The sequence below is a fragment of the Protopterus annectens genome, chromosome 2.part0 (genome assembly GCF_019279795.1).
Source record: "Protopterus annectens isolate FY-2018-M chromosome 2.part0, PAN1.0, whole genome shotgun sequence".
In the NCBI taxonomy this organism is placed as follows: Eukaryota; Metazoa; Chordata; order Ceratodontiformes; family Protopteridae; genus Protopterus; species Protopterus annectens.
The window spans coordinates 1,550,830,087-1,550,902,175 of NC_056728.1; positions in this window are offsets into that span (position 1 = coordinate 1,550,830,087).

Genomic DNA, 72,089 nt, shown 5'->3' on the forward strand with positions numbered 1-72,089 from the left:
AAACTTGTCTGTCTCTGTTTTGACAGTTTGTCGATGTATATTTCCAAAAGGCATTAAACTATGTGAGTTATCTTCATTTCCGTCTGTATTTTCAAGTCAAAAATCTCTGGATTCAGCTTCAGTAAGTTCTGTCTTCTTGCAGTAACTCCATCAAGGTGTCTGTTTAAGCTCGCTTCATTCACTCCTTTTCATTTTCTCTTTCCCAAATAGAAATAGACCTATAGAGACCATATGACTTCCTCATTGTTCATAAGAAGTGCAGTCATAATGAAATTTGCTACATATCAGTAGTCTGAGTTCTGGTTTTGCCCTCTTATTCTGTTGAAAAGTCGTTGTCTAATCAGCAACGGGGCTCCAGCTTGCAGCTTGTGATCTTTTTTTATGCACTAACATTTGATTTCTTACTCTCTGACTACCAGTAATAGTGTTCAGTCTGGCAGCTTGAGTTCCAGTCCTTCTCCCCACTACACCAGCAGTGTTCTTAATCCTCTCAGAATTCAGTCCTAAGACATCTAAAGGCTGTCCTCAAGTTTAGTCTACTGTACTTCCTATTTCTTGTTACCTAATTCTCCTTCTCCTACCCTCCCTTGTTTTTAACCACATAACCCCTTCTGACAGAAGTTCCTTCCACTTATTCTCTTCCATACACGTCTCTTCATTCAGCCTTAAATAATGAGCTTTTATATAGTCTTATCTTAACTTTCACTCCTTTTCCTTATTATTTCTTTAGTCTCTTATTAAAAAAAAAATTACAGCTATGTCAAGTCACAAGCTTACACTGACACAGGATCAACTCTTCCGTTCTTCCTACACCCATATTATTCATTTAATTTTACCTAACCTTCCAGCAGTTATATTCTTAAAATATTATCTCATCCGAAAAGTCTTGCAGCCACAAACACTGTTCTTCTGTTCCTGAACTCAGTCCTGTCTCATCAAAAACACACTCCTATACTCTTCACAGACTAAGCTCAATTTCTTTTTCCACACACATTTTTCCAGTGTTTTACTTTTAACCTACTCCTAAAAACAGCTTCACTCACATTCCTTTCCTGTGCTATAACCAGCATATATTCCGCTATTTTTTTCTTCCAATTCTTCTCTAACAGTGTCCCTTTTTCATTTTCAACAGTGCATGCAAGCTACACTCTCTTCTACTACCCACCCTGTTGAGCACCTCCCTTTCTTTTCATTAAGCCCTCATTCTTAAACCATAGTTTTGTGCTATTCAGAACCCTTTCATCTTGGCAACATCTCATCTACACAAATAGTAGCCAATACCCCTATTTCATATTAAACTGGTGAGATTCTTTCACTTGTTAATCAATACACCAATAATAATCCATCCACCCCTCTCAAGCTGACAATCAGCTACTTCTGGTTGTACCTGCTCAGTGTCCAGATCCTCAAACAGATCTTGCTTTGGAATGAATCTGATATTCAGGGCTAGAGATGAGATCAAGTGTCACAGGGCAGCATCATACTGCAAAATGTTGTCATTTCCCTTCATGCTACTTGCATTGGCTGATGTTCAGTTGTGTGCAGCAAAAGTTGCTATTCATTTAAACCCTCATCGCCCATTGTATTACAGCGGGTATTATTCGCCACCCCCATTAAAACATTGCCATCTTTCAAGTATATACAAATTATCCTACCCAACACACAAATAATACCCTTTACCATCATACACATTGACAAACACACACACACACACACACACACACACACACACACACACACACACACACACACACACACACACGCACACACACACGCACACACACACTATTATAGCTTTATTAATAAAACTGACCTCACTGAGTTTGGGATAATACATCATACCTTTTCTACTGGAAACAAAGGTAAAACCTGGGGTTATGCTGTTTGCCTATTTGTGGTTAACCACTTCCATTCCTTTCCAGATAACATTAAAGCTGACTTAAATGGAGGATGTGATATGTTACTTGCACAACAATTTCTAAAAAGTCCCCTTAGCCAAACTCATTCACATAATAACTTGGCCACATTAACAATTAAATAATTCATACTCAGGGAGTATGAAAATGTTAAGATGTGTAGCTTACTTACACTCCCATAATTGTTGTTATCATTCATATCAATCCTTGCTGTACCATCCCTCTGGAGTTTTAAAAGAAATTTCATTATACTTGGTGACATAAATGAAATCTGGAACTTACCCCTCTCTGGCCTAAACTTGCTGAAGCTAACAGAATGCATGTTTAACATAAATTATACCACACTCAATTAATCTAATTTGCGACATTGACAACAACAAACTCATGACGTAATCTAAATGCAGTCTAGTGATATTGTCACAACTGGATTTGAACAACTAGATTCTACTCTTAAACATCACTGCTCCATTATAAATAGACTGCTTTCCTATCTGATCTATCAATGAGGTAAAGACAGCCCTGTCCTTGTTTTACAGTGCACTCATACTTTTTCAATATCACTGAGTTGTTAAACCAAGAACCCATCTGCCTGAGTTGGTGGTAGCTCATGTGGATGTAAAACATCCCACATCACTTATAAAAAAAGAGTATGGGTCCTTTATTCAATGCAACATAAACATCATTATTTACATATTTGCATATTAACATACCTTACGTATTTATGTGTGTGTGTGTGTGTGTGTGTGTGTGTGTGTGTGTGTGTGTGTGTGTGTATATATATATATATATATATATATATACATACACACACACACATTTATATATCTTACTGCTTTTCATTTTTATAATACCCTCATTGCCATTCTTCCATAACTGACCCCTGCTCTTTCTTCCACAGTCAAAATCTGATATTTTATAATATAACTGCCAAAACAAATTCCCATTAAATAAAATTTCATTCAGTCTTTCATACCAGATAATGCATATTACATAAAATATAATATCTGCTCTTCTCAAATACTTTTTTCTTATTCTCATAATATCTATACATAATCATATTCATATCTATAGTGTTTATATCTTTAATATTCACAAAAAAGTTTTCTTCACACAACATCTTCCCAAGGGTTTCATCATTCTTTATCTATTTCACGAAAAAAATAATACTCTGTTGTCTCTTCCTCCCCACAAAATAAACACAATATTCAACTTTCTTTATATATAGTAAATTGTCCTTTACAGATAACTTATTCATTTCCAGTCTCCACAGGAAACCCTGACACTACTATCTTGGTATATCACTTTTTCATACTTTAATAGCTTTAGTTACTTATTCTGGTAAAAGTTCCCATGAATTTACATAATAATATTATTTTATCATCTTATTATACCACATCCTTTTTTCTCTATATCATCAATTTTAATTTTATTGTTAGTTTTTTCTGTATAATTTTTAATTTCTTCATTCACATATTATTTTCCCTTTTTCTTTTTTCTCATTATTTTGCAGAATTTTTTTCACTTGTATTTAAACATTCTCACATTTTCATTCTCTTCCTTTGCTCATTTTAATACTCTATACATGTTTAAAGAAGCAGAATACACAACTGGATTTTGTAACCCCCTCCCCGTTTTACATATAACATCATCCACAATTGCTCTTACAACCAATATCCTTCCATTTTAAAACATATATACTTTTTCTATAATACTCACATCCTTTCTTTTATTCTCCTCTGTATTAATCCCATATTTTTATTTCATGTTTTTAATCTTTCTTCCATATAAATTTGAATAACCCACATTATAACTATTCATAAACAAAATATTCATTCAACCATTCAATTGGTGCACTTACATAATAGATTAATTGCCAGTCCATTCATTTTTGTACATAGCATACGTATACCACCCGGGCCTGATGCTGAATCAACATTTAAATGTTTTAGTACTTCATTCAATTTACTAACACTATTTTCTTTTTCAAATTCTTCTTTAATTTGTGCATATGTATTTATTTACTTTCCTTTCTTTCTTATTTTCCAGCCTGATACTCTTATATATATATTTTCTGCACACTGTACTGAAATACTTATAATTTGCTCTTCTGTTCTTTTTAGCTCTCCTTTTACATTGTTTATCTCACTCATTATACTAATATCCTCCTTTACTATTTTACCCAAATATGCAGACACCTCATTCTTTCTTCTTTGTAAATAATATATCGGCCTAAAATTAACACCTTCATTATTTTCAATTTCTTTTCTATATTTCTTTTTCTCTATCATAATACTCTCTTGTATTATTGTCTAATTTGTTCATTTCTATAAATGTTTCCCATATTTAACTTTCTCTTTCCTTTTTACATAATCCTGTCACTTGAAAAAAATTGCACATCTTTTTAAATTTAATCTACCACTCAGACCAATTTTTATAGAAGTCCTATAAGATTCTTTCATACTATAATTCTTCCCATTTTCCAATTTTACCCAATAATTTCTCATTTATCCTTTTTATTCCCTTTTCTATATTAATATGCTCCCTTTCTTCCATTACCTTCATCCATACTGCTAAGTGGTCTGATAAACCGATTACAACTTTATCATCTTCTACCTCCTAGCCTTCTGATAATGCAAATAATCAATTGTACGTCCCAGTTTCCCCTTCTATATGTCCATTGACTTTTTTCCCCACACAGTTAACATACCACATTTTATCACTTCTGTATTTCCTACTTCTTCTCTTTCTTTTTACATCTTCCTTTAAATCACAGTCACCTGTAATTATAATTTTTATGTTAATTGCAACACAGTCTAAAATTTGATCAAACAGATTATCTCATTCCTTCATGTTGTATATGCATACAATGCTATAAATCTATAAACATGTTCTCTCCACCCAACATCCATTAAGAGTTAATCTTCCCAATCTGTTCAGCATTGCATTTAATATTTTTAGCGTTTCCTTACACAACACAGATACTTCAGAGCAACTTACACTTTCTAAGTTCCATATTATGTTTCCAATCAAAATTTTTGTCTGCAGCCCTTCTTCACTTACCAGAAATATTACATCCTTGAATATAACATCCATATCACATTTAACAGACCATTCCAGTATCCTTGTCCTACTAACAGGGTTAATAATAATGCTATTCACATTTACTGAAAGTACTTTAAAGTGCTGATTTTACAACTTTTTCTTACATTTAGTGTATTCTTAAAGTTTTATTTTCTTGTTTTTACCCTTTCTCATATTGAATATCTATTCTTGAGTTTGTGTACAGATAATCATGGATCTTAGGAATCAGATTTCTCACTGGCCAGAACGCCAAAACAATGGTGACAATTCCTCCAATTCTTGTTTTTCTTGTACAATTTCTTCTTCAACTATTTCATTCACTCAATTTGCCTCTTATTGTCCTTCTTTATGAAGGTTTTCCCCCTTTCCCTTTTTTGTTATTTTTTACTATTTCATTGTGACAGTCCATCCAAAGTATTCCTTTTTTTACATTGTCTACTTTCAGGGACACACCTTCTTGCTGTATGTCCTTTCTCCACACCCTGGTTGTACTGTATTGTGTCATAGTCTTCAATGAAATGAGGAAAAAGCTCCACAAAAAAAACCTGACATGGACTGATCAGCATATCTTAATGCCCCTCTATGACCACCAATAAAAAAAAATAACACTTGGCAAGTGTTTTACCATATTTTTTCACATTTCAAGACAACTTCCAACCTCCACACTCTATTTCATATATAACTTTCTTCTCTAACTTTTACAATGTTACCAACAGTTTCACACAAACCACGCATGCCTTTTTAACATCTTCTTCTTCCAGTTTATTAGTTCTAAATTTCAATGTAACATTTTTAACATTAAAGTTACTACAAAAAAAAATCCTTGAACTTTAAATCCAAGAACAGTTAACAAATTGTCCCATACATATTATCCTTCTATTATGTTCTCATTTTAACTATTTTCATAGTTGGCCTTCCATTTTCTAAACAGTTTTATTAACAGTTTGTTTATACCCTATTTATTACCTACTGTCACTGCTGCATACATTTTAATGGCTGCATTCTTTGCTGTGACATCACTTTATTCTATCTCCACGTTACCAACCTTAGCACTTCTGAAAAAGGTATCTGACATTTAACATACAAAGTAGCCAAACTGTTACCAGGATCAGCCTGCATGAATATTTTCAGCAGAACATCATCCACATGTCTTTCTTATGCCAGTTCTATTATCTGACCTCTCCAATGAACTCACATACTCATTGTCCATTGAAACAGATAAATGTTATAGATTTGTATCCTCCACCGGACAGGGGATCTTTTTCTACATTCTGATTCTCTGTATCAAAGATTCTTCTCCAAACACTCATTTTTCCACCTCCAAACTATCCACACTTATTATTTCCTCTTCCATGTTGCTGCTGCTGTTAAACCTCTTCCTTGCTGTTGTATCAGCCCTCTAGTGTCATCTAGCAACTCCAAGGGAAACAGAGAAAAGACTAGGGGAAGTTCCCTGGTACCCTGGCCAAACTTACCCTAGTCAGTATGAATACCATCTCAGGCTTCCCATAAAAAGAGACCATTAGCCTAGTGGGACTAACCTGTTAGTGAAGTGTTAAATAAATAAATAAACAAATAACATCACTTTTACCCCCCAAATCATATAAGAGCACATAACATTTTTTGCTCACCCAAGAAATTAAGCTAGATTTGCACAATCAAAAAAAAAAAAGACAGATCCTGGCAGTTTTGGAAGACCACTAGCCTCTCAATGTACTATTAACCTTTCATCATCTTAGAAAAGTTACTAGAATTAAAATTAAAGAAGCTAAATCAAACTAATATAAAATAATAAAATAGTTACTGTTTGGGAGCTCTGTTTATTAATAGCTAGATATTAAAGTATTGTTAGGTTATACAAAAAAACATGAACTCCTCAATTAGGTACAAAATAAGATATTTGCAAATGGAACAAAGTTTAAACCTATTCAAGGAACACTTCACATGATTCCATTCTTTGTGTCTCCCCCTTTTCCTGCTTTTGCTAATATTATATCTAACCCTATTAATCTTTAACCTCCACTTCCAAATTTTTAGTAAAAGTCCATTTATTTTATTGCATCATATATACTCTTTAGCAAGTTAAATAAGACTACCCTAGTATACGTAAGTCACCTGAAATTGCTAAAAACTGCTTCATCTTATATTAATAAATCCTCACATGTACCTCCAATCTTTCTCTTTGCACAGAAAGTCTAAGCAATGATAAAAAAATTTCAGTTATTTTAATCCTCCCTAAAATGAGCAGTTTGTTTCAAAGTGCATGGCAGTACATGAAGTTATTATAGGATGTATTTCTCAGATAAATAATTCATTCTTTTGAAAATACATGCACATGCATAGATTCCTCTGTAGAAAGTCAAGTTTAAGCAATTTTATTTCATGAGTTCTAAGAAGTATTGTCACTTGATCATTGATAGGTCTTGATAATATCATAGTAGACTTATTTTAAGGCATCCCTTTCCTCATTATATTTATCTAGTTTCATATCTATTTCCCTGTTGTTATTTCCTCAGCACTTCTGTGTATTGTACACCATCTATTAATCTAGAACACCAATAATTTGAAAAAATATTAAAAGAATGACAAAGTATAAATGTATATAATTTGAGAATTATACTGATAGCCATACAGTAAATTTTATGAACTACAATGCACAATTCTGCTTATGATTCTATTGAGTACTTATTTCATAAATATGATTACATAAATGTCCAATAGAAGAAGAAATTGTACAGTATTCTTATTTATTTGCTTGTTTGCTTTGATAGACTCACACATATATTTTATTCTGAATGTTCTAGATTTCAAACTCCTCTTCTTAAATGTTACTAAATGTGCAAACACAGATCCCATACTTTAAAGGTTATTTAGGTGACAACTAACAATTTGAATGCACTAAATGCAAATGAGTTGCCTAATTTTCTACCGCAGTGATTTAGAATGCATCAAGAATCACTTTTAAGTGCTTTTATTTGTGTATGACAATCAGCTTGGAATCTTGTGAAACAGATTTTCTTACATTCAAAATTAATTCTAATTTCAATGGAATTAATTGTGTATAATTAATCCTTGATAAAATGATACAGGACATTTAATTATACAGATTTTGCTCTGAACATAATTGGCTTGCTTTAAGTAATAAATAAATAGGTTCATAGGTTCATAGGTTCATACTAGGCTATCTGCCCAAGGGCATTTATAAGCCTAGCCCATAGTTATGTGGCTTTCGCCACCCCTTTAGTTTGAATAAAAACTATGCCTATCATTTTTCTGTGCCTCTGTCAAGCAGTGACACTGAAGTAATCCCTGGGGTATATCTGCAATCTCCCATCCATTGGTCAAGATTCCTCTTGAACAAGGCCAGCGAGGTGCTCTGCCTCACATAAGATAGAACCTGCATACTTAAGGTGGCAGGCATCTCCTTGAAAAGCATGAGGATAACTCGTGGTACTGGGACCCCTCCTTTTCAGCATCTACTTCTTCAATCTGCAAACTGAGAATCAGGACATTTGGCTGACTAAGTTTACAAATGACTACAACCGTGGTATGTGATGGCAGTTGAGTGACAAGGTCATTTATGCCATATCAAAACCCCTCCTTATGCCCTACTCAACCTGGTCTATTCAACCTCCTTTTCTACTTGCTGTCACTGCCGAAGTAAATTTATAAATATCTATCTAATCATCCAGTTTGAAAGATGCTAAGGTGTCATTTTGTTTAACTTGTAGGGGATGTCTTTTCCAGAGGTAGGTAGATGTTGGATAATACATTTGTATTCCCAGAGTGTTTTATTTATATGCTGGTAGACAGTCACTAGTTTTCACTCAGTTTCTGGTAGCTTCAGGGACTTTAGGCCAATTTGTTTGTGTCTTTCGGCTTTTCCCGGTTAGGGGTCACCACAGCAGAACTCCGGTCCGCTAATGATTGGCAGTAGATTTTTACGTACTGGCTTGCCGGGCCTAACGCACAACCTTCAACGAAAGAATGCCCATTCATGCATGTCGCTACACAGAAGACGCTCTAACTGAGAATCGAATGGGCAACGTCTAACTGTGAGGTGACAATGCTACCCCAGCACTAAATTAGAAACTTCTGAGACATTTCCATTTGCCTACTTTTTCTAGAAAGACACATACCAAAAAGAGAGTTGTACACAATAATTGGCCTAACTATGGTTGCATACAGAGAAATGATAACTTCTTTTGAACTGGATAATAACTTTTTAGGCATTCCTGTACTAAGAATAAGGATTTTCTGATTACCATTGCTATATGGTCACGAAAAGAGAAGGAATCATCAATACAGGTTCCAAGATCCCTAACAACATTATCATGTTGGTGTGAGGTATTGCCTATATTGTACATTGAAGGAGAGTGCTTTATGAAGTGTGACATTATATATATTTTCACATTTAATTTTAAATCTCTTTCTATACACTGCTATTTTATGAGGAATAGTTCCTTCCGAAAAAATGTGCATCAGTGAGAAATTTGATAGTAGTACCACGGTTGTAGTCATTTGTAAACTTAGTCAGCCAAATGTCCTGATTCTCAGTTTGCAGATTGAAGAAGTAGATGCTGAAAAGGAGGGGTCCCAGTACCACGAGTTATCCTCATGCTTTTCAAGGAGATGCCTGCCACCTTAAGTATGCAGGTTCTATCTTTTAGCCAGTTGGATGCAAATCTCACCATCAATAGCTTAGTTTATTAATGATGCCAGCATGGAGTACAGTACTGCATGCCTTGGCTTTCTCTAAATGCAGTAAGAATGACCACTTTCTACAGTGTATGTGACCTTCTTCAAGTAATTAGCTGAACTTGAGCAGGCATGGTCTCTCTCTGTGATGCAGCTAAACTAATGTGGGTCTAGCCTGATAAGATTTTTGATATCATAATTTTTGAGGTCAGATATGAGGCGTTTCATGGCTTTGCAAATCAGACTACACAGTATAATTGGTCTTTAGTTTCTGGGGTCTTCGGTAGAGATACTCTTATGTAAGGCATCACCAGTGCAGTTCAACATATGTAAAGAACAAATCCTGTAGCCATACTCAGGTTAAACAATTTAAGGAGGGGGTTTCACAAGGGCATGTTTTGAACTACTTATTAGGCATCCAGGTAAATTATCAGGCTCCATGGTATAATATTTTCTTCATAATGAGCACTTTTAGTATTTGATCCTTTGTGACAATAGGAAGCATAAGGATTCCGAAATTCTTTAAGTGGTATGTATGAAAGAACATGTTACCAGCAAAGGCATTCTTAGACTGGGTAATATAATCTATTTAAATGTGTGCAGTTATATTTGTTTAATAGGCAATACTTTCATATTGGACTACAGACAGAGCACTAATATTTTCTGTTTAAAACGTCACTGCCAGAACTATGTATTGGTTATGCCATGGTAGGTCTGCAAAACTAAACAAATTTATTTTTTGTTTAAAGTTACAAAATTCTGTTTATCACTTATTTTGATTGCAAAGTTACTTTTACCAACTCACCTCAGACATACATTATGGCAAATGAGCTCATTAAGATATGAGAAAAAATAGATCCATTAAAGCTGATTGAAGGAATTATTATATCATTATTTGCATTCTGGAAATCTTATTGGCTGGAGGTGTACTCACCTCTACTGAGATATCAGGGTAATCCTTGCTTAACTTTAAAAAAAAGATTTATCTCCCCTTAACTGAGATCATGCAAGTCTGGTTTGTCTTTCTCCTCTAACATTTTTTCTTTACTTAAATTAACTTGATTAACATATGTACTAGCCCAATATATGTGTCTAATAATTTCTTAAAACAAGATAACTTGTATCATATTTTCAATTAGAAAGTACCTACACAGGTAACAGATATTTTGGAGAAGCCTTCAAATACCTCACTACTAAAAAAGCCAAGTTTACAAATGTACATAGAGTATTATGATCTTATTTAACAACATGTTACTGTATTAAGATGTCGCCTCACAACAAGAGGTTCTCCCGTTCAATTCTCGGCTGGAGCGCCTTCTGTGGGGAGTCTGCATGTCCTCCCCACGGTTGAGTGACATTTAAAGACATGCAGGTAGGTGTGTGTGTGTGAATGGGTGTGCCTTCTTTGAAGGTTGGGCATTGGGCTGGCAACTTGGCACCGTAAAAATCCACTGCCAATCATTAGTGGACCAGAGTTCCGCTGTGGTGACCCCTAACCGGGAAAAGCTGAAAGATATTACTTTTATGGCCACAGTGGTGCAGCAGTTATCATTGTTGCCTCACAGCAAGAGGTTCTCCCATTCGATTCTCGACTGGAGTGCCTCCTGTGTGCAGTCTGCATGTCCTCGCCACAGTCAAGTGACGTTTAAAGACATGCAAGTAGATGCGTGCATGAATGGGTGTGCCTTCTTTGAAGGTTGGGTGTCGAGCTGGCAACTCACCATCGTAGACATCCACTGCCAATCATTATCGGGCCGGAGTTCCACTGTGACAACCCCTAACCGGGAAAAGCCAAAAGACATTAGTAATCATGAACAGGATTAAACTTAGATATACAAAGGAAAAAGAACTTTTATGTATATATTTCCAGTAAACAATTTGGAACAAAAATAATATTTTAAAGAACTTACTGATTTTTTTAAGTAGAAATGAGAATTCCAGCTGTTAAACATGGAAATGCTTATAACAGAAGTGCATTACATTAATTGCAAAAAAAAAGTAGGCTACATATACTGCAACTGCTAGATATGAAAAAAACTGAGTGCAAATACTATTCCTAAAAGCATTTTCTTTAGCAGTGTTCATGGGTTCCTATGTCAACTTTTTTTTTTTTTTTTTTTATCCAGAGGACCAAAAGTGGTCTAGCTAATAAACCGAAATCACAGGCACCTTTTGACATGACTAATTTATACCTAGCTTCAACACTTTTCAGTTAAGGCTTGAGGCACCATACCTAGGGTGTATTTATGATTGCCCATCCATTCATCCAGGTTATTCTTAAAGAGGATCAGGAAGTTACTTTCCTTTACATCCAAGGAAAATCAATTCCATAAAGGAAGGATTCCCTCGGATATTTATCCATCTCACCAGTTGATGCTTTGTGTGTTTCTATGGAATTCTAGATCTCTTGAGCAGGATTTGAGTGTTGTTAGTTTTGTGGGTGTGATGGAGGTTACATAGGACTCATTCTTTTAGAGCTCTGTAGTATTTACTACAAAGAGTTAATCTCTTTCATCCAGGTTCCCATCACCTTTGAACTGAATAATTAATTTAAAGATAGCAGAGTGGGTACATTTTCCTGTATGGGGTGTGAGGGACTGACACACCACTGAGAACGATTTTCTAAGTATGTTTAGATGTGGTTTTGATACTTTCTTACAGTCAGCACTAGTTAAATAAAACAATCTGAGCTGCTGTCTTGATCCTGAAAAGATGCTTACAGAAATAAGGTCAAAATGAACTGCATGGACAGGTGTATAGCTCTTAATACCGGGCATATGCATCAAAAAGCAAACACAGTAAACATAGTAATGAAACAGAGATTTCACAAACTCCAGTTAAAATTGAGACTTGGCCAAAATTAGTATGCAGTTATACAAGTGCATTTTTAAGGTAAAAATTGAATAACTGATGCAAAAATGTTGCTTAACTAGGATTACTGAGCCTCACAAAAATGAAATTGTTTGACAGTAACTATATTTTATCTAAAAACTGGTATGGAGAAAAAATATGTCAGTGAATAGTTCCTGGCAATGTAGAAAATGACTGTGCACTAAGTTTCTCAACTTCATTCTAGTAAAAGAGAATGAAAAGTGTTACATTATGTCACCCTTAGAAATCCTTTATTATTTGAATAATTAATGAGATGAAGGCTAACAAATGCAGTGTATTCTGCAAATGTAATAGTGTCCCTCTTTAGATAACATGAAAATATATTATCAGAAAGTTAACAGCAGTTTATACATTCCAGGGTCAGCTTTGCTACCAGTGAGAAGAAACACAGGGCTCTAAATATACTGCATTAAAAGTTTATTAACTAACATAAGGACTCATAGCTAGCAGTTATATTAATTCATTATGTTATGAATTTCTAGTACCTGCTTACCCTTTTCAGGGTCATAGTGAAGACATAGTTAATTCCAACACAAAACAAATGAAAGGAAGACAAATAGTCATGGGAAGCATGTTAGGCAACTGCAGGAAGACCACACAAACCCCCCCCCCCCCCCACACACACACACACACACATGCATGGAAATCACACACACACACACACACACACACACACATGCATGGAAATCACACACACACACACACACACACACATGGAAATCACACACACACACACACACACACACACACACACACACACACACACACACACACATGCATGGAAATCACACACACACACACACACACACACACACATGCATGGAAATCACACACACACACACACACACACACATGCATGGAAATCACACACACACACACACACACACACACACACACACACACACACACACACACACACACACACACACACACACACACACACACACACACACACACACACACACACACACACACACACACACACACACACACATGCATGGAAATCACACACACACACACACACACACACACACACACACACACACACACACACACACACACACACACACATGCATGGAAATCACACACACACACACACACACACACACACACATTCATGGAAATCACACACACACACACACACACACACACACACACACACACACACACACACACACACACACACACACACACACACACACACACACACACACACACACACACATGTATGGAAATCACACACACACACACACACACACACACACACACACACACACACACACAAATGCATGGAAATCACACACACACACACACACACACACACACACACACACACACACACACACACACACACACACACACACACACATACACACACACACACTCATTCACACACTCACACATTGCTCACAGACCTAAAATTTGCCAATTCAATCTTTTAATCTTCCTGCATAGGGCAGGAACCTGTCCCACACATTAAAAAAAAAATAGAATACAAGAGGGCATTTAGCTCCATGCATAAGATACCCCAGCTGGAAACCAAGAGGACATTTAGCTCCACACATAAAGTACCCCAGCTGGAAACCAAGAGGACATTTAGCTCCACACATAAGATACCCCAGCTGGAAACCAAGAGGACATTTAGCTCCACACATAAAGTACCCCAGCTGGAAACCAAGAGGACATCTAGCTCCACACATAAGGTACCCCTGCTGGAAAACAAGAGGACACATCTCCACACATAAGGTACCCCAGCTGGAAACCAAGAGGACACATCTCCACACATAAGGTACCCCAGCTGGAAACCAAGCCAGGAAAGGAAGAAGTGTGAAGCGGTAATGCTAATTACTTCACCACTCTACTTAAAGTATCGCAGTAGACAGTAAAGCAAACTTCAGTGGCCAGAATCCAAATTAAGATATCAAACTGCAACAGCAAACATTTCAAAACTGAAACTAAGATGATCTTGAAGGAAAAAAAAATCTCTTAAGTAAAAATAAAAGTTAATTAGAGAAAACTGTAAGTTGAAAGAATCAGCATGTTAAGCCAAGCTGGGATAATAAAATAAAATATGTTTTGTATGCAGAAAACAATGAAATGTATAATATATAGTTATAGTTTGTGTGGGTGTTATGTATATGTAGAGATGGATGAATAGATAGAAGGACAGACTGATGGAGAGATAGATAGATATACAGACAGAAAGATTAAGAGGGAGAGAGAGTAGCAAACACTTTCGCCCATTTTTTTGCATATATTAAGGGAGGTTAGTCAGTCTGCATGACACAGACACACATACACACACACACACACACACACACACACACACACACACACACACACACACACACACACACACACACACACACACACACGCACATTCTGAAGTGCTGGAATAAACTCTTTCAATGATTTATTATATGTTTGAATGTTAAATACCATATAAACAGAGCCACCAGACTTCTACAGATGTGAAACAGCTGTCATGAACCTAAAACAATTCATGGTCATATGCTTTAAAATATTTCCTGTTAGAAGAAAAATTATAAGCCAATATGCATTCCAGAAATATACTAGATAGCATGCAATACTTATTTATAATATCCACATGGCTGAGAGCAGAATATATTTTAAAATATTCAGTAATATGTTTGAAATTCCAAAAAGAAATGCAAAAAGATATGTAGCTAACAAGTATAATAAAGACAATTAATCACCACCAAAACATTTAAAACTACAAAATGCTACAATCCAAAGGAAGTGACACGTAAATTGCCCTAAGCATTCTTTTTATGCATCCCTGCTCTCCATATATACCAATATGAAGATAACACAAACGTAGAGGAAAAGCTGGGAAAGAAATATATATATATATATATATATATATATATATATATATATATATATATATATATATATATATATCACCTCATCCCTCTTCTCTGAGTCCCACACAACCAAAGCTAAAAACACATATTCTGTGACACAGCCAGTGCCAACATGTTGCAACACAGACTACAGATGACTATTTTTCTGTGTTCGACTAAAATAGAACATGACAAACTGTAGATTTTTCATCGCATGGATAATAATAAGATAATTAATTCTATGATAGAATGGTTAAAATGTCTAGAAAAAAGAATAAGAGCATTGTCCACATTTCTCTATCATAGATTTCTTCAGTTGTTGTTAGTTAATAGTCAGTGTTGGTTCTTCATGTATCTGCTTTAATGAAAAAAGTACAATTGACTTCCTTACTATGGAGAAACTGAAATATGGGAAAAGAGGATGAGTAGCTAATGTGTTCGCATTGGAGAGATTTAAGTGTCTTTATAATAGGATGATTTTAAAGTGAAACATCATCAATGTGGCACTCTAAGTATATTTTTGTATTCATCATAATAATTGTAGAGAAATAAAATTTACAAAATAAATGCTGTTTGAAAAGGAGAGTATGTACTCTGGTATCAGCCAAGTTTTAGTGATTTTATTTTCATGGTTGCTCTTACATACATATATGCATATATATATATATATATATATATATATATATATATATATATATATATATATATATATATATATATATATATATATATATATATATATATATATATATATATATATATATATATATATAGATATGGGTCTGGGACTATTCACTGAAACACATTTGACTCTCGGGGAGGTGTGGGGCGTAGCCCCCCACCTATTTTAAATATTTTGAATTATATACATGGATAGTTGCAATTCCAATAAATTACTTTTTTCTGAACTTAATATATATCCAAACTACCCTCCTACTATATATACTAACTCCAGGGTTGCACAACAGTGGGGAAAAGGCCATATATAACTTTCAGTGAAATGTGTTTTCAGTGAATTGAGCTTTCAGTGATTTGTGCACAGTCATTTGATTTTCAGTGAAATGTGCTTTCAGTGAATAGTCCTAGAACCATATATATATATATATATATATATATATATATATATATATATATATATATATATATATACATACATACATACATACAAATATTTCAAACATAATCATTAATGTCCTTTTAACCTGTCAATATACCAAAACAGTCGTTCTTAAAAATATCTAAACTAGTGCTTGGTTTAATGTAGCTTGGTAGTCTGTTCCATGTATCAGCTGGTTTCTCAGACAACCAATTAGTACACTTCTCATGCCTATAGAATCTTCTGCATAAGTTGTTTGATGATTCGCTACAACTTTTTGATAACCCCAAACATTCCCATTGTCACTAAATGTTCTATATACCTGAAAAAGATCTCAAACTAAATATCTATAGGAGACATTGTATAAGTTCAAATATATTAGTCTTCGATAATATCCATGGATGCCCCTTGGTGTATTTCTCCTGTACTCTTTCCAGTTTACTTCCATTTTGTTATTCCATACTCATGCATGGATCTAGTGTAATTAACAAACAATGACTTCAACATTTCTCATTACCTAGATTTTATGTATCTTTTTATACAACGTATAGTTCTATAACTACCATTAACCAAATGACTGATATGTTTAGAAAAACTCAAAGCATGATCTATCCATATATGTAGGTACTTAAAAAATCTACAGTTTCAATCACTGTGTGCTGTATTAAATGTTCACCGTTCAATTTATGCTCATAGGTTCATAGGTGGTTATTGGGCTATTAACCCAAAGGTCATTATAAGCCTACCTGTGTGTACCCAATATAATACTACAGAAACCCAATATAAAGATCTTGCCTAAACTTGAGATTTTACTTAGCAATGACTGCCCATATCTAAGAGGGTCATAGGTGAAATCCCTGGCAGGAATTTACAGTTTCCCATCCAGTCATCCAGGCTATACTTAAACATGGTCATAGAGGGGCTTTGTTTGATGTGAATTGGTAGTCTATCTAGAGGATGGGCAGCCATGGTGGTGCAGCGGTTAGCATTGCTGCCTCACAGCAAGAGGTTCTCCGGTTCAATCCCTGGCTGGGGTATCTTCTGTGCATAGTGCGTGGGTTTCCTCTGGGTGCTCCGGTTTCCTCCCACATCCCAAAGACATGCTGTAGGTGGATTGGATACTCTAAATTGGCCCTAGCCATGAGTACATGCATGTATGTGCCTTCCGTGGAATCTCAACACCATAAAGCTCCACTGACAACCATGAGCAGACAGGTGATCTGCTGTGGTGACCCCTAACTGGGAAAAGCCAAAAGAAGAAGAAGAAGGTAGCCTATCTAGAGGCGTAGCAACCTCTGAGATATATATCTGTCTCTCCAGCAGGTTTTATTTATGTCTCAGGCCAGGTTAAGGTCCCTGAAGTGGATAACCCTTGTTCTATTTAGTTTGCAGATGTGCAGCATTTTCATTAAGTTTGAATACGAGATTGCTCTATAGGCCAGGCACAAGTCTCCTTTAAGTAGTCTGTATGCTACTGAGCACAGTGATGGTAATTTCAGTCAGTCAATGTATGACATGTGCTAGAGACCCTGAATTTTCTTGGTTAGAAATCTCTGAGATCTCTCAAGTTGCTGCAAGTGCCTAGTAAGGTGCATACCAAAGGGAGCACTGTACTCAATTATTGGCCTGATGAAGGTCGAGTACAGGGGTGTTATGACCTCTTTTGCTCTTGAGGTAATGCCTATGCTAATGAGGTGTGTAACGTAGAATGCCTTCATTACCACAGTAGACACATGGTGGTCAAAACTTAGGCTGCAGTCAAATTGCGTTCCCAAGTCTCTCAACACTGAGTTGTTACTTAGGGTATTATTATTTATATGATAGTCTGCAGGGATATCATTTTTATCAAAATGGGATGACAATGCATTTTTTAGCACTGAGTTTGAGTTCATGGATGGGGCAGCAGTCACTGGCTTGTGTAAGTCCCACTTGAAGTATATTCACATTATCTGGGGATTCAATGATTGCACCAAATTTGCAGTTGTCAACAAACTTAGTTTGCTACAACCCCTCTGTTTTGGTCTGAACTTCTGAAAAGTATATTTCAAACAATAGGGGCCCCAGCACTAATCCCTGTGAACCCCCACTGGTGACAGGTCTGCTGGTTGAGGTAATGTCCCTAACATTGACTGAGTGTGATCTGTCAGTGAGCCAGTTAGCAACCCACAAGATGACATACACTGGAAGAGTTTATCAATGTTGTAAGAATGTGGGACTGTGTCGAAGGCCTTAGCTAAGTCAAGGTAGGCTTTGTGCACAGATTTGCCTACATCTATGGCTCTGGTGACATTTTCTAAGAAGTCCAAGTCTGCCAGATCCCATATGTTTAGTTTTTGATGTATATATTATTATCCTGTGCACAAATGGTAAATTTAGTCAAGTTCTTTTGCAGACATGCCTTATCTGTAACACATATAAACAGTTTACCCAATTCCAAGTCATCTGCATACAGACTGTAGAATACCTCAGATGAAAAAGATAGATCTGGAAGGTACAATCTAAACAAGTATGGGCCTAGCACAGATCCCTGTGGGACTACTTGACTGTAACCATGAATTTCACTTTTCCAACTGTTGTATGATACTTGCCATGTACTGTTTATAAGCCATGCAGCTAGCCATCTTATCAAGAGTACATCAAAGCCCAGTTGTTCTAATTTACTGATCGGTGCTTTGAGTATGACCCTGTCAAATGCTGAAGTTAAATCTATATAAATGATATCACAGCACAATTTTTCATTCATAGCTGTTTATTATATTCTTATAGAACATCAAGTTACAGGTGGTAATAGATATGTTTTCAACATATGCATGCTGATATATGGTTTCAAGTCCCAACCTATCCAGTTCTGACAATGACTTATCCAATATTAGCTTCTCCATTATTTTCCACAACATGAAAGTAGACTTAAGGGTCTATATGACTCTAGGCTTGTCCTACTCCCCTTTCCCTTAAAGACAGGTTTAATAAACATATGTCTCCAATTCTGAGGAATCTCCCCATATTTATATGACCCAATTGATAATAAATATAATGGTACTGTAAGTTCTTGCTGAACTGTTCTCATTTCACTATTACTAATTCTGTCTCCTCTCTATTCTTTGTTCGGATCCAATTTGCACAGTTCTTTTTCAATATGAACTAATCTGATTTCAGTATCAAAGGTCTAAGACTGTCTATGAATAAATTTTAGAATCAACACACAGTTTATCAATTTATATGTCTTTACGGCTTCCACATCTTATGTATCTATAAAATGTTTTCCTATTGTGCTCAACATCTTTATATAAAATTTCTTCAAATTTTACTTGATTTTGTTGCACACTGTACTTAATTTGTTTGTCCAGCTTGTTTATTTCAGTTTTTAAAGTTGTAGTCTCTCCTCTTTTGCATTTCTTAATTTTTTTGTCTCTTAACTTCATCAGGTATCTTGTTCTTGTGAAACTATATCCTCCTGATGTTGTATTCCTAGATCCTGATGTTAAACATTTTTTTGATTTTTGTGCACTCAAACAATTTCTCTTTCAAGAATTTCCACATTCCTTCTGCAGTATTTCCATTGAACACTCCATTTAGTTTTACATAGTGATGGTTTTGCTTCCATATACTCTGTAATTAATGTTCTGTGCATTGGCTTAGATTTCAGTTTGGCAGAATTATCTAGCAACAGTTTCACCTTTATATCCCAATGATCACTGCACATCAACAGTGATAAAACTTGACATGTAGTAACAGTAATTTCTTTAGGAACACAAACAATGTCTAGTATCTTCAGCTGCCTGCTATTTTTTTGTTTATGATCTGAAGCAATTGTTGTTCCTCAACATATGTTGGGAATAATTTTCTTTCTAATATTGTCAGATCAATATTATTCCAGTCTGTTTCTGGTAAATTTAAGTTTCCAACCACTATTATTGTTCCCTTTTGTGTTTCATGCAAAAATGTACAAATTTCTCTAGGTCATCAACACTTGACTTTGGCAGTCTATACACTCTAACAACTGTTATATGTTCCAGGGTTGTCTTTATTGTCACAATTACACAGCCTATAGTATTGGTGTTATCACCGAACATGTAAAATCGCAGGTCTCGTAACTATCTTTAATCTGTATTATAACACCTCAGCCTAATTTTTTTGTTAGCACATCTGTTATAGTAAAAACTTAATACTCTGACAGAACTGGTTTCTAGTCATTGTTCTTTAACTATGTTTCACAAACAATAACAACATCGACCTTGTCGGAATGTAGCAAATTTTCCAATAAAGTCTTTATTATTAATGCTCCTAGCATTAACATCCATCAAAGGTGCATCAGATGTTGTTGTCTGTGAACAGTAAAATTTTTGACCTGTTAAAAATCCTGTCTTGTGTTTGTCATATATTCTTAAATATCAACTGTAAAACTTTGCTTCCCTTATCTTGACAAATGCACACCATCCTGTCTGAACATGTGTGCCCAAAATTAGGCCTGGGTGGTGTGCACATTTCCATTTCTAAAAAGGGACATCTTTTTTTTCACTGAGGCATTTACTCCTCAAACTTTTTTCATTCACTGTGACCTGGCTCTCCTTTCTATGTGGCATTTCCTAAAAATACATCTTAACACCTGTACAAGCTCTGCTATTTAAGAGGGCTGTAAGTTCCCTACTAACAGTCAGAGAGTCCTTGCAGATGAGATCATTTGTACAGACGTGAATAACAACAGATCTGTACTTCCTTACACTAAGATGTTCTAAGGCTTGTCTCACATCCTCTATTTTTGCTTGTGGCAAGCATAACATTATTCAATTTTCTTTATCTTCTCTGCAAATGTTAAGTATCGATTCCTCTAATAACTGAATCATTAATTACAAGAATATTTTTTCTGACCAAATCTGAAAAATCTTAAACTTGTAATTCAGTCATATCTGCTCTATCATTTGTTACAAAGGAATGATCTTCATCACCATTAGTTTTATTAATCCCTCTGTTTTCATTGCTTATTACATTAGCAAGCATACAGTTCTCATTCTGGTGGCTTTGTACATCCACAGCTTCAGCCATCTTGTCAATGTCCATCTTTCTCATCTTTTTTCTTGCAGTAATGTTGTTCAGTCCTTCCATGTTCAGTTTTGATTTCTTCCTTTTCACCCACCCCTTAACTCTTGTTTCAACCTTTTCTTTTTGAAAAATAATGCCTTGTTCTGTAGACTAAAGGTTGGCTAATAGAAAAATGTTATCATTCCCTGTAATCTCAACAGCAAAAACCAAGCGTCCACCAGAGCTGATAAAATAAAATGTTTTTAATACAAAGGATAAGCGCTTTCACACATAGTGCTTCTTCATATCCATAAAAAATCATCACAGGTGTACTCATTATTTGCTAAAAAAACAATCAACCAACCATGTATCTGTTCCTTTAAAACCACTTCCAAATAAGAAGAGCATACATCAGTAATTGTTGCTGTTCCATGGTTGGGTGATTGTTTTTTTTTAGCATAAAATGAATACACCTGTGATGATTTTTTAAGGATCTGAAGAAGCACTATGTGTGAAAGCGCTTATCCTTTGCATTAAAAACTTTTTATCTTATCAGCTCTGGTGGACGCTTGTTTTTTGCTGTTGAATATACTTTTTTAAGTTGAGTGACCTTTGGCTACTGTATTATTTTTTCTTCCATTCTCTGTAATCTGTAAGTTACATAACAAAGCAGTATCCTTTTTAGTATGCATTCTCTTTACTTTACAGAAATTTAACACTTTATTTTTCTTCCTTGTTATTTGTTGCAAATTTCTTCTATTTCTTTTTATTTCCTTCTAAATGCTCTGAAGCCTCAAAAGGCTGAATTCCAGAATTCCAAGGTTGTCAGGGGCATTGTCTTATTACATAGGAGTTGAGTGAGTATTACAGACAATAGACACATCCTATCCTAAATGTGTTCTATTTGCTCTTTGCATAGCATTATTTATCTCATCAGTTCAGTCATTAATATCTGTAACAACAGCTCTCCAACCTGTGCCAGATGTACAAGTGCAATCGTCATCAGAAAGCCTAGATTTACTACTAATAACGGCAAGCAAATCATACGACTTTTGACATGAGGAGTACAGATCACCAGTTTTAACAGGCTTTACCTTTAAATATACACATTTTTTGCACAGTACAAGATATTAGTGCTTTAAGAAATCATTAATGGCATACTCGTTTAAGTAATCCATATTCCGCTGCAAATGACTGAAGAATTTAAAAAGAAAAGAATAATAAAAATCAGTTACCACAGAATTCAAAGATAATTTAAACCAACTGCTATGAGAAAATATACACAGACAATATACAACTAAATGCTAAACTAAGTACAGTAACGTTGTTGTTCTGACCATACAAGTTCTGAAAGTCAGACAAAAGCTGGAATTCCTTTATACCATACCTGTCACCCATAGTAGCATCTGTTTTTAACAGTAAATATCAATAAATCCCAGACCAAGACAGTATTGTTTAGACAGGCTCTTAGTAGCTGTAAGCTTATGCATTTGATGGTGAGTGGTTGTTTTTTGCCTTCTGTTAAGGAAACTGTAATTGATGATCTTACTGAGCTGGTGCTGCAGCCTATTAGTTTTTTGGAGGGATGGTCACACTGCTTGTAGGAATACTGTGAATTAACATAGAATGACAATTTGCAAGGGAGAAATGCTGTGACTGTTAGTGTGGTGCTTTCTGGGTAACCATGAGTATGGTAAAAAAGACTTTCCTTTTCCTTTATAAATTTCATTTTGAGGATACCTTTTTGGTGAGTGATTCACCGCCTTAAATATAGTTGTGAGTACTAATGCAGTTTATTTGATGTTTATGGAAATAAAGGAAAATTAGGTAGTTATTTCTTTATAGCTCATAAGACTATATGGTATTACTTTTATGACTGGCATTGAGCTGATCATGAGATGATACAGATAATTTTGAAAGGTGATGCTTAATAAGACATGATATGTTAAGGCTGTTGGGAGGTGTGAATGTGATGTCTGAGGTTTTCAGCATTAAACTGTCATAATGCAGCAGGCCGGATATATGTTACTGAGTGCCAGATAAGGGTTATAGAGTGAATGATGAATGGATAGATTTGTGACACTGGAGTGATAGAATCTGGGCAATGGCAAGTCTATGTCCCTAGGATAGTATCATGACACAAGTATATGCTCAATTAAATATTAACGTAGTAGAGGGAATGAGTGGTGGGGTCTGTGTGGATAGTTACAGACTGATACTTCCCTAGCTGAGTCTACTCCATCTTAAAATGCTCCCGGTGGCTTAGTGATGTATACACTGAAAGAAGTAAACAGGAACAAGCATAATGGGATATTAACAATATACCACAAGGATCAATATCAACTCTGAAATACAAGAAGGTTTCACTGCTGCTCAAGGTAGTTGTAAGCCATAAAGTTCATTGGTCTAATAACATGATGGTAATTTGAGGTTTAGCAATTTATATGAAATGCTTTTTTGATTATTTTAATTCCCTAGTAACTATCACTAGATTAAGAAGATGTAATTATTGTAAAATGCTTGTGTTTCTCTCAGAAGTTATTTTCACTTATTAAATATGTTTAAAATTTTTTTCATTATAAACAATATGCTGTATTAATTCATTTAAAAACATTACAGATTTGTAAAACTTTATATGAATTGCTTGCATCAAAACAGCAGTACAGTCAAACAAATGTCTCAAATAATAATGGAGCTGTCCATCAAGCACTATGCGTGTGTTTTCATTAAGGCAAACAATTCCTTGGAAAAAATGACATTGAACTAGCCCTATGATTAAGAAATAGTTTGTACATCATGGTAGCTGAGTATGTGAGAACAGCTGCCACACACACTGACTGAGGTGATTCAAGGACACTGAGTATGATTACTGAAACCTAAGAAATACCACGACCTCTGTAATATGCAAATAGTAATATAATAACAAATGAGCAACATTACTAAACTGGGGATGCAAATGAGGATAACCAATATGGCAGAGGGATTTAGAAAATATTATATATATATATATATATATATATATATATATATATATATATATATATATACACACACACACACACACACACACACACACACACACACACACACACACACACACACACACACACACACACACACATATATACATATGTATATATAATACACATGATTTGGGTGTCACCATCACTAGAGTTGAACGGTTCCACATCGCTAGGCAAAGAATACCCTGTGGTAACAAAACACCTGTGAAAATACCAAAATATTTTCCCAGTCTAAGGTAGAATCCTTCATCAAGCTCTGCAGCCCAATGAAACTACTTCTATATAACAAGGTATTACAGAGATCTATGTTTAGCATTCCTTCAGCAGAAGGTTTCTTGACTGGCAGTCCCAATGTTTCCATCAAACACAAAATTCATACTTCTAAGTTATATCACCCTGCATTGCAAAAGTATTGCATATATTAACTTATGTTCAGAGATGCCCATCTGGGGCAGTATCAAAGGGTATCTATTGTGCCATGTACAACTCAGAACCAGTGTCTACCACCATAAATGTCAGAATTGTCACAAACAGTGAATTCTTCCATGCCTGCCATATCTGGTTCTGTCGCAGGACCCCCTGCCGTGGCTCTTTGCTGCTCTCTAAGCTGCTTTACTCTATGTTCAGTGATGATGTCTGTGTGCTTTACCCAATGTTCAGTGATGATGTCTGTGTGCTTTACTCTATGTTCAGTGATGATGTCTGTGTGCTTTACTCTATGTTCAGTGAGGATGTCTGTGTGCTTTACCCAATGTTCAGTGATGATGTCTGTGTGCTTTACTCTATGTTCAGTGATGATGTCTGTGTGCTTTACTCTATGTTCAGTGATGATGTCTGTGTGCTTTACTCTATGTTCAGTGAGGATGTCTGTGTGCTTTACCCAATGTTCAGTGATGATGTCTGTGTGCTTTACTCTATGTTCAGTGATGATGTCTGTGTGCTTTACTCTATGTTCAGTGATGATGTCTGTGTGCTTTACCCAATGTTCAGTGATGATGTCTGTGTGCTTTACTCTATGCTCAGTGATGATGTCTGTGTGCTTTACCCAATGTTCAGTGATGATGTCTGTGTGCTTTACTCTATGTTCAGTGAGGATGTCTGTGTGCTTTACCCAATGTTCAGTGATGATGTCTGTGTGCTTTACTCTATGTTCAGTGATGATGTCTGTGTGCTTTACTCTATGTTCAGTGATGATGTCTGTGTGCTTTACCCAATGTTCAGTGATGATGTCTGTGTGCTTTACTCTATGTTCAGTGGTGATGTCTATGTGCTTTACTCTATGTTCAGTGATGATGTCTGTGTGCTTTACTCTATGTTCAGTGATGATGTCTGTGTGCTTTGCTCTATGTTCAGTGATGATGTCTGTGTGCTTTACTCTATGTTCAGTGATGATGTCTGTGTGCTTTACTCTATGTTCAGTAATGATGTCTGTGTGCTTTGCTCTATGTTCAGTGATGATGTCTGTGTGCTTTACTTTATGTTCAGTGATGATGTCTGTGTGCTTTACCCAATGTTCAGTGGTGATGTCTGTGTGCTTTGCTCTATGTTCAGTGATGATGTAAGTGTCCCTTCTTCAGACTTGATTGCAGCTCTGATTTTGACCACTGTCACTGTTATTCTTATCTATATGTCTCTCCAAGCACAAGCATGGAAGGCTTGCTCAGATCTCTCACAATGGAAGCTCTTTTGACTGTGCTCATGACAGGCATATAGCAGGATGTCATTCTCTTCTCAGGATAATTTACTTTCATGGTATTTCCTAACTTCAGTCATGACAACCTGAAATATACACATAAGATATACCCCTATGCCGCTACACCTACAACTGACTGGCCAGTGTTCTGTTGCAACAAGAATGGAGGGTTACTCACATGTATGGTTGACATCTGTGTGAAGGTGTTATGGATGATTTCTCCAGGTGTTGCACTGACACATCTGGGACAGTTTATGCTACTGGTATGCGCATAGACTGCATATGTGAACATAATGCTTGTATGTAAGCTTTGGAGGATTGCATGTTTTGTTACAACCTCTGACTGTGGGGGGTGGCATAGGCCCAGCACAGTAGGTGATAGCCTGTTTTCAGTCAGTGATGTGCACCTGTCCTAGGAAGTAGTACAAACAGACATATGCTGTTATGGTAGGCATGTAGGCAGTGAATGACTAAAATTGCTATAGAGCTAATGGATAACACATTGCCTATAATTTTTCCCAACTGACTCAAGTCTGGTGTGGCTGCTAAAGACTAAGAACCAATTAGATACAAGCCTAGAAGCAAAAATGACTAACTGATAATGGAAGATCCTCGATTCCAACCTCATATTAAGACTAGTGCAGATGCTTCCTCCACATCTGCAGCATATGGAGGTTACTGGTAATGATGCAAGGATGAAAATGAAACAGTGCTACACTGGAGAAATGTATAATATAAAGCCACTATTTGTATACCTCTGGAATATGTTAGATACCCCAAGCATCACTAACAAACACAAGCCACAGATCTACACTGTTACTGTGTTAGAAATCCTAGCATCAAGACATGTAGTACTTATATGTACTTATAAGACTCACACATTATAACACACACTGGACAGAGTTAACCCTAGCATCAGTGTGACAGTTGTGTGTTTAATTATCAGCAAGAAAAATACCTCCCTACCCTTGTATACCGACTTTGGATAGGACACACAGTCCTTGACCTATAGGCTTGACTATGTTGTCCGCAGGGTATAAAAGGACACAAACCTCAGAAGTGTGTTTAACTGAATCTGCTGCATCACTTCCCCTCCACTTTCCCAACCATGACAGTAATCCCTAACCTTGCATACAGACCCCTACACAGTTGCATCTTTGTTAACGTATATACCCTGTAACTTAACCCACTTCAGGTTAACAATGCCATGGATGTATTCAAAATCACACATGCTAAGCAGATCTAGTGGAGCAGATATGAAATAATCTCCCAGTATCTTAACTCTTTTTATGAATGCTTTGCTTGTAGTAATCATCGTGTATCTTGTAAATAACAGATTGACACTTTGCCATCAGTAGGCATGGTTGCTTTTATTGCACATTTCTGAGGCTCTTAACACAGTCCTTATGCTAATGAGCCAAATTCAAAAGAATGTTCCTGAACTGCATATTAAACTCATTGTCCAATTCAACAAGGTGATGCTAAAAAGCTTGGCCTGTTTCATGAACCTGCACAGATACCAGAGAAGTGCATTGAGCATATATGGTCAGAACAATGACCCAAGAAGGGACATTAGGAAATATACTATGGTTGTACTGTGACCTTTAGAGACAGTGAAGAACAAAACTATCCACAAATGAAGGCACTGCGATGCTTGTACACTCGTTCCATGCCAGTGCTCATATCCTAGTTTCACAATGCTATGCCATGCATTTTTTACAATATGTCATAGTAGCACCAAACATGGTCATACAAATGAATTGGCTAAACTTGCCCAAAAATATGTGACATGTGCTGACAATAGCAACATGCTTGACAACAAAAGGGCTACCGTATCTCACTGGATTGTGACCTAATGAAAGGCCATGGCTTCCAAGGGCATTACTTGTGACAGGGATCTCAGGTTGTACAATAAAGAGAGTAAGAGCTTTCTTCCTTTACTGTACAGGGATTACCAGGTTCACCTGACTGGACACTGTTTTGAGGCTCCCAGTATAAAGTGAATGTCTGGCACAGTCTTGCCAGGGCAATGACTATGGTTACTGGTATAAGCCACTCAGCTGGCAAAGAAAGGTTGGTGTGAGAGAGAGAGAGAGAGAGACAAAGATGGGGGGGGGGGGCTGAAGTGTTTTGTAAATATGCAGAGCTGCTTACCAGCTTGTTATTTCCTTTAGACTTAAATGAGAGCTAGCTAAATATGTAATTGATTTGCAGTATAATTGTTGTTCATGTTTTACAGATCTGGAGGAAATATAAGAGAATGTCCTTCCCTTACAAAAGAGAATGGACCAGCCCTCCAGGTGAACGGCTGTATGAATTACTGTTCTGTTACTGATTATTTAGCTATTTTAGAGCAGCTTAATAATAAGCATGGCTCTAGTTTGTATAGTTTGCAGGAAACAGCTATGCAACAGTATTTCATATAGCAGGACAAACCTGGTAGATATATAATGCTTTACATGCCCAAAAGTAAAATGTAGATGTCCACAGTACTCGTATAAACTCAAGTTATTTGCAGTGATGTGACCAGCAATTTCTACCTGGACAACATTCCCATTGCCTCACAGTACCTGACGTGCAAGATGGCTACCACATCTCTGCAATATGTGCACTGGCCCTGGTTGATCACACATGGATTATGGAAAAGGTGGCAGTGGGGAGGAGCTAATGTTTGGGCCATGGGTGATTACATAGTAGCATATTGCCCATGTATTGCACAAGCATATGCCCATTTCAGTGAATTCCCCTGGCATTTGTGCTATACTCATGTTATGGGTCCTGGTTTGGAGGAAAGTATCTTATAGTGTCTACTAAGAACATGCTGTTAGCTGTGTATGCTGACAATGATTGTAACTCTGCCTATGGTACTACACAGTGCTATAAGTGGAATTTTAGTTTGCATAAATGGTACCACTGTCCACCTCCATGTGCCATGTCTTTAACTATATCCTTACATGACAATGAGGTGATAGCCTTACACACCTCCCTGAGGCCTGCTACCAACTTTCCCATCCTACCCAGTCTGACCATGGGTGCAGTGGCACTGCACATCTGCCTGCATATCACATTATAGAGATATTTGTTCTTATATATAGGTACACTTGTCAGACCTGGTGTAGTGGTGTACCTAGCAGCTAAGTAGTATTCCAGCTGGTACCAGTATAAATGTACCTGAAAAACATCCAATGTCTTTTTTGTCAAACCATCTCTTTGTCACTGTTTCTCTTTACATTTTACTTAATGTATGTTGTTTTATTTATTATCCATTTATATTAATAATTACTGTAGTATTTGCCATGGATATGCCAGAAGAGCAGCATAGGTCCCCATCCCACCAGTGGCCTAGGTCTTCTCCCACCAGTGCAGTCCAGCTTCTACCACCAGTCTTGCCTCCCCAATGGGTACAGTGAGGTTTGATGCAAAATGTGAACTCTGTTGTGGTCTCTTGTGGTTCCTCACTGGCCTGTAGAGCTGTTGTCTTCTACCAAGGCGTCATATTTTGACACCTGGTGGAAGCTGGTGGAAGTGTTGGCTGAGATAGTACAGTGGCTTGATGAAGACAACATTGGCTGTCTTGAGAGGCTTTTCATGTGGCTTACAGAGATGAACCACTGCCTAGGACAGCCTTCACAATTATCTGAGTGAGGGTCCGGGATGAAGCACATTCACCAGTGGCAGATAATAACACGATGGCCACCTGGGACAAACAACTCTATGTGAGCTCATGGCCAGCCAAGAAAATAATGTTATCTTTAAAGTTTAATTATGGTCAGCAAGCTAACATTTTAGTAAGCTTACGTGCTGAACATATGAAACAATTGATTGTTTATGGGAGAAATCTTTTTTTTCTTTTAATGCTAAATGACACACACCTTGATGATTTACCTTTATGCACTTACTGTGCCTATCGTTTGAACACACACACATGGGCTGGGCTGGTAAATATATTCATCTCAGGCATTTTATTTATTCTATTAAGTAAACAAATGTTTCTTTAATAAAATGAGTAAATAGGTAAACATCCACAGCCTCAGTGACCCTGTCTAAAGCACTGCAACTTTCTGTTGGTTGCCTTTCCCATGATTTGGATTTCAATGTATCAAAAGCCTACATATATTAAAATTTGAATGTTGAAAGTTTCAGGCTTTAGTGAATTGTCAGTTTAAAGCACAGTAGCTGATTGTGGTAATCAGAGGTAAGGAAGTTTATTTTTTAAACATGCTGGCAGGCAGCTAGATTTTTTGGGGGGGTGCAGCGATGCTGTACATGAAAGCGACTTTCCCTAATAATTTGTTCAGGTATAATATACTTTTTTTAATATGCTGGTAGGCAAAAGGGGAGGGGGGAGCTGTGCGTTGGGTGAAAGTAACTTGCCCTTTTTATTTGCTAAATTTATAGTCTTGCATTAAGGGCTAGTGTGCATTTGTGTCAAAAAAATCAGAACATGTATCTTCTCTTTTGGGGGCTGGTTGTTCTGTGGACGCAAGGATCTTGTCTTCTTCATTGCACAGTTTAGAGTCTGACATTAAGTGTTAGTGTTCATTTACTTGAAATTTGAATATTTACTCTCTCTGTCTGTCTCTGTCTCATTCTCTCTCTTTCTCTCTCTTTAATAGGCGAGCAGGCTGGCATACAGCTAGATAAGGAAAGTGAGCTATCTTCCCATTCACTTTCCCATTTAGCTCTTACTTATATCTGTAGCTATCTCGCCAACAGACAACAGACCATAAAATTAAATGGGGACCTATTTCCCACATCCACCCTGCTTCTGTTGGTGTACAATAAGGGTCAATTCTAAGCCTGGTACTTTTCAATATTTTCATAAAGAACCTGAGAAAAACCAGCAATCCTGCCACCTTAGTACAACATGTTGACAATGTCACCATCATCTGCTCAGCCTCAGCCCTTCCACTACTTCAGCAAATGACTCAAGAGTCCTTCATGTCCATAGAATCATGACTAAAGCCTTACCAGCTAATCCTAAATGCCAAAAAAAAAAAAAAATGAATGCTTTCACACCTAAATCTTTTTTAAAAACCTGAGCATCCTTTGATATTACTTCAGCAAACACCACCATAGAAAGTGTAACAAATTCCGAACTACTAGGAGTTATACTAGACAATAACCTAAAATTTGACCTGCATATCCCCTAGACATTCGAGAAAACTCACTGAAAACTGGGCTTCCTCTACCAAAACATAGCCTACCTCACAGACTCATCAAGAAAATCCTTAGCATCATCCTACTTTCTTCCTTCCTTATCTGTGCATCACCCATATTAACCAACATTCATGCCACTCTACTAAACAAATCAGAGGCAGCTTTAACAAAATAGTCAAGTTTACAGCTAATAAATCTTACCATGCATATTACTGCTTAACACTACATCAGTGCAACTGGCTAGAACTACCCAATCTCCTTAAATTCACTCAACTTCAAATTGTCCACAAAGTAATACACAGACCACACACATACCCTTCTTTACAAAATATTCTCAAGCACTACACCCCACCTCAATGCCTTTGCTCATGAAATCAGAGCCTACTAATAACTTCCAAATCCCATAATACAGCTAGAGACTCACTGCACACATCCTGTATGACCTGACAGTGGAACTCCCTGCCTATCCCACTAAAACAGGATAGCTGTGCATCTAGCTTTAAGTACAGCCTAAAACAGCACCTAAACTCTTCCTGGTTCTGTTCTTGTTCACACCCTGACTAACTCTCTGTCTCTCTATCTCTCTCAGATGTCTAGACTATCACCAAGCCCTAAGTCACCTGCTATCCTACCTTATCCTGTAATTGTAAATAAATCCTACCTATATTAATAACTTTACACTGCTTTCCATCACTCCTTTGGAAATGAAATTTGTATTTTGCTGTATATTTGAATGCAAGCTGTTAATTATTAAACTCTGTCTTTATTGTATTGCCCTCTGAATTACTCTAAAATCCAGCTTCCACTGTTAAGCAACTGATTCTTTTTTTTCTTTAAATTATTTGTTATTTGTGCGTCACTAACAGAGCTTTTCTCCCTGAGCCTCTACCAAAATGGACCTGAGTAGTCAGTCAGACTATCCCAGTAAACAAAAGTCAATAAATAAATAAATACATAGATTAGTACTAGGCTAGCTGCCCTTGTGGGACATTTTAAGCCTAAACAATGTCCCTCTTTGTGCCCAAAATAATCTATCCTGTTTGGTTAGAGACTGGTCTTACCCATCTCATGGTCTATAACTATATATTACCCTAATGAGAATAACTGACATGTTATCATAAATAACTGGAGGAAACCCATGCATGGAATAACGCACTTAGGAGTTGCATCTGCCTATTTGTAGTACAGGGGGCAGTCATGGACTAAATTTTCTGTTTCCCATCCACAAAATCTAAGTTACCCTTGAAAATGGGCTGGGATGAACCTTCTTTTATGTGGATGGGATGTCTGTTCTACAACACTGGTATCCTTTGCAAATTTTACCTAGCCCTCCAAACTGTTATGTTGATGTTGCAGAAGAGGTTTACAACCCTCAACTGAGTATTTCTGATGACATTTGACTTTCTGAAAAGCAGTAAATCCATCAGTAAGGGGTCAAAGGATGCCTTGTGTGTCAGACACAGGTCACCTCTTAGCAGTCTGCACGATGCCGAGTATAGTGAGAGGGCTTTAAGTCAGCCCATGTAGGACATGTTGTTTAGGACTTGTATCCCTTTAGTAAGGTATCTCTGTGGGCATTCCAGTTGTTGCATGTGTCTGGACAGATACGTGCCAAAGGGGGGCATTATATTCAATGATGGTCTAATGTGAGCAGAGTAAAGGGAACAAAGTCATCCCTAGATCTAGACACAATCCCTTTGTTTATAAGCTGTGAAGTATGGAAGGATTTTCTTACAACGATATACTTAAATTCCCAAATCCCAAGCAACTAGGTCAACTCTTAGGGCAGTGTTATCAATGTGGTAGTTCTCTCAGGTAGATAACTTCTGAAAGGATACAATAATGCTTTTTTGGCATTTACTTTAAACCCATAATTTTGTCACCAGTTTTTTTTTTTTTTTTTTTTTTTTTTTTGAGACAAACCTTCATGTAGGATGGCTAAGTCAATTGGAGATTCAATGACTGCTCGTACCTGGCAGTCATCTGCAAACTTAGTCAGCCATTGCCTTTTGGTGTTGGATTTTACTTCAGAAAAGTAGATGCCAAACAGGAGAGGTCCCAACACAGAATCTTGGGAGTCTCCGCTGGTCATTTTGTGGAAGTAACTTTCCTTGTTTATCTTTATCTACATTGCATCTGTTAGCCAGTTGGCAAGCCAATGGGTGACAATGGGTTTATTCCCAGTTTATTTAGCATTTCTACTAAGCCTGAGTGTGAAATTGTGTCAAAAGCTTTGGCTCAATTGAGGTATGCGATGTGTACCATTTTGCTTTCATCCATTGCTTTGGTGACCTTTTCAAAAAATCCACCAGACTGAGTAAGCATGACTGGCCCTTGATGAATCCAAACTTAGATGGATCCAGTGTTTGGAGGTTCCCTATGTCATGACTGATCAATTCCATGATAACTCTTTCTATGGCTTTGCATGTGAGGCTGGTCAGACTTATGGGTATGTGGAAGGTCTTCCCTTGTGCAGGGGCATTACTGTAGTTATTCTCCATTCACTTGGTACAAAACCTGTCCTGAGGTTGAGATTGGGGGTGTGGCTAAATCATGCTCCTTTTTTTTTTAAGATATATCCTGGATGTTGTCAGGATCCATTGATGCAGTATTTTTAGCTTTGATAGCACTTTTAAGGCTTGTTCTTGTGTGATAGTTGAAGATGAGTCAGTTTCAGGTATATCCTAATGGACAGACAGTGGGGAGAGAACAAGGGTGAATGGAGCGGGATGGACCTATCTGCAACTTTGTCTAAGAAAAAAAAAAACTATCACCTGAGATTTAGAAGCAGTCAAGTAAGGTGAAAGTCAGGATCTTTTTGGCAGGAAGAGTTTTAATATGGGTTGTCCAGTTAATTGGGGCACTTCCCTGTCATAGCCAGGAGAAAACAATTTGTTAGGAGGTGTAACTGTACAAGACTACTAGGCAGAATAGATGTTAGTAGTACAAAAATATGGGTAGAATAAGACTTCAAAAGCAGTAAATGAAAGTATTTGTTTTTGGTTAAGTGGAAGGGAGGATGACAGCAGTACTAGGCAAACAAGGGTCAACCAAGATGGATGTAAGCCCTTTTCTATTGAGAGGGTAAAAGAAGTGAAAAAACAGCTCTGTTTGGAAATATCAACTCTTGAAATGCCGAGTGGCAACAAGCCAAAAAGAAAGTCTGAAAACATGAAGAAAACCAACTCTCGAAGATCACTCTCCTCTTTTAATCTTTTTTTTTTTTTTTTTGCAGGGGTATTCCCCCCTGTATCTGCCTAATGTGGGGGCTACCCCCCCACAAAATCTTCCAAACTTAATATATACAAACTCCAATATCGCCATACCTCAGGGAAAAGGAAATACTCTGGAAAAAGCCCATCTCAGACTTAACATATATAAGCCCATTTTTTTTTTTTTTGGCCATTCAGTCTTTGTGTTTTGGGACTAACTCTAGAGGGTCCCATGAAATGTGTAGGTAATATGTTGGCAGGCTGCATGGATTTAGCTGCTAACTAATAAGGTGGTTATAGAAGGAAAAATGTAATAGATTGCTTGTAAAGCTACTAAAGGTTGGGAACAAGGGAAAATAATCAGTTAATTGGTGGCAAGGGGCATTTTTGACTATGTCCCTAGGCCAGTGTGAAAACCTTACAGGACTCTATACCAGGAAGAAAAATTAAGCATCCCTTAAAGTTACTAAAGTATATCAAAAATTCTAGATACTACAAATTCAGATGTTTAGGAGCAAAACTAGGTAGAGACATACAGGACTTATGTTTAACTGAGAGTCTTTCTTGTCCACTGAGCTGGTATCTGTTGCCTCTTGAGTTAAATGCTTGGTCTCACAGCTGGTAAGCAATGCCGACAGAATGGAGGGACGTTTTACTCTTGTTGGATTGCCAGAGGAGATTATTTGTCTCTGTCTAGTGGAACAGAGAAATGACAAGGCAGAAAGAGATTAGTACAATGTAAATATCAGGATGGTAATACAATAGTTAGATAAAAGCAGGGTACGTAAAATACTCCAATAATCAAGTCTATTCTACAGACCCTCTGAAGCAGTTCTGCATCAGTTATTAGTGCCGACAGGTAACTAGATCATCACAGGGTACTAGTATGGACAGGCTAAAAGTGTATGTATCATGCAGACTCTAGCAATCTTATGGTATGTTAAAAATTAAATGAATAGAGAGTACACTTACGGTAAATAAAATTCATTTTGTAAAAAGTATATGTTCTGCTTCTAAGTTGCTACAAAGTTACCCTGTAAAAATAAAACACAAACAAGAAAAAACATTAAATTTAAGGCAAGGGGAGACTTAACAGCTTGGCATTAGATAGACTAAAACGGGGGAAAAACTTTGAGTGCTTGCTAAACTTAATAAGTTTTAGCAGTAAAATAATTTGTTTGTGTAGAGACAAGCAAAATTGCTCTAAATTTGCCATTAAGTTAATGACCACAGATTGACAAATATATAGTTGCTTCTTTAAAATAGTCCCCTTGCAGTTCAAACAGTTTATCCTGACTAACAGTATACTCTAAAACTCATGAACTGATGCTCAAAATCCCCCTCCTCAAAATAGAAAGCTATTTCTTTAAAAATAGTACTCCTCAGGCAGTTAAAAAAAATATATATATTGTAATAATCTAGTACCTGACAGAATGCCTTGGCTGCACATTCAAGAAAACAAAAAACTGCTTACCTAGTACTAAATTTAGCCTAGCATTATGACAGGTATTCTTGCTTTTATTAAAGCTCACAGTATGTTCTAATATGTTCTCATAGGGTGTTTAGGCAGTGACTCAGTTTGGAATACAAATGCTGGTAGTAAATTGAAGTCACATCCTATAAGTCTCAGCAGTTTAGTAGTTAGAGTTTACTAAGTTAAAAACTGTGTTATTCATATTGACATATTATTTGAATAACAATGAATATCTCTTTACTTGCACCAGACACAGACCAAGTATTAGTGCAGTTGTCTTTTCTATCATGTAACTTATAATGAAATATTTCAATAATGTGCATGCAGCATGGCTTTGGAATTATTAATATAAATATGAATAGGCAATATTAGACAGCTACAGGCATCAGTAGGATGTAACGAGAGAAACTCCTGGACGCAGCAGTATGATTTAATGAGTTAAGGTGTAAATGCTATTTGATATCTTTGGATTGACTGTGCCATACTGATCTTCATTTCTGGTCCAGTTTCATGACACCTGATAGGTTCTGACAGTCAGATAGTAATTTTGTTTTACTTTCTGCCCCGGCTGCCTGTTGACGATCTGTTCCTCCCAATCAGTCTGCACATTCATTCTCCTTTACCTGGAAGAGCATTGAACAGTTTATGTAGAGACATGGATAGTGCATATTTGGCACTGATGAGAATACAGTCTGGTATGTTATCTGGTTACATACAAACATTAATTTTAGCCTTTCACAAGGATTTTAAGACTTGCTTCAAGGTGATTACAGAGAAACTTAATATTCAGGGATACTAGGCACAAAAGTGTGGGTTGATGAGATAAAATTAGCACTAAATTTATCTGCAAATATATTGTCCATATCCTTGGGATCATAATGTGTGATATTATTGTGGATGAGCTCAGTTCAATGTTAAACATTATTGTGTAATTTCCTGACTTAACTGAAGAACAGTTTGCGATTTCCGGTGATATATCTGGTGAAGTTAACTTCATACTCTCATTTATATTTTCTAACAGTGCCCTTATGTCCCATATTGACATGTTTCATGTGATCTTGTGGTAGGGGATGTCTATGAACATGCATGAAGAAGTGTAAGGAGAAATATTGGGTACCAGTGGTTGGAAGGGATGCGGGGATTAGGGCGAAGAAGGGAAGTACAGAACAGCAGTGAAAATTGAGCTGAAGCAGGTCTTAGAAGGAGGAAGTGGTAGGTGGGAAGAATATTTCATAGTGTGATCACATCATCAAGCAATTTGCACAAATTTGTCCCACCTGTAAAGAAAGCATTTCTGTTTTGTTGAAAATTGGCTAGTCGTGTATCATCTGCTGGGGGTTCCTTTTGAGTGGTATGTAATTGCCTTAATGCTAAGATGGCCACAGCTGAACAACTCTTGCAAACCACAATTGCTGCCTCTAAAGGTATGGTGTCAATTATCAGAGCTATGGAAGTTCAAAATAAATTTTTATTATTAAAAAATAATGACTGGGGAGGAACATCTCATACATTACATTGCAGCATTCAAGTAGTAGGCCTATCAGGAGATCTGGGACTTGAATGACAGAACTATAATGTTCTTGGTTCAGCTTACTGGTAAACTTTTAAAATAAAAGGACTTCTTGTATAAGGAAAATACTGATTATGAAGACTTTGAAAAAGAAGGAAAGCATTGTCAGCCTGAACTGATGTTACCTTTGAGTCACAAGTTCAAAACTTTCATAGCAGACTATTTTCTCTTTTACCAAGTGGTAAAATCTTATTTATGAGACCTCAGCTATGAACTAAAACTGCGGCTAGAACCTAATGGTCAACATTTGAAAAACAAAATACTTCACAACTTAGCTATTGATGCATTTGAATTGGCTTTGCCTGCTTCTTTACACAATCGTGTTTAGTGTGAACCTAAGAATGCTGAAAATATTTGTTGTACTTTTGGGGAGAAGCTATGAAATGAGATTGTGGTTAAAACTAAAGAGTTTAGACCTGTGTTTAGGTATCTGTTACATTCTTGCACCTAACATGAATGATTAACTGGAGTAAGCAGCACTCTACTTAAAATGTGGGAAAACAGTCCAGATAACTAGATTGTATATGAGTAATGATAGGACTATTATAACTGCAAAAATATAACCATTTAAAAGCATACTACTACTGATGTTATGCTTGTGAAAACTGATAACAATTGCTCGCATCAATAAGAGTTAGTTCTTTGATATTGCTTTACATCAAATTTCATTAAGTGCAGTGTGTTCACTGATGTCAGGGAGCTGAATGTTCTACTAGATTCATGCTTTGCAGCATGCTTATAAAGGCACGTTACAAGTGTAAACAGAAGACCCTTACTAAAAAGCAGATAAAGTAGTCTGCATTGATAGAAATAGGAAACAGTATTCCATTACTCAAGCAGAAATACAAACTATTTTTGAGAGAACAGTTTATCCTTTTCTGTAGTACCAAATTTAATGTATGAAAATGAAAACAGGAGAAGGTTTCCTCACTTTAAATATGTATGGAAGAAATGGAAGAAGACATTCCTTTCATGGATTTTCTCCACATGGGGAGGTGAACAATAGTTGAATAATTGTATAGATACTCCTCTATCTAACCTAGAAATGGGAAAATAACATTCACCAGATAGACTCATATGAGTATATGAATTAAGCAAAGATTAAGGTTTAATGTTACCTCCAAAAGTAAAAAAAAGGTGGTTAAGGTAACTGAGAGAAGAAAAAGCTGCACAATTTAAAGGGATATGCCAGCACATACCTACACTAGATTGGCATGCAGGAACAGATCCAGTAGAAAGAAAGGAGTTACATAGTAAAATATGACAGCATGAAGGTGCTGCTAGGCAGAGAATAAAAATGACTAGAAAGACTGAAATCACTCATTGAAAGAGTGCATTCAAAAGAAATTAAGTTATTAAGTATGGACCATGAGCAGAATTCTGAACAAAGCCCCTAAAATAAAGAATTCTAAGGAGCATGTAAAAGTTGAGGAGAAACTTAACAAGAAAGATTTTACTACTTCATCATAAGAGTTCCAAATGCATATTTTTTCAATGTAGGACAGAAATATCAGGTAAGGGAACATTCTAGGCAGCAGGTGTCTCAAAGTAAGGGGGGATAAATTGTGTTCAGAGACACACATTACAAGGGAAGACTGAGAATATCAGAGAGAGTGGAGCTCACTCAGTGAGACAAAGGGTGTACACCTTAAAGGGGGAGGGGCAAAGGAGAGGATGGTGTGTGCTCAGAGACATGACACATTTCAACAAAGCCCTAATGATATTCTGACCAAAATATAGGAAGTTGTCCCATAGGCTTGTACTGACAAACCTAGAGCAGGGATCCACCTTGAGTATAGATCCTAGTAAAGATTTACGGGCAAGAAACAATGAAAAGAACAAAAACACAGCCCAAACCAATAGTGGTAACTGATCAAAATGTAAAATAAAACCACTAAGCACTTGACAGAGCAAGAAAAGAGGAGAAACACAAAACACTTTAGTGTAGCAATATTGTAATCTCTACTTTTGTCCCAATGGACTTCATCAGAATAACAAGTAAAAACACTACTTTTAATTTATACGCACTCAGAAGCCAATAGACATTGACACCTAATTATAGTAATTAGCACATACACAATCACTCATTAAATAATTAAACAATATAAGACCAATCCAAAACTTCTATGACATATTGTAAGTCATTAAAAACTTGTTTAGTATGTTCACTAAAAAACATATCTATAAAAATATTTCATAATACTTTTAATCTTAGATTTTTTAAGAAATATTTAATGTTATTAGTACCATTAATACCTGGTAGACAATCAACCCCAAGTTTCAATTTGCAGAGGACTCCCCTTTGCTCTACTTTGTTTTTAAAATCACCCCATCTTCTATATATAACAACATTTTCTTAAACTTTTTGCAATTAAATATATTTGCATAAGGCATTTTGATCATTTTTAGTTTTTATTGCATATAAGTGCTCTTTGATTCTGACCTCTAAACTAAGAGAAGTCATACCTACACAATGCACCTTGCAGCCTATACACATACTAATGTATATTATCCCCTTTGATTTAAAGTTAAACACCCCAGGGATCTCTATAATATAGTTAATATGGTCTAAACTTAAATATGATCCCTCTAAAATAAACCTACATATAGAACATTCACCACATTTATATGTACCTTTAACTTTAACTGATAGTTGTCCCATTGCCTTAATTTGGGCACTACTGGCTTCTGAGTGCGTATAAATTAAAAGTGGTGTTTTCATTTGTTATTCTGATGAAGTCCATTGGGATGAAAGCAGAGATTAAAATATTGCTATGCTAAAGTGTTTTGTGTCACTCCTCTCTTCTTGCTCTGTCAAGTGCTTAGTGTTTTTTTATTTTGAATAATGAAAAGAGTTAAGAACTTCTCTGTTGAATGACCAGAGTAGCAGAAACAACCCCCCCAAATAAGATTTAAAAAAAAAATCAGAAGACACCAGTCACAGACTTCATTGATATAGTCCAAATTTTTGAATTCCATGAGAGGTTTTTATTTATTTATTTATTTATTTTGGTTTAATTTTGCACTATTGTCAAGGGATTAAAACATTCTTTGTTCCCTGTACTGATCATTAATGTGCAATATGTATTGCTATGGACATTACTAGTGCATTGGTAGAATCCAGAAATATGTTGAATTGCATTTTGGTTATTTTGGACAAATGATAATAGGATCATAGGATCATAGGAGGTTACTAGGCTATTGGCCCTGAGACCCTTATAAGCCTAGCAAAGAGTTTAGCCCATGTTTAGGCAAATCAGCACCTGATGCCCCTGTCCAGCAGGGACATGGGCGGAATCCCAGGGGTGTATTTTCTGTTTCCCATCCAGTTATCCAAGCTGCACTTAAAAAGGGGTAAAGAGGTACTCTGCTTGATGTGGAGAGGAAGTCTATTTCCACTGCAGTGGAACACATGGAATGAGTACAGGCCACACAATATGAACCAGGGAATTCAATGCTGGAGACAGTACAATTGCATAAGCCGCACTTACCCATAACAGTAGATGTTTGAATTTCTTCAGTGCTACAAAAGCTTATAAGTAATATCCCTCCAAAGGCGCAGCACACAGCCAGCTTGCTAAATGTCTAACCCCGCCTTCCTCTCACTCACACTGGCTGCTGATAGGCTACACCCTTTATGGAGAGAAGTATATCACCAACCAGAGTGAGTCAAATTTTCAGGATATTATTACTCTGAGAAAGGAACATCGATTCATCCTGAGCCAATAACCAGCAAACAATAATCACCATTAAAATCATCCAAATGTCAAAAACAACAGCAGTAACAATGGAGATTGTGCTGATCTGGTGGCATAGAGGGATAAAGTCCTGACTATAATCCAGGCAACTTGATTTTGATTAGCATCTAGTGTAACTGAATAAGGACTGATGGAACAGCAGGGAGAGATCGGCATACATTCTGGGGGGATGGCGGTGCGTGGGTATCTCTAGATGATAATCCCTGGTGGAGTCCAGTGATGTCACCAGAAGAGGTGTGTTTAGAGGGGGCAGTGGGGGCTGTCTGAGCTGCTGTGGAGGCAGGGCAATACACCATGGGTCTCCACATTGCACGGTCCCTTCAGGGCTGTACCACATTGCCACAAGGGGAGAGTGATACAGTGTATGCCAATAAGATCCCCAAGGATGGAAGCACAGATGTGCTAAGCCCCATTACCTATGATCAATAACCATCCTCAGCAGATTAATGGAATAAGTCCAGGGGGCATGGAGGAGCTGGTAGACACAATACAGAGAGGGCAGGAGGGCTGGAACAGTAACACTGAAGGATGAGTGGGGAGTAAGAAATAGAAAAAAATGGAGGTTGCCTCCCACCTCAACTATCTAAAAAGGGGATGGTGGATGGGTGCAGCTACTGCAACAGTGAATAAATTTGAACATCCACTGTTATGGTTAAGTAGGGCTGAAGACATCTGTATTATGTTCTTCAATCTCACTGTTGCGGTAGCCTATGGGTAGATTCCCAAGACGTACCCTACCTGGGAGGAGGAGGAAGCATAACGGTCCAGGTTCCCATGGAAAATGGTCCTAGTAAACCCTGTCCTGGTCTTAAAAAAAGAAATCCAATTTGTAGTGTTTTGTGACTGCATAAACAGAAGAACAAGTTGCTGCCTCTAGAATACTTCTAGAATCCATCTCTTTCCAGTATGCCATCAAAGAGGATAATACCCTGGTAGAATGTGCTTTAATTTTGCCTAGAATAGTTAAACAATGGGGTAATAGCAAAGAAAAAAAATGCAGAAGACAACCATCAGGATATAGTATGTTATGTTGTTACTTTATGTTATGTTATGTTATGATATAGTAAGTATAAACATGGGTTGGCCTTTCTTAATCCTAGTATAGGAATCATACAGCTGTTCAACCTTCCTAAAGAACTTGGTTCTGTCAAGGTACAACCAGAGCTGCCTGTGCAGATCAATGTATATAGCATCTGTTCTTCTTTGTTTTTTAAGCTATGGGGAGAAAACAGGTTGACTGATGGCTTGATTCAAGATAAAATCTGAAATAACTTTAACCACAAATAAAAGATTTGTAAATAATACAACCCTGTCCTTGAGGGAAAATAGACAGAATTCACCCACAATGAGAGCTTGTAATGCACATACTCACCTTGTAGATCTCAAAGCAACAAGTAAAGCAAGGGCATGACATCTAGGTCCAGAGTCATCATACCACTGTACTCAGCCCTCATCAGATCCATCATGGAGTGTAATCTCCCTTCGACATGTACCTGTCCAGACATATGCAGCAACTGGAATGTCCACAAAGGTTCCTTACAAAAAAAATACAGGGAGTAAACACAATGTCCTCTACTGATTGTTTCAAAGTCCTGTCTCTTTTCTCAGCATCATACAGACTTTGTACACATCTGCAAAACAAACAGCATCAGAGCTACTAGATAAAAAGACCTACATTTTGCTTGCAATATAAAAAGGACATGTTGGAGAGACCAATACATTTCTGAGAGAATTCCCATTCTCTGGAACAGGCTCCCCATCAGTGTGAAGCAGAGTTCTTCCCTATCCCTATTTATACACAACTCAAACCAGTGGAAGGATAATCAGGAATTCACCCCTGGTCTGGCTCCTTTGTCTCTTATGGAAAGAGGCAGTCAGTAAATTACCCCCTACAAATCAAATATAAATAATTTGTGGGTCACATTTGGGTTGAATGGCTTGGCTTTTAAGGACTGTAGTGGTCATTACCCTAGTATACACCTATGGACCTATGACCCTATGTTAAGGTCAGCTTTTCCTGGAAAAAAAAATTGAGATCCCCAGAAGGAGAAATTTGCTTGCGAGGGGTTTTCATGTGTAACACTCATTTCATTAACTGTGTGATCACAAACATAGAAGAAAGCTGGGGATCAGAAGGCAGACAAGCTGCGATGGTTACACGATGCATCTTGATGGAAGAATATGACAAGCCATCTTTAAGTAGCTCACAAAAATATTTTAGAATAGGAGGTGCCACATGCCTTTTGGTACCTTCATTATTGGTAAAGCATCAACTAGAAGATCTCTTGCATTTGCTAGTAAAAGACTTTTTAGCAGCAGGTGTTCTTGCGTCCTTTAATACCTACTGCATATCCTCATGAAAATGTTGCATAAAAGGTATTACAATTGAATCATCTAGGTCAGTTGTAGTTGATTCATGTTGGGTTGTATCAAAATCTCCTTGTGCTGTGTGAGTAGATCCGCTCTGTGAGGAAGCTCGTGGCAATTGCCATTGACCAGTTCCATAAGAAGGGAGAACCAATTTTGCCTGGGACAAAAGTGAGTCACCACAGTGATTTTTGGCAATTCTTTTTAAAAATTTTGAAGTACCTTGGAAAATCATTGGAAAGAGTGGAAAAGCATATAGAAACAAGCCAAGGGAATGACAGAGCATTTGTTCTCCATGCATGAATTTTTCTTGTTTACTGTTTTGTAAGAAGGTGAACAAATCTTCTTGAGGTGTTCCTGACATCTGGAATAAGCCCTGGAACATTTATTTGTTGAGTTTCTACATGGGAGGGTCTTCCAGGATTTGCTGAGCCTGTTTATCACAGTGTTTTGCTCTGACACTTTAGGAGACCTGAAGAGTCAGAAAATGCTGAAGAACCAATGCCCACGCAATCATTGCTAATTGGCAAAGAGGGTATGACTTCATACCCCTTTGTCTGCTGATATACCATATCATTGTGGTCTTCTCTATAACCACCTGTAAAAGGTTTAGAACCCAAATATGGTGCAGTGTTTTCAAAGCATGACTCACTGCTAGCAATTCTTTGTTGTTTATGTGCTTCAGTTTATCTGAAGAGTCCCACAGACCTTGCACTTTTACTCCAAAAACTTTAAACTGCAACCCAAGCATAATCCGAATAGTCTGTCTGGATAGACTGAACTGAGGTTGGAAAAGAGAAATGGGATCTTGGACTGAGAGCTATTGAATCCCTTTATCACTGCAATTCTCACCTTGCAAATTGCAGCATGGGAATCTGAAAGTCCAAGGGGTGTAGGTGCTGGTCCAATAATTTTAGGTACCATTGGATTTTTCTCATATGTAATATAGCAAGTGGTATCACATGAATGTCATGATATCTAAAATCCAAAAAAATTCTCTTGCAGGAGCCTGAAGCTGTTGAGAAAATTCAGACAGACATGCTGATAAACTATTACATTTTCTTTTGGAAGGAAGGCGTTTTGCTTGAGTGCATCTATCAAACACTCCAAAAGACAATTTTGTGAGAAGTTATGAGGCAAGGCTTTTGTAGGCTCAAGGGTAATTACTTTTTTTATATTGACTTTAAACATCTGGAAGAAGACTGTATAAATAAGTAAATCATCTAAACAAGGATAAATGTGGATGCCCTGCACTCTGCAGTGTGCCTCCACTGCAGGTAGGCACTTTGAGAAAACTCAAGGTGCAGAGGAAAGCCTCAAGGATAATTCAGGGAACTGATAATGTGACACAGATATAGCAAAATTTGGACATTTCCTGAAACTGTGAGCAATTGGTATGTGATGGTAAGCATTTTTAGATTAAGTGTTACCCTAAGACAGTGGTCCAGAATCAGTGCAAGTACTGATTGTAGGGTCAATACCTTGATTTCTGGAACTTTCATATAAAGGTTGAGAAAAAATTGGTTTAACACATATCTTCAAGCATGCTCCTTCTTTGGTACAAAACTATCCTGGAATAGAAACTTTTGACCATTTGATTTGCAGGTACAAGTTCTATGACCCCTGATTCTGAAACATGTAGTGCTGGTGGAAACATGTCTGTCTGGTAGGGTAGATATGGGGGAAATCTCCTGAAGGGAGGAGGTGGAGGAGAGTCCCCCCACTGCCAAGTAAATATTTCCTGAATCTCCTTAAACACTCATTTGTCTTGAAGAGAAAGATGTAGAGAAACTGGGGAAGGAGGTGTGCCTAAGGTGATCAGATTCCCAGTGTAGTCATTCATTAACTAGAGCTTGACTCTTTTTGGGAAAATTACTTCTTGTAGTTATTTTATATCCTTCTACTATTTTATTTTGCAGTCCAGCTTGTTGTTAGGCTAAGATTTCTGTTTTTTATCCCCTCTTAAAAGATTTAGAAGCAGCCTTGCTAGGATAGAATCTGGGTACCTTAAAAAGTCCTATAAATGCAAATCAATCAATTTACCTTGTCATACCACTTTTTAAAGATCTGTGTAACTGCAGGCCCAAATACAAGATCCAGACAAAGTGGAGAATTAAGAATTTCAGACTTCATATCATCAGAAAAATTCTAATTATGCAACCAAACAAATCTCAACAACTCAAGAAGCAAAAGCTGTTGACACAGTGAAAGTACAATCATACACACTTCACAAAGCATGTTTAGAAACTTGAGCCAAGTTAGAAACAATCTGATTTAAATATAACGTGTCCTCTGAAAACAATGACATAGCAAATTCTTTCAAACTATAAGCACATATAGCCCTGATAATTCAAGAGCCTAAAGGCTAATGCAATAGAAGCAAACAGTCTCTTCCCTTATTTGTCTGACCACTTGCCCTCCTTATTAGAGGGTACTGGGTTAGAGGAAGCCAAAGGTTTCTTGTTAGCTCTTGCTGCTGATGTTATTATACCAGGCTCAGCTGATAGTTGAGAATAAAGTCATTTTAAAGGTGGTCTACTGAAATGTCGGGACCTGCTAGAGTGAGTCCCAAAACACAGAGACTGAATGGCTGAAAAAAAATGCACTTACATACTAAGTCCAAAATGGCCATTTCCCAGAATATTCCCATTTCTGCAAGGTATGTCAATCTTGGAGTTGGTATATGTATATATATATATATATATATATATATATATATATATATATATATATATATATATATATATATGGGTCTACTTCATTTGATCGAAAAACCAGTTGACCTAAACTCATTTGATCGAAATTTCATTTGACTGAAAACCAGTATTCAAGGCATAAAACTGGGATTTGTCCCCCTCCCCAATGTCATGCAACACTGGAGTTGGTATATATATTTAGGGGCGTGTGGGGGTTCAGCCCCCCACATTGGGGGCTGTGGGTGTCGAAGCCCTCCACCTAGTTTCCTTTAAAAGAAGAAAATAAAACAAAAAGTACAGATTTTAAATTAAAATAAGTGTGGGCTTTGCCTCCATACCCCCCAATGTTGGGGTCTGCACCACCCAACACCCCCCTAACTATATATATATATATATATATATATATATATATATATATATATATATATATATATATATATATATATATATATACCATCTTCAGGGTCACATGACATGGGGGAGGGGGACAAATCCCTGTTATTGGATTTGAATACTGGTTTTCGATCAAATGAAATTTCGATCAAATGGGTTTAGGTCAAATGGTCTTTCGATCAAATTAAGTAGACCCATATGTGTGTATATATATATATATATATATATATATATATATATATATATATATATATATATCAATTCAAGGGTTCTGTGGTGCTTACCCCAGTACAAAAACACGTTTAAAGGAGAAGAGCAATGTTCGATATTCACTCTTCTCCTTCAGTTTCAGTCTTTTTTTTTTTGAGGATTGACATTTCAATAGGGAGCCCATTTATAATCTGAAGTGACCCTATACTGCTTATCAGCTTTCTTTGCAACTACAGTGAGTGAGTCATAAGCCTTGCAGGCAGCATTAAAAGCGTCTTCTAGAGCTGGTAAAATGGGATGAATGGATGCAGATTTAGGAAACTCATCCTCTTAACAGATTGTGAAATCTGCCCATTTCTGCGGGTGGGTTTGCTCTCAAGCAGAAACATGCATGAGCCTAGCAACAATCTCAACAAAGGACAATGCTTGTCTAGGATTAATGTCAGGTTTACTACCTGAAGTGTCAGAGTTCTGGGTGATGCATTCCTGACAAGAATCATGCCTTTTTCTGTCAGAATCCTCATTGTCTGAAAACCCATACTATTCTCTGGCAATATCTGCATTAGAACTGTGAAAGAGAAAAGAGGCCGCAGAACTGACTGGCTACAAAAACACTCTTAGCCAAAGATATACCATAGGTTCATAGGTTCATAGGTTGGTACTGGGCTATCTACCCGAAGGCATATATTAGCCCAGCCACGTTGTGCGGTATTCACCGCCCCTTTAGTAGTTCCCTTGACCATCTAATTTATATACAGAAACAACCTGATCATCTGCCCTGTGATTAAATTGCTTCTTTTTTCTAGGAATATACCTACTGGGAGAGTGAAATGATGACAGCCTACTATCCCTGATAAGAAGTCCTTTTCCCCACACAAATCATGTACCTAAAGTATTTGGATTCCTCATACCTGCAACAGGTACTGGAAAATCCCCCTCAGGACATGTCCAATCCCTGGTTCATTGCGGCCATTACGGCTATACCAGAGAGTGTGAGGTAATAAGTAAGTGGTCTGTGGAACCATTTTTGGCCATGCCAGAGTCTCTAACTGTAGGCTGAGGGAGTAATTTTACTTGTGTTTTCTTTTTAGGTACAAGATAAGTGAAAGAAGCATTATTGGTGATATTATTCATGTTTTAACAAGTGATGAAACCAGACTGACAGAAGAATAAGTTCAGTAACACTAGGAGAAGGTAAGTATTCACCAGTAAGCACAACAACATACTTCCTTTCCCCAAAGACCAACAAAATATGTCACCAGACTAGTAAACACAAGCAGTACACTGAAAATCATGTCACCAGACCTCAAACATTTAGTCAGAAATATCACAGAATATTTATTACTACCACAGAAATGCAAAAACATTCTAATTCTGTAAAAAAAAACAGTAACAAGCATGCAACACACATATTCTGACTGTAAAAGCACAGCTCATTTAATATTTTCATAACTGTAAAATAAGCCAATAGTGCAGAAGCACAAAAAAAGTAGATGGAATGCTGTAAATCACTGTTTTTTTTCTTTTTCCTATTGTTAAGGTAGATCAAAACATACCACAAATATTCAATAAAAATATTTATGAGAAGAAAGGGTCCTCAAATGTCTTATCTGTAAGTAAAAAGCTTTTGTCTGACTGCTGTTCCCCTAAAGCCAGAGAGATGCTTCTCTTTGAGGCAGCAGGAACATTCTGAAGGTATACCTCACTTTCATTGCTGCTATACTTCCTTTCAAAAAGGTGCAGCCTATCTCCAGCCGAAGTGAGTGAGAGAGAGGGGAGTTAGAACTTTAACAAGTTGGCTGGGTGATGTGCCCTTGGGAGGACATAACCATAGACTACTGAAGCAATGAGAAGGAACATCAGATGTTAGTTTTGGTCCACTCTGTAGAAAATAAATGCTGTGCTAAATGGCAGGTTGCATTTGAAAGTGTACAAACATCAAATCAGGTAACCACAGGGTTAACAGGCTGCTAAGAGGAGGCCCAAACAAATATAACACATCAGCATTCTGAAAGTAAGAAAACAAGCACAAACCTTTGTATTTATTTTAGCAAAATTGACTAATAGGCGAAAGAAGAAACCTGAACTGTATGCCTTGAGTTCAGGTAAATAACACATAATTTATGCTGGATAAACAAGAAATGGAGACGTTTCAGATAAGAACAGACCTAGATTAGTACCATATTGAAACAATTTCTGGGGAAAAGGTTAGCTTAAACTTTACAGTTAACCTTAGCCAAAGAAACAGGGTGTTGAAGAGGGACTCAAAAATGCTTCAGAAGGAGGTGAGACAGAATTCAAAAGATGAATAGAACAGACTCTAAGTGTTAGTCCCAAAGCCAAATGAAACAATCAATTTTTGTAATGACCTTAGGAAGCTGAAGAATACCTAACAATTTAACAGCTGCTCAATGCCTGTGGTTGATAAACTAATGGACAATTTGTGGAGCCTAAGATTCTTCACCACACTAGATGTAACAAAGGGATACCAACAAATCCTGTTAATCACTGAAGTCAAAGAAAACACAGCTTTTCAACACCAGAAGACCCTCTCCACTATACTATCCTTCCACACATGCATGCATACATGCGTACATAAAGCCCCTGTAACCTTTCAAATGTTAATGGACAGAGTCCTAAAACTAAAACCTAAAAAATGCTGCAGCTTACTTAAATAATATAAAACACACTCATATGGTTGGGATTCCCGTCGAGCTAAGATTTAGGCGGTACTACATCTCTGAAACAAACCAGACTAGATGTCAGTGCCTTCAAGAGCAAACTAAGCATGTCATGGGTAAACTATTTATGCTATCTCAGTTGTAGGGGCACTATTAGGCCTCAGAATAAAATAAGAAATCTGAGAAAAACTGACCTATTCCTGGCATCAAGAATCAAGTGAGGGTATTCTCAGGATTAACTGGGTGCAATCAAAAAATGGTACCCAATTTTGCATGAACAGCTTGACTTCTTCAAGATTTGATCAAGGGAAAGATACTTTATAAGAAGAAGGGGACACTACAGACAAACAAACCCTTTAATCTCTTGAAGAAAATTGTGTGTTTAGAGCTCCTATTATCATCTCCAGATTTATAGTCTATACTAATGCATTAGAGACACACTTAGGATCAGTATTACAATAGACATTTGATAGAGAAGAACATTTAACGTTGTCCAAGTGAAAAATTAAGTAAAGCAGAAACTAGGTATTTCACTTTTAGAAGGAAATGCATGGGGATCATGCGTACATTATCCTCTATGATGTATTACCTGCTTGGCTTAGAGTTTAAGCTGCTTACACTCTGTGCCCTACTGTTGTGGCTGAATAGACAGCAGTATGGGAATATAAAGTTATGCTAGTGGGAACTTTCCTTGCAGTAATTTAAACTCATGACAAAACAAACATCAGGCTTGACCTATCATAACACAGGTGGCCTGTATAGAGATCAAAGACCATTTTTTGCAGTAAAAATTGCAGGTTTCAGGCTTCAGGGGGATGATTGCAGCATAATTCAGTGATTCTCGATGAGTTTTCAAAATTATATAAAATAATGAAAACATAATGTGTAAATCATTTTAATACAACTATTGCTTTAGAAATTACTTATATAGAGTGTATAAAAGTGGAACAAACAACCGTTGCTTTAAGTAGTTTAATACTTTTTCATATTAAGCAAAGAGAATTCATCCATAGTTCAGTAAAAAAAATGAAAAAAAAAATGTAATTACATGATGCATTAAAGAAAATGCCATACCAAACCAGAGAGGGTGACCTTTAATAGACGTGGAATTGATTCTTGGAATATCGGTATGAGGTACTATACTGTAGTGAAAAAAATCATTGTGGCCAGTTCTGCAAAGATCTGAACATCCTGATAAGGAACTTGGAGGACAGAGACTATACAGCAGAGCATTTGTATTTAGTGATGTTGATTCCTGTTTATTGCTAATGCAGAGATGAATTTTTGGACTACTTTAGAAATGACTGTTGGCCTGTTTTGTGGGGGCTCTGAGACTATTGGCAGATTATAATATGGACAATTTAAGCAGCTGTTTAAGGTCCACACCTCTATAAGAGTGCATGGTTTTCCATTCAATATACTGCTAACAGAGGTCATTGTCTAAAAAGTATATGATTTTCTTTAGGAAAAGCTTTGCTATGTTAATCACTGGTACTTCATTTTAGTTTGTTAACATGCCTAACATCATTGCTGAAAATGTAAGTATTTCTTTTTAGCTAAAAATAGCATTTAAATACCACTGTGGGTATTCACATTTTTATACAAATAGGCTCATAGATTCATAGGAACGTAGTAGACAATCAGTATTCGAAAGTTTCTCCAACCTCAAAGATGGCAATGTGAGATAGACCAGGGGAGATGCGAGTGTCCTCCATCCAATTGTCTAGGTTTGCTTAACTTGTAGGTGGCAAGGGTGCTACTCTGCTTGACATGTAATGGAAGTTTGTTCCACAGGTAATAGATACATAGGGATATTAATATATCAAGCTGATGTGTGTTATTTATCTGTTGATGAAGTTTTAGATCCTTTAGCCTTGTGTTTGAGGATCCATTTGTTCTATGAAGGAAAAGAGGCCCATAGAGGGTTGAATCTTTAGTGGCTTGAAAGGCTTGAATCAGATTTTTATGGATGAGTCTATATTAAACTTGATATAGACAAAGGGCAGTCAGTCTAACCTGCTAACTATGATTTCTGAGGCCACTGATCTTTTTAGCTAGATACTTCTGAGGTTTCTCAAGAGAGTGATAATTCAGACAAATATATGCCTATAGGGGCATTATATTCAATGGAGGGTCTGATTAGATACAAGTAAAGGAAACAAAGACTTTGTTGATCTGGAGGAGATGGCTTTGAAAATTAGATGTGCCATACAGAAGGCATTCTAATCAGTACTGAGCCATGATTGCCAAATGATAAGGAATTAACTATATTGTCTAGATCTCTTATAATAATGTCTGCTCGGAGGGGTACATTAGCTATATGGTATGGCAAAATGTTTTGTTTGTCAGATTAACTATACTCTATTTTTCAATTTCAATTTGTCCCTTTGGCAACTATTAGCACTATTTAACCCATTTTAAAGCAATTGTGAGTCAGTGGACATCAATTATAACCCCCTATTTTGCATTTGTCTCACATTTATCTGCAAAACTAGTTATCCCACTCCACAAAGGGGGAGCCACCACTGATCCCGGGAACTATCGACCTATTAGCCTGACAAGTCTGGTCTGCAAGGCCATGGAACGTATCATCATGGAACTCATAAACAAAGACATTGGTAACCTCCAAACTCTGGATCCCACCCAGTTCGGGTTTGTGAAAGGCAGATCATGCCTCCTGAACCTGATCAAATTCTTTGAGGCAGTCACCAAAGCTGTGGATGAGGGTAAGATGGTTCACACAGCCTATCTTGACCTCGCCAAGGCTTTCGACACCATCCCCCATTCTGCAATTATAGCTCAACTCACTAAACTAGGTATAAATCCCTACATCACAAGATGGGTTGCCAACTGGCTCACTGACAGAACCCACACTGAAAAAGTTGCAGACTCCAAATCTGACCTCAAAGCAGTGACAAGTGGAGTACCAAAGGGTTCCGTCCTGGGAACTCTCCTTTTTGGTATCTAATTCTCTGAAGTACAGGCTAACACAGAAGGCCTCTGGCTAATGAAAATCGCAGATGACTGTAAACTAGGAGCCCTAGTCAAGTCCTCGAATGATGTGGACATCCTACAGAAGGGCCTCACTGAGACAGATGCCTGATGTCAGAGCCATGACCTCAAGCTCAATGTCAAAAAGTGCAGTGTCATTCCCTTTGGTAAAAACTCTGTACCCATGAACTACAACATAGGCAGCAATCTACTTAACACCAAATACGTGATAAGAGACCTTGGGATGCAGGTGGACAGTAGTCTCTCCTTTGATAGTCACATCACCACAGTAGTCAGGAATTCTTTCTACATGGCACACCTCATCATAAAAGGGTTCTCATCCTGGAAAAAAGAGGTCATTGTTCCCCACTACTCGTCACTCATTAGACCCATTATAGAGTACAACGCCCCTTTTGGAATGTACCTCACAAGACATCTGCAGCAGCTGTAAAGGCCACAGAGGTACCTCACAAAGAGGATTACTGGCCTTAAACAAATGCCCTACACTGACCGCCTCAAAAAACTCCAACTTTACTCCGTAGCATATCGCCTACTCTGAGGTGATCTCTGCCTAACATATAAAACTATGTCAAACCCAGAGCTGTTGGACATGCTACACCTAAAGAAATCCCAATCCATCTGAGCTACACACTCTGTGGACCTAAACCTTGTCACCACAATAAACAGGACACGCTGGAGGGATAGATTCCTGTCCCAGAGACTTTCTATACTCTTGAACAAGCTACCCCATCTATGTCAAGCAAAGTTCTTCATTAGCACTCTTCAAGAAAAATCTTGATGAGTGAATGGGAAATAGGAACTGCACCCTGGGGATCACTTCTGTGTCTCTGCTCGACAGTGGCACAGGAAAATAACTTTCTTGGGTGGCGTAAGCCATAGAACATTGCTGGCTAGGCTTACGTAGGCCCTTGGGCCGATAGCCTAGTACCTACCTATGAATCTATGAACCTATGAACAATAGACCAGAAGTATTAAGCTGAAGGTCTGAGTAACAGATGCCAAATATGTGGGTGCCTACCTTTTGTACATGTGCAGTATGAGACAGTGATGCTCTGTACAGAGAATCATTTAGCTTGGGGCGCTTTTCTGACATTCGTTCATTTTTAAAAGAAGTGCAATATGACAGCAGAATTTATTTTCTTTATAACAAATAATAAATAATGAGTACAAGACACCCTTCTTCAAAGTGGACACAGCTATGGGTGCTGTACAGCTAGACATTAAGTTTGCAGGCATTCTGCTTCATGTTCAAAGATCTACCAAATTTAAGGGACAGCAGACAGAAGAAAACATGCAAACATTAAATGGTAAAGTGGACAGTCATGTTACAAGTGAACAACAGTCAGTAGCATGAAGCAAGTTTTTCTGTTTTTCAATCCTTGTAGATAACCAGGCATTTGGCAGTTGACAACTTTAAAGAGCTAATGATGGAGCATTTGGCTGTCTGTTGAGCAACTGCATGTTTGTGTAAAACAGTTGAAATACATTTTATTTTTGTTTTATTTCAGCCAGATAGCAGAGATGCATACAGACAATAAAACACCTGTAATTGCTAGGTATACAAGTGGTATGTATATGAAAACAATTTACTGTTTTCACTTTCTCATTATCTTGGCTTAGTAACACTAAGGAAAATTTGTGTGAAGCAACATGGAATGCTTTACACTGGCTACTGTTTGCATGACACAAGGTGGAAATACATTACTGTTGTCATAATTTTTATCACCACCAGTCAACTGGGAAGTGCAAAGTTGACAATATGACTATATCTACTGGGTTGGTGTCATGAGCTTTCTGTGAATGAAAGTAAATTATCCACTTTTTATTTGCTTAGTTTAAACAATTATTAATCTAGCCTTGAATGACAAGTGTGCATTTATGTTGAACTTTACTATGGCTACTGTGAGTCTTTGTGGAAGAAACTTGAACACACATTACTATGGTTATTATTATTATTATTATTATTATTATCATTATTATTAAATTATGCTTCTTTTTACAACAGTCTGACAGCTGAGGTTTACAAAGTCATCAATATGATGGGTATAGGGACTGTCTGTGTATGAAATGATTAATTCTACTGACATGATTAAGTTAAATATTCTGGCTTTGCAGGAGTAGTATGTGTTTGTGTAAAACAGGCTTGAATACTTTTCTGTGTCTGTCTAAGGGACAGGCATCTCAAGTATACACGATCAACAAACTGCTTGCAATTATTATGTGTGAATTTTGGTAGATTATAATGAGAATGGTCTGTGTGATGTTTGTCACTGAAATGTTCTGAACTGAGTATTTTTCATTATTCCTTAGCATTTTTTTTTTAATTTCTTGAAGGAAAAGTATTGAAGACTACTCACATTTAAAAAATGCTCAGAGAATTGTTTTATTAAACAATAGATATAATCTAAAACAATATGGTAGCTAAGAATACATTTAAAATAATCAAGAACCCCTGAAAGGGGTCTGGGGTTTGGTATGCATTTATGTATTTTCCTAAAAAAAAAAAAAAAAGGCAAGTGGGGTCTATGGTTTGAAAACCACTTAGTATCCAAGGTACACTTAATGTAACATTGTCTGGGACTTTTGAAAACAAAAAGTTACTCAGCATGTTTTTGTTGTTTTGTTCAGAATGTTATTTTGCTATACTTAGTTGTATAAGAAAAAGTCTGCACCAGTGTTTTATGTTGGATGTTTCGTGCATTAATAGTCCACAAAATTCAGAAATGCACACACATGCACATACACATAAACACACACACACACACACACACACACACACACACACACACACACACACACACACACACACACACACACACACACATACACACACTTGAGAGTGCACACATACAAATACGCACACACAAAGACACATGTTAGGGATGTAGTGAGGCCAGATGCTATAGGAAGGGGATCTACGCCACTGGAATGTCTTTTGTTTCCCTCTGTGTTCTTGTTTCTTGAGCTTTTATTTATTATTCTTTAACTTAATTTTATAATAGGTTTTTATGCATTTGTTGTTTTTCTCTGTGAACTGTTAAGTCTAGAATTAGCAATTATAGGGCCCAGTTTGGAACTACTACCTTATACCCACTCCCAACCTCATTCTAGCATCTGTTCTCCTGGATTTAAGATTATCTGAAATTAGTTATCATAAATAAATGCCATTACTTTATGTTAAAAATACAGTCAAATTATTTATTAGGTTTTATTTTGTCAAAAACGTGTTAAAGCAGCCAACCAATGTATTAAAACAGAACTAGACCACCATCCTATCTTGGTCAGTTAAGTACTCTGCAGATGCATCTGTTTTTGGAGGTGCAAATAACACAAAACACGACTTGCTGTTTTGAAAAAAAGTTCATTTGAAACATGAAACCTAGTGAAATCTTCAAGCACATCATGGTTTCTAATTGTCACCTCTCTTACCCACTGTCCTTGGATGTCAGGAAGTGTAAGAAAACATAGTCAGTACACAAGACCTTGATGATCGCGGGAGGCTGCTGGGCTAAAAAGAGCATGAAATGTTTTTAACGTCCATTATATATTACCATCCCATGCTACTCATTTCTGTCCTCATGTGCTTTGAATCACCTCCTGTACCTGCTCTGATTTGTTGGAATTCCTTGCCCAGTTAACTCTTATACCTTGTTACAATCAGTGTCTTTGTACAAATCCATGTAAAACCATTGAATGTCCAAAGAATGCTTTAGTAATAATAATAATAATAATAATAATAATAATAATAATAATCTCTCACCTTCTCCACAGAAATTACATTATTTACGTACCACACTGATTATAATAATTTCTAAAAGCTTATGTTTTTGTTTATTTATTTGCAAAGATATGTAAGTTTATTTGTGTAGGCACTTTATACAGAAATAATTTCCAATCATAGCTCAGGCCACCAATGAATAAAGACTACACGCAGGGAAAATTTAGAATAGCCACTAAACAGTATGTTTGGTGTCTGACAGGAAATCAGAAAGCTTTACACTTTCCTCTTCCCATATAGACTCATATCACATGCTAAACATACCTTTCCTATCTAGAGTACCTCTATCTCAAATCTTACCACCCATAAACTTAAAACTAAGCAAGCTAAATATTCACTCTCCCATATTCATCACTTACTCTCTACCCTTCCCTCTGGGGACATACACCCAAACCCTGGCCACTCCCCCTCACACAATTCAACCTCCCCATCTCACCCACCCTACCTAGTAGGCAGGTCCTTCCACTTCACAGCTCTAAATGCCCAAAACATCTGCAACAAAATCCCTAACCTCCACGCCTGGCTTCAATATAATCAACCAGATATTCTATCCATCTCTGAAACCTGGTTGAAACCTCATATAAAAGACTCATAGCTGATTCCACCTAACTAATGGATTCTTAGAAAAGATAGAACACCTAGGAAAGGGGGAGGAATCGCTCTCCTCTACTCCTCATCCCTTCTAGTGATGCCCTACTCCAAACCCATTCCTACATTTGGCAATGCTGAAATAATCCTAGCCTTCCTCCACATAAATAAACATAACCTTATCTGTATAGTCACCCTTTATATCCTCCCTGGAGACAATTTCCAAACCCTCGAAGATATTCTCTCCTGGCTTTCTACCAACATTACTAATGAAACTATTATTCTGGGTGATGTTAACATTAACTGGTCTACAATTTAATCTCCAACCAACTACCTAAATATAAATCTTTATAACTTCATTCAACTTATTACAACAACTAGATCTTCCAAAGATTTTCACCATGGGAGCACCCTGGATTGGATTCTAGTTTCACATCCTCATTACATCACTGGTAGTGACACCATTCCCGACCTACTAGGTGACCATCTTCCTACTTTCCCCCACCATCTGCCCTCCTTCCTACAACAAATCCACACCTATACACCCACCCAGTGTCTAAAAAACTTCAATCCAGATGAATTCTCAAATGCACTAAAAAGAATAAACTGGGGGTAAAGGGGGTGGAAGGTTGGCATAATGGTTAAGGTGTTTACCTTAAAGATACAAGGTATAGGGTTTGATTCTCATATGGGGGCTAGGCTTAAAATGGCCCACAAGAGCAGTTAGCATAGTACTAACCCATGGAACCCACTAAAACATTGTCTCTTGAAAAATGCTGTTTCCTACTTCAACACAATCTTCTTAGACTTACTAAACTCCATTGCCCCCTGGAAAACTAAATGCACAAAAAGCAACCCAGTTCCATGCTTAACTAAAAATACTTTACTCATTATGCAACTCCGAGATAAAGCTTGGAAATGCTACCATAAAATTAAAACTACCACCACCCTCAATGAATACAAAACACTCTACAATAAAGTAAAAAAAAAAACACATTATCTCAGACCACAAAGCCTATTTTACAACATTCCAAACCAACCATAATACTAACCCCAAAACATTCTGGGATGGAATTTCCTTTCTCCTTAACCCAGGCAAAAAAGAAAACACCTGCCCTGACCTTCATGCCTCTGACCTGACTCTAGCATCCAAATTTAAGTCATTCTTCATCAATTCCATAGCCAAACTTACATTGTCCTTCACTAACAATAATGCATCCCCACCCCACAAACACATCCACACACCCCTCCTTCCTCTAGTAACTCCAGTCCCCAACTTCCTACCTCTGCCATGAATCCTATCTCCATGTCTAATATAAAAAAAACTACACCTAAAAATGAAACCATGTTGTAATGCTCCTGATGAAATACCATCCTATTTCCTAAAAATAGCAGCAGAAGCCATTGCCTTCCCTATCTGCAGTCTAATAAATCAATCAATTTCAGAATGCCATGTTCTCCAACTGTGAAAAAAGGCCTTTACTATTCCACTTCATAAAGGAGGCAACAACAATGACATCCCAAACATTCAATCTATTGCTATGCTATCCCCTATTTCTAAACTCCTCGAAAAATGTGTCCACCTTCAACTCCTACCTTATCTCTTAAACAATAACCTCCTTACTCCACTCAGCATGGATTCTGACCAGGCCATAGTACCACCACTGCCCTTTTCTCCTTCCTAGAGACCATTAACAAGGCCCGTGACACCGGTCATATTGTATCCACCATCCAGTTAGACCTGTCAAACGCTTTTGATACGATCTCTCACAATCTTCTCATTACCAAACTTTCAAAACTAAACCTAACCCCCTCCTCCATTAACTGGTTTACCAGCTACCTATCAAATAGGCATCAATCAGTCAAGTGGAAAAAAGCTATTTCACCTTTCCTAGATACTCCCACAGCTGTCCCCCAAGGATCAATCCTAGGTTTCCTTCTATTCAATATCTTCATGAATGACATCTATCATGCCATTCCCAACACCAACCTCATCCAATATGCCAACAACTCCACTATAATCTGTTCTGCCACCTCTACTTCCTCACTAGCACAATTAACTCAGGAAGCCTTCCAATCTACAGAACAATGGATGCTAGATAACCATCTGGCACTCAGTGCAAACAAGACAAAATTAATGATATTTACCCCTTCCAAAACCACCACCTTAGATAAAAACTCATTCTCTATCACCAACCAAAATAACACAACTCTCAAAATAGTTTCTACTGCAAAACATCTTAGAATTCTCATTGACGATAAGCTAAAGTTTGATAGTCACCTACAAGTAAATATAAAAAAGACACATAAAAAATTAGCATGCTTTACCACCACAACCGGTATATCTTTCCCTTTACCAGGCTTCTTCTCAGTGCTACCTACCTCATCCCTTCCCTCCTATATGGTGCCTCTATCCTTATCAGTCTGCAATCTTCCTTCAAGTCAAAGATCTCCTCCTGCTACTATAAAATTTCAAAATGTGCAACTGGCCATAGATCCAATACCCATCATTGTATTTCCCTACATCAACTGAACTGGCTAGAACTACCCACCTATCTTACCTATATCCAACTTATCCAAGCACACAAACTTATTTTTAAACCCTCTATTTGCCCCTCTCTTGCCTCCACCTTCAAAACCCATCTTCCTGATAGATGTCTCAGATCTAACTCCCAGAATCTAATAGAACTACATAAACCGTCCTGACCACCAAGCAACCACCTCTTATGTTTCTTGATAGCATGCCATAGGAATTCTCTTCCACCTCCCATCTGTACCACAAAAAGGCTCTATGTCTTCAAAACCCTCCTTCACTCACACCTAACTTCACAATGGGAATGCTCTTGCTCCCATCCTTCATAATTTCCTTGTCCATAATTACTCTTCACTTGCCACCATATCTGTAAATGGGCTCCTAAGGTCTAATAATTTGTAATAATAATGGTAGGAATCATGATATTTGTATAGGAGCTGCAATGAAGTTAATTTAGTATAGTAACTGGGATCTCATAATGCCAATCTATTGGCAACTTGTTACTTTGTTTTTAAATTCCCTTTTAATTGTATAATATTTTATCATGTATTCTTGTGACTTCTTGCATTTATATTGTATTTGTATTTTTTTGTATTTTGTATTCTTGTATTCATGTATTTTCTGGAGCTTTTCTCCACAGGACTCCACTGAAAATGGGTTCTTCGAGGCCCAGCTGGACTATCCTGGCAAACAAACTGCAAATAAATAAAAATAAATAAATAAAATAAATTTAAGGCAATCCATATGAATATAAGCAGAATTTGTCAAAACAATACAAGTTGCTCAGCTTTCTACAATACACTTCCCCAAAAAAAAAAAAATCCTCGCTATTACAGCCCAACAATTTTTGTCTTTATTTGTCTACATGGCCTTCTCTTCATTTGTATGTGGCACTGAAACGATGATGTCCCTGAAGTACCTTTATGAGTCAAACTGTTTATGCTACTGTTTTCTTCTTTTCATCACCTAGAATAATTTTCTATCCACCTCTGCCTCTCTCGACCCCCAACCCCATTTCACGTCCCTGTGATAATTTTGCTTCTATCTGCAAATGTAGCAGTTGTCTCACTGTCATGGCACTGAACTGGAAAACTTCTATCACATGCCTTTTTTATCAGAGATTACCTCACATCATAGTACTTTTCACTTTTTTGTGGGTCCCTACCACTGTTTCTACTCCACAGTCATTTTTATAGTAAGATTTATTAGCAACCAATTATACAACCTATGTGCGCAAAAGAAGCTATAGAAAACACAGTAACACTGTCAGTCTTTAAATTCAACTTAGTCTTATTATCGTCTGTGTCAAGACTGGAGTGATATACAAAACCAAATGGTTAATCTGACATTTCGTTTGGTTGAAAACCCCGTTAAACATAAAACAGCAACAAATTGCTGCTGTGGGAGTATATGCCCGTGTAACACTGGTATCATGCAAGTGCTGTGAAAATACACTATTATTAATACTGCACTAGCCACTAATTTAAAATATGCCAGAAAATGTGCTCTGCTCCACCAGCAAGATTCACAACTTCGGAGTAAACAAGACTCCAAGCCCACAAATTCCTCACACATTGCTCTAGTGTTCCTCTGGGTAGAGCATCTTTTGCAGTGTTATATATCTCTTTTATATACAAGCTTGTGTCTATTTATAATGAATTGTCAACATTGTATATACCTATGCAAGCTATGTACATGTTCTTTTTCTAAATGATGTTTATATAAGCTAGTGTAAAGCTTTTTCTCTCATGTATGTACACTTACCAATATTTTGTATTCTTTCTGATATCATGTGACTGTACTTTATGTATTTGTCAAAACTAGTGACAAATGTGGAGATTTTCTCCCCTGGCCTCCACTGAAAAAGGGTTTTATCCCAGTAGGAGTTTCCCCAGTTAGCAAAGCTAAATAAATAATAATAAATAATGACCTTGCCATAGCTTACTACAGGGTTTCCTTTGAGAATGAGACAAATAGGTTAAACAGGGCTAAGGTTGGCCTTGGTCTCTTGGATGTATTTTTGTATGCCTTTCACATAAGTTTTAATTTCCTGGTTGTTTATTTACAAAAACAAAGCCAAACATCACATCACAACTAGACAAAGAGAAGGTATACTCATATGCACACAAACACACAGACACACACACGCATGCACATACATGCACAAACACACATGTGTGTGCACGCACACACACGCACACACACACACACACACACACACACACACACACACACACACACACACACACACACATACACACACACAGTCACAAATAAGAGATATACTACACACAGTGCAAGAACACATAAGCACTTAGTATGTTTTGTACTTTTCTGTATGTTTCTCATTATCTTGTTACTTGATTTTAGCAACAGTAAGTATTGTTTAGGAACAGACTATACATTTATGTGCATGCAGTTTTAATTTATATTTTTTCATATTCCCACACCTTAACTGTGTAGATGGTTTTTTTTTAACTATTCCTGTCATTCGGATGATCTGTTAAGTTAAGTTTGTAATCCTGATTTCACTGTGCATATATGTATGCCAGTATCAGCCACAAGAGCACATCTACTTAATGCCTGCAAAATTAAAATCAGGTACAAAACAGAAAAGAATGCAATACTCACTTCTAGACTGACAGGGAATGTTATTTCTTTAACACAGGCACAACACAGTTACAGGTAATTTCAATTTCTCTTAGCAATGATTAATTCATTAACAATAAGCCTCTAATGTTACATGAACACTCCTGCCCTTGGTTATAGACAAAGAAAGGCTGTGTCTACAGGCTGTCGAGGACTGAGATTAAGGTGCTGTGTTTTTTCTCCAGATCTGTTACAAACCTGCAACTTTACATTCCAGACACACACTCACACACACACACACACACACACACACACACACACACACACACACACACACACACACACACTGCTCCTGCATTTTATGCACTTTGGAAGTTGACTGTGCTTTATTCATAATCCACTCATAATGTCCAATTGATCTGCATTGTTTTTCTGGACTAGGGCAGGTAAAGATACTTAACTTTTAATTGTTGGACTATTAAACAACTTGCTTTCCCAACAAGAATATGGTTTGAATGTGCTTTGTTTAAATTACAAAACCTGAAATAACAGTAACAATTCAAGGTAACTACAAAAGTGAACATTGAAAAATCTGGTTATTTCAAGACAGAAGCATAATGGTTTTGAAGGCGTTCCTTGGCAAAGTGATTTGTTCCACCTTATCATCTACTCCATAATCTCTCTCTCTTTTTAATCAGGCTTGATCCACTATACTCATTTACAGGAAGACCTGTAATTACAAGTTTATATATGTTACCTCATATCCCAATCCAATTATATACAGTAAAATACATATTACTAAATTAGAGTTAATTAAATGAATTATGATAATAGTAAATGGGACCCACAGCTTGCTGCATCATACTTCAGGCTTCTTTTATTATTCCAAAAGACTATACTTGACACAAGCAGCAGTCATGCATCAAAACATTTTTTGGAAAATATTATACTATATATTTTTTAATTCCCTAATATTTTGCTTTGCTAATCATTTGTTATGATTTATAGCAGTAATAACTGTTAATTACAAAGATGTTTATTATTCAGTTTATTTATTTATTGATATTTGTTTACTGGGTTGGTCCAGCTGGGCCAGGGGCCCGTTTTCAGAGGAGACCCGAGGAAAACATCTCCAGTTACAGAACTATTAACTGTATTCCATTTCAGATATTATAAACATTTTCATAATTATATGCATTACAGATATGTCTTTATCTCTACTTACCACCAAGAGCAAGCCTCAGGGGAAAAAACAAGGCTAATTAGTGAATGTTTTAATTAACATTACTGTACTGTGCTAAGTAGTGGAAATTACATAATGACAATGATCTATGACTCTCAGGCTGAAAGGAATGATAATGCTAGCTTTCACATGGGAAAATGGTTGAGATATTTGAAGTTCCTCACAACATACAGTATTTACAGAATGATTCTCACTTTGTTTTATAAGTTTATTAAATTGATTCTGAAGCAGAATATGGTACTTTCAAAATAATTCACACTGAATTTTAAGAAAGGAAAAATCTGCAGATGAGGCATTAAACAGAATTCTGGAAAAAAGTATAAATGTCATTCTTAATGTTAGCCACGATACATTTATTTCCAGTTCTTCACATACAGTCTAGCTCTGGATCCTGCTAAGAAATGGTTGTTTGCTTCACAAGCATGTTCAGGCTTCACACCAACATTTATACTTTTCACATTTCTATTGTTTCTATTTCTGAGTCAGAATTTGTCTCCTACATTCTCTGAGAAAACACCTTTATGTTTCTCCTTCACCTGCTTGCATGAGTTAAATGTTTATTAAAATGTTAAGACACCTCTGTCTTAGTAAAAGATTTACTGCATCTCGTGAGTGATTGGTTTTAGGTATTGTTTTTGACAAAGAAGTTGATTTATTCATTCTTTACATGTTGTTTTCTGAACAGAAGTCCTAAGCATGTTAGTTGAAGAGATCTGCAATGAAGGGCTGGAAAAAGAAAAGGTAACATACATCCATACCTACATACGTAAATAAATAAATAAATTAAATAAAATACATCCCCGATGGTAAAAATGAAAGTAAAAGAATTCTGCCCAGACGAGTTAACAGAATCAACATTGATTCCATGACTGGAAGTGGGGTCTGGAAATAAGTATGGCCAGAACACTCAAGTCACCTGGCCAGGTTCAGCCTGAAATTACTACATGCAGCCATCTTGTGGCTTTACAATGTGTGCGTTGATGGGTGGTACTTTAAGCAATGCTATCTAAATTGCAGGAAAGTGTACAGTATGGAGTTATAAAGTCTGGAATTAGAAGGTCTCTAAAGCATCATTTGTATATATCCTATGCGCCTTCACTGCAGGAGGTTTATTACACAGTGAAGACTTTAACATGGTTGAGTCTTTTTGGCAGTTTTCAATTAATGCGTTGTGTGTGTAATCTTTTTCTTTTGATTTATATATAGGAACACTACATAATCTCGAAAGTTTGAAATACCAAATTTCAAACTTTCGAGACCATATAGCAGAAACCCTAAAATACTGAAAGACCAGAAGCGCATCCCCTGAGCTGAGTGTTCTGCAGGAGCTGGAAACAAACATTCATAATCTGCATATGATAATCCAACTTCCAGTCATCCTACATGTTCTTTCACACATTCAAAAAAATGAAGACTGACTCATTGACTTTAGCCATCTATGTACAGGAGCTTACTTAAAGTAAAGTTATTTGGCCATTTAGGAAAAAGGCTATATCAGACACATTCACCACAGATGCTAAATTTATTCCTAAAGTAAAATAACAACTGTGCTATAAAGCCTGATTAAACTGAGAACAGAAAGGACCAGCAAGCCATAGTCACAGACTGATTTGTCAGCAGAATACCAACAACATATAATGTGCTTTATATCATTGTTCATTCTGAGGGTGGCTAGCATTTCAAGCAGAATACACATCGGACCTAAAATAAATTAACACTGACAAGTTGAATTACCTATAGGGCTTCACAAGCTCAATCAAAATATGAAAAATGCTGTACAACATCAGACAGCTAATACAAAAAATAATGCTGTTTATAAATGTATTGATTGCTATTCATCACAAGAAGACTGATTCAAGTTTGTACAATCTACATTATGGAAGCATGTAGTGTTCTCTTGTTAGAACTGTACCACCAACCAAAATAGCCAGACAAGATAATCATTGATTTTAAAATTATCGCTGTACATGGAACATCATTTAAACATGCTGTGTAATTATAGATGGACACAAAGTATTTTGTAGGACAAGAAACATTTCTTGACACACAAAAATGCATATACATACATGCACATTCATCAACCCACACACACATACACACACACACTTACACACACATACCACCCCCACCCATCCTCACTTACACATGCACAGAACTGTTAAGGCAAATTGCCTTTTTGTGACAGTCAATGCTTGTTATGTACGTTACACATTAGAAAAGATCTGCTACTGTAGCATTCTCCATAAAGTGTTGAAGATAATTTTGCATGGTGTACCCTCTCTGTTCTTTACCATTTAACCTTCTCACAAACATCTTAAGGACTATTTTTTTATACCTTCAAGGTGAGAGGCTTTCAACTTATTCTTACTCATCAAGGTAGGAATTGGTTTCTTAGAGTGATGCCATCATTCAGGATGTATCTGGATTTTTCTTTTCTTTCTTTTTTTTTTTCTTTTTTTAAACTTTAACACCTTGGTCATACACAGTAAATATTCTTATGTGAAGGATGTGCAGTGACAGAGGGATTGATGCAATGAATGTGCCCTCAGGATTATGATTTTCTTGCCCAGAAGGCAGATACATTGTCTGGATTCCCTCATTCCTCTACCACCAATACTTGCTCCAACAATTGTCTGAGCTGTTATCTCAACTTGGATTGCCTGGATTATAGTTTGGCCTTTGTTCCACTACTCTGGCAAAGGTGGCTATGAATTACTGAAGATGATTAATTTCCAAATCTCCATTTCATGTCATTCCTCAAAAAACTTGTCTGCAATGATTCTGAATGGCCTTCCATGTTTACCTTTTGACAACATCTTAAGAAACTTTGTCCAGTGACTCAGCCAGTGCCTATTTACAACTCATAGATGTTAATGATGTTAGCCATCTGTGGACCTTCATCTCTGAGTAATACATTTTGTCTGCTTCCTACAACCCAAAAACATGTTGGCTCTAAAACATGTCTACACATGCTATGTAGATAGATGGATAGAGAGATAGACAGATAGATAGATAGATAGATAGATAGATAGATAGATAGATAGATAGATAGACAGACAGATAGATAGATAGATAGATAGATAGATAGATAGATAGATAGATAGATAGATAGATAGATAGAGTCTATATGTTTACTTATCCTTACCCTTGTGGATTTCACTATAGCTGGTAAAGGGTAAAGATGGGCAAGCTAAGTTACACTGTTATCAAATTAATGAATACATGTGTGATCATATACTATGTTAGTTTTGTACAATTACTGAAAGCATTGTGCTAGCATCCTTACATCTGTCATTCAAAAACATGGCATCCTACCACCTTCTAATGTGATCTTTTTATTTCAGTTTTTGCAGTTTATTTGTGCATATCATTTTGCTCAAAATCTATTGTTCTTCTTTACTATTTCTTTAAAGAGTTTCTCCTATCTTGTTATCATTCTGTTTATATGGTATAACTTCTAAAACATTTAATGGAGGTTTCACTTCTGATGTAGTTCCTTTGAAGTTACTGCGCGAGAATCACATTTTATTAGGTTGATATCCAGCCAGCTGTTATCTCATCACCTCTGTCATTGCATATCCAGTTCTGAATTAATATTCATACTGAGGTGAAGAACTGTTGCTCCCAGTGTACCCATTGACTGGTATAATAGTTGCTTGTACTGACATTATCACTGCATTGCTTTCAATAAAGTCTGAAACATTGTGCCAAAGTCTTCCAACTGTACAATTGGTTATTTCATTCTTTTCACACAAGCTTTTTCATGTAGCATATTGTCCTATAGGATATTGGTTGTCAGCCATAGACTCTTTCATTCTTCTTGCTTTTTTTTAACATATTAAAGATGTTATTTGAGCCTCATTACCTTGCTATATTATAAACATTACTTGTTTCTGTTGTCATTCAATAATGTGATCTGCTTTTTGTATATGTTTTGATTGTACTTTTCTTAATCTCTTTGTAGTATCACTGGCCTTGCAGTTCCCAGGATTAGCCTGAAGAATGTCTATTTGCATTAGTAGAGTACTATGATAAACAAATAGAATAAATGTATAGATAAATGAATAAAATTAATTTTCCCATTTAGTCTTTCATGAATTTACATGAGCATTGAGACCTTTCTTTATTATTTATTTTAAACTACCTGTTTTATTTTCTCTGCAATCTCAATGCAGTTATTCACCCTGTACAGCTAATGGACATAGGCAGCTCATATGTGCTTTATCACACACGTAGATCCCCTCATAACAACTATGGTATGATCCCAGTTATTGTCATTGGTGGTAACTTATAATTATCAACCAAGGAATTGGTAAGGTCAGAGCAACACCAAATGCCATAGGTTAATGCAATTAACAAAATCAGTTTAAAATATTTTGCAAGGACAATTAGCCGAGTACTTACCTATGGACCTATTATTACTTTGTTGTCCTACTTTTCTTAACTTTCTTCTTCTTTATCATGTTTTCCCCATCTTTTGTGTTCTCTTACTACTAGATCTGCCATACTTCCATATTTGAATGTGTTTTGTGTCTGTCTATATGTATGTATTTATTTATTTTTACTGTCTCTGATGCTCCAGATGCAGTACACAAACATAAAAACTACCTGACTCTTTCTCTTGCTGCTTTGAAATGTTTATTCTACTGTGATTTGAGTCAGTGTTTTATAGAGAAGAACAGGTAAACAGACATATTTAAAATGGAATTAAAAGATTGTGCATCTACTGAGAAACATCATGAAGAGTGCTGGCTGTCTGAGACCTGACTTGTCACATAAACTGCTAATAGTCTACAAAATACCTACATATTCAATCACACTCATAGATCCACATGCAAATGAAAGTAAATTATGCACTGGCAGGTTTTAAACATTTTTGGTAAACAATAATTATGTTTTATTGACATATGCATATTAGAAGCAAAGTGAAGCAGAATATAAAATAAATATTTGTAGTTTGGATGGAAAAAAGTCAATAATTACAGTTCCTGATGGTTGACATCACATGTAATATAATTGCTGACAGGTAATCTGTGATTCTGGAAATGGGCTCTTAATCAAGTACTCATGAATATTTAATAAAGAAGCTTGGCAAATTATCTTAAATCATGTTATACCTTACTATGTGCCTCCTGTACTCCATATGACTTTGCTTTCAACAATTTTAGGTTTAATTGTGTTATGGAAAAAGGTAACTGAACCAGTGCAGTGTACAGCCAGATGCATATCTTTAGCAGTAAAATATATATACTTAGGAAAGTAGCTGAACAGGCAGCTAATGCAAAATAGAATCCTTATGAGTGCAGGAAACATGAAATTGCAAGTCCCACAACTAGGAAGCCTAATGTGTGATTCGTAAGGAAATACAGTAAATGCTGAAACTTACTGTAATGCTATCAAAGCATTTATGCTGAGATCTCTGCTCCTCTGAATCCCCCCACTCCCCAAAAGAGAATCTGAATCCCCAGTCCTCTGCAATTTAGATAATTTCAAATATTGCTGTACTGCAAATTATGGCCTCAGACTTAGTATATATTCCCTTTTCTTATTTATTCATCTTGTTATTCCAAGGAACAAAATGTCAAATCCTCTGTTCACTGCATGCACAAGAGAAAGAAAACCGCAAGATAATAATTGGCATTGTAAAAATGGAACTTAGAGAAGCTTTCAAACTGAATGCAATGAACACAGACCATTGTTACTTCCAATATATATATAAAAGTATGAATAATCTTTTAAGCTGAGAGTACTATTTTGTGATACTTTATGGTAAATTACAAAATTGCAAAGAGCAAATCTAGTGAAGCAGTAAGCATACTTCTCAACCTCTTACCACAAGAAAGTTGGACAAAGCCTAAAATAATGGGACGACAAAGGCCCAAAAATAGGGACAGACTTTGAATATTGCCCTTATAAACTTAGAAATTGATAGAACAACAGGAGTATTTAGTGACTTAAATTCTCAGTGATTTGCCAGAAAAAAAAAAACACAAGTTTTGTGAGAAATAAACCAAAAATGAGTCAAAAATCTAGACATTTTACACCAATCTGGAGAGCAGAAAAGTATGAATGACATTGACCTGTAAACATTACAATTCTCACCAAGTTGTAAATATGTTTTCAGTTTATATTATCTTTATGACTATTCAAAAAGGGATATCAAAAAATGCATGCTTTTCCTTTTGGTTTTTACAGTTAGTTATTAAACTGTATTAAATGTGCATTACACAGGGTAATGGTAACTTTGTCTAAAACTTCCTGAGTGAATGTCCAGAAAGAAACTTTTCATTTAGTTTAACACTATGTCCTGTTGTTTGATAAAAGTATCACACAAGGCATTTGCAAAATTTGTGTGGAATTCTGGAAACATTTTTATTTTCTGAAAGCCTCCTGCCAGTAAGTTGACCATTCATAATGAAATTTCATTTAAATGGAGTACAGTGAAATATGAGGAGTGTGCTCAGGCATACATAGACTAAACAGAGTTAATTTAAATAAGATCCTCGATAATACACATTCTTCAGTGTTTATGCTGCAGATGTATCTCCACAGCAGTCATACTGATCATTGGGCTTGAATTGTCACACTTTGAACTTTGCTGTAGGATCAGATAGTCTTTTATTCAGATATTTAGATGTGTTAGCCCACCCTGTGGGATTATATATACGCATTTTACTTGGAGAGAAATAGAAGTTTTATATTTATAAATAATGTTCTTGTATATACGATTCAAACAAGTATGCTAATTTTCTCTCATAGCCAATAAAACTTTGCCTCCTAGAATAAACAGAATGGATTTGCTTTAAATGAGCTAAAATCAGTTACACTGTGTGCATTACTCATAAATGCATCACAACACAGGCTCTATATACTGTGATAAGTTATGGAAATTTCACAAATGCATGCCTTACCAGCGAGGCTTACAATACTCCAGAGATTTCCTTTCTTTGTTGCACATTCTTAGACTAGAACCTTTCAGCAAAAAGTGATTTTAAAATGTCTCCATGCAATTAGCAAGATACATTAACTTAAAAATTATGTAGCTGCAAGATGCAGCTGCCATTATCTGAACAAATGTGTTGCTCTTAACACACTGGCAACCAGAAGTGCTCAACAGAACATTTGAGTTCTTCTAAAAAAGAGAAAAGTGAGTAGATCTAAGCAGTGTCAATGTTCTATATACATTCTTATGCAGAACAAGTTCTAATGGCAGATGAAGTCAGTATTTTATACATTTTCCTAGTTATTGTATTGAGTACAAATTATGCTCTTCTAATGACTTAACTTGTTCATCACCTGTGATAAAATATTTTATGGACTTCCATTTAAGATGACCAATATGAGTTAACTCTGTTTCTGGCTCTCCATCATAAGGTGTTATGGGTGAAAGTCTGTAATAAATCTAGAAATATTGCATGGAATTGAGCTAAAAGCACAATCCTAAAAAGAATAAGCAATGGTAAGGTGACAAAAAAGGTGAGCGAGGAACAGCCATAACACTGCTGCATCACATCAGAGTGTACCTGCAATGGCTGTCCAGATAATCGCTCCTGTTGCTCAGGATGCTCAGATTTTACAATGAGAGCAGATGGAGAACTCAATTTCCAAAGAAAACATACATCAGATTATATCAGAACTACAAAAAAAATAAAAAATAACTATTTCTGAGTATAGGGAAAAAGTCAGTGGAAAGCTGCAGAGTATAGAATCAGTACACAGTTCCCATTCAGACCAGCTTACCTTAAAGGATACAAAAAATAAGGAACATGAACTGCTGAGTTAAATCTATGAAGGCATATCTCAAGCAAGTTTGAAAACGAGGTTGGTGTATCTTTAACATAGGGGCTGGAAGAAAAACCTCCATTTCACAGATATTCCCAAATGAGAGGACAACACTCTTTGTTTGTGATACATGAGGCAGAAACTGGTGATCTGGACAGACCTGCAGAAAGAAGCAATCAAAACAGAGAGAGAAAGAGAAACAGATCATATTACATTTTCATTCCACACCATGACAGCTCAAATACCCAGACCACTTTTGGTTCATTTTGAATCCATTGCCCTAAAGGATAGTATTTTTTTCAGCTCTTTAGAAACCAGGGAAAATATAGAAGATCAGGAATGCGTGCATCTTCTGTGACCATGATTATTCATAAGACACCCATCTTAAATGGGCAGCTTTCCACACTGTCATTAAGTTACGTAGACAAGTGATATGGCCGTTTAGGCTCATTTATCCAGCTTGGTTAAGATTACACTGGCCTGGAGGCTCAGTCATGTTTGTTTGCGCTGACAGCACTGTACAAAAAGTGCAGCTCTCAGCCTTCTTCGCAGTGGTTAAGAAAGATAATCACCGCAGGTGCAATTCAAATATGAATGGACCAGAAGAACTACAGGCTCCTATAGAAATAATGTTCCCAGCCTCACAAGTAGAGTAGCAGGCAATACACCATTAGTGGATTGACTTAAACAGGTGGTAAGTTAGTCTGTGCATGGCTCTTAAAGAATGTAGGAAAAAGGTAAAGGGCTTTACTAAGAAA